The sequence below is a fragment of the Haliotis rufescens genome, unplaced genomic scaffold (genome assembly GCF_023055435.1).
Source record: "Haliotis rufescens isolate VD_foot unplaced genomic scaffold, xgHalRufe1.0.p SCAF_6, whole genome shotgun sequence".
In the NCBI taxonomy this organism is placed as follows: Eukaryota; Metazoa; Mollusca; class Gastropoda; order Lepetellida; family Haliotidae; genus Haliotis; species Haliotis rufescens.
Window position 1 is genome coordinate 50,225,304 of NW_025964334.1, and position 58,520 is coordinate 50,283,823.

General features: G+C 39.6%; 3 protein-coding genes across 6 annotated transcripts; all 3 read right to left on the bottom strand.

The window, feature by feature from the left end:
* Window positions 1-17,983: 17,983 nt before the first annotated feature.
* LOC124112157 lies at window positions 17,984-33,080 on the bottom strand. Of its 2 annotated transcripts, XM_046472146.2 has the most exons (6): window positions 32,919-33,080; window positions 30,765-30,864; window positions 25,826-25,953; window positions 25,030-25,102; window positions 23,639-23,763; window positions 17,984-18,479 (listed from the first exon to the last, which is right to left on the bottom strand). In XM_046472146.2, the coding sequence occupies exons 1-6, from the start codon at window positions 32,950-32,952 to the stop codon at window positions 18,406-18,408; spliced, it is 534 nt and encodes a 177-aa protein (XP_046328102.1). In that variant the 5' UTR covers window positions 32,953-33,080; the 3' UTR covers window positions 17,984-18,405. The 2 variants fall into 2 exon arrangements, with proteins under 2 accessions (XP_046328102.1, XP_048242221.1); XM_048386264.1 differs by lacking the exons at window positions 30,765-30,864; window positions 32,919-33,080 and adding an exon at window positions 27,809-27,957.
* Window positions 33,081-38,224: 5,144 nt separating this feature from the next.
* LOC124112159 lies at window positions 38,225-47,569 on the bottom strand. Of its 3 annotated transcripts, none has more exons than XM_046472147.2 (6): window positions 47,340-47,552; window positions 45,691-45,784; window positions 43,943-44,073; window positions 42,723-42,816; window positions 40,132-40,256; window positions 38,225-39,207 (listed from the first exon to the last, which is right to left on the bottom strand). In XM_046472147.2, the coding sequence occupies exons 1-6, from the start codon at window positions 47,371-47,373 to the stop codon at window positions 39,134-39,136; spliced, it is 552 nt and encodes a 183-aa protein (XP_046328103.2). In that variant the 5' UTR covers window positions 47,374-47,552; the 3' UTR covers window positions 38,225-39,133. The 3 variants fall into 3 exon arrangements, with proteins under 3 accessions (XP_046328103.2, XP_046328104.2, XP_048242181.1); XM_046472148.2 differs by having other exon boundaries at window positions 42,723-42,795; window positions 47,340-47,549; XM_048386224.1 differs by lacking the exons at window positions 38,225-39,207; window positions 40,132-40,256; window positions 42,723-42,816 and adding an exon at window positions 42,830-43,232 and having other exon boundaries at window positions 47,340-47,569.
* A 583-nt stretch (window positions 47,570-48,152) lies between these two features.
* Window positions 48,153-54,575, bottom strand: LOC124112160. The gene is made up of 6 exons (XM_046472149.2): window positions 54,383-54,575; window positions 53,619-53,715; window positions 52,653-52,780; window positions 51,080-51,152; window positions 49,980-50,104; window positions 48,153-48,923 (listed from the first exon to the last, which is right to left on the bottom strand). The coding sequence occupies exons 1-6, from the start codon at window positions 54,465-54,467 to the stop codon at window positions 48,850-48,852; spliced, it is 582 nt and encodes a 193-aa protein (XP_046328105.2). The 5' UTR covers window positions 54,468-54,575; the 3' UTR covers window positions 48,153-48,849.
* Window positions 54,576-58,520: the final 3,945 nt, after the last annotated feature.

Genomic DNA, 58,520 nt, shown 5'->3' on the forward strand with positions numbered 1-58,520 from the left:
GGTCGTTCTGACATGACCCGTAATGGGATGTCCTCAGATCTTTGTGTAGCTGTAGCGAAAACTAAGATCTGATTTAATGAGATTGATGCTTGTAAGTTGGCTTTTTAGAGAAAGATGAAGCAAGGGCACACAGCGTTCTGAAGAGGTTTGAATTGAGATTTAAAACTAATTTATAATGCCTTTTCACTGTCAAACTATCTTGTGAAATAAATATATGGCCCTATGACAATATATTTGAAGGAATGCATAAATTTGTCAAACGTTTTCTGAAATAATCAGGTACAATACCCGCATCACTTCGGGGACACGGGTGGCCCAGTCGGCTTAGTACCTCAATTCGTTGTGCAGAGTTGCGTCCCTTGGGCACACTGGAAACCTATGACCTTGGGTTCTAATTCGGGTTCACCCCGATCATGTTTCTAGGTTTGTCAGCACCATACCCATGCTCGTGGGTTTCACCAAAGTGGTAGACCTCTAAGACCTGCATCAACTCGGCTTTCGTCCTACGACAAGCTGACACGCCGTGCTGTAACTGGAATACTGTTCAAAGCAGCATTAATCAAAACTCACTCACTCCCCTGAAATAATCTGATTTCCGCTCTCGAAATTGAATATTATAATTCATGAATAATGACTTGTTGCCAATCGAGTCCGCCATACCAGTGATGCCATAGAACCAAACATTTGTATACATCCGTGGCTGTCTTTCCTTATCATGATTATGATGATTCAGCATGTGTTATCAGACTCATAGTCAGCAACTATTTCACTAGTCCATAATATTGATGAAGAAACTCCAGCTTCATCAACAGAAATGCTAGAAAAATGTTACTAAGGATATTTTAGATCACGTAGGTAATTTCAACGGCGTCATGACATCAACCCATTAAGCTGTAGCTAAAAAAATGTACTTTATCGCAGGATACTGTCGGCTCCTTCGATGTTTTCATGAAGCAGGGGGGCACGGGTGGCCCAGTCGTCTAAGGCGCCGTGATACGCTGTGCAGAGTTGCGTCCCTTGGGCACGCCAGAAACCTATGATCGTGGGTTCGATTATGTTTCTAGGTTTGTCAGCACCATACCCGTGCCCGTGGGTTTCACCGAAGTGGTAAACGTCTGAGACCTACATCACTTCAGGCTTTCCTCCCACATTAAGCTGACACACCGTGATATGACTGGAATACTGTTAAAAGTGGCGTTAAGCCCAACTCACTCACTCACTCACTTTAATGAAGCATCTAAGAAGTTACCTTATAAGCAGTGTTGCATAATGTTTCTGTTGTCAGCAGTTTCAGGTTTATAATGACTAATGAGGATTTGGTGGTCACCTGAGTGGCCGGCCGGCCTGATTACATGTCACTCCGCCCTGATGACCAGTGGCATGGTTCATGCTATCAAACACTGGTCAGGCCCAGAAGTATTCACGTGCCTCTGTGATATAGCTGAAACTTTGCTGACTGATAGGGAAATCAACAATATTGAATTATTTAAGATAGCTGACTTGGTTTGTTGTCAGGTGAATATGATGTTTATTAACACTGAAATCAGTATCAATCTCATTAAGATCGCTAAACAAAGATCTGAGGACATCCCATTAGGGGTCACGTCAGAACGACCTTTCATCCGACCAATCAGAGGGTCGCTTACTAGATTATGAAAGTGATTTATAATCATGCAACTTCGAAGATTTTAACACGGGTTATTCCGAACAGTAGTTACGGGTTTAACGACAATCTATACAATCTAGACCATATATTAGCCGTTCCAGAATGTTCTTTTGTTCAGGTTTCAAATTTGTAAACGAGAATTTGTCAAAATATGTTTCGTAGCGTAGTCGCCAATTTGAAATTAGTGCCTTAAAGCACAAGAAAGCTGTCGTCTGATTGGTCATTCCATTGGTCGGTCAAAGTTCGCACAAGGTCGGTCTGACAGGACCAGTAATGGGATGTCCTCAGATCTTTGTTTAGCGATAGGGAGAACTAAGATCTGATTTTAATGAGATTGAATCAGTATTGAATCACAGCTTGAAATTACATGAATTTGAAAAGTAAGCAAGTAATTTGTTCATCAAAAATGGTGACCCCAGTATTGTGACCTGACAATGAATATTTTCTAAGGGCAATGTTGGATAAGTATTAACATTTTCATCATGATCATGACAAACATCAGCATAAAAAAGAATCATGTTTATTGTCATTAAACTCTATTGCATTATTCATCAATATTATGCCTATGTAACTGCTGTTTTTGTAACCACAATCTGATGTCTGTCTACTGCACAACCTGAACACATTTCCAACTAATGTTCATAGTATTATGGGGGCGGTGGGGTAGCCCTGTAGTTAAAGCATTCGCTTTTCATGCCGCAGGACCGAGGTTCGATTCCCCACATAGGTAAATTGTGTGAAGCCCATTTCTGGTGCCCCCCGCAGTGATATTGCTGGAATATTGCTAAAAGCTGTGTAAAAATATACTCACTCATTGTATTAAAATGAGTTGCTATCATTTTAGAGTTAAGTGGGTCAGTGTTTCTTGTCAATATTTAAGTCTTCTGTACAAGCCTTGGCTTTTCATCTCCTAGATCACTACAACCAGAGACCATATGATATGGTCTCTGCTGCAACCGACACATGGCAAGAGAACAGCTCTGATGTAGTATCTAATGCCAAATACACTTGTTCCATGATCTAATAAATATGCAAATGAGGCCATTCAGCTTGAACTATTTAAACAGGCATTGATGCAATGCTTGCTTGCTCAATATCCAGTTGCCTGCTGTTCCCAGTATATTGTGTCACGATGTGTGTGCATTTATGTACATAAACACGGCTGTGAATAATTTGCCAGCACATGTATGATGTATTTGACGGTCTAATCTAGCATTGTTGTCATACATGCTCCGTACATTTACTTTAGTGTGCAGCCTTGGAAATTTGTTAATTTTTAAGACAAGTCCAGAGGACTAGTGTAAAGAGTTTGTAGCTAGTCCTGCTTGAGACAGAAGTGTTCATGTTTACATTTTCTGTCAGTTTTATTTAGTTACAATTATAGATTCAAATGCTACTAGTCCATGAGGTCTACCATCATGGGGTGAAGGGGGGGGGGCGGTTGGGTAGTCTAGTGGTTAAAGCATTCACTCATCACGCCAAAGACCCGACATGGGTACAATGTGTGAAGCCCATTTCTGGTGTCCCATGCCATGATATTGCTGGAATATTGTTAAAAGCAGCGTAAAACCATACTCACTCACCACCATCATGGAATTTTACTTATCCTCAGAAGAATTTAGTAGTCTCAGGCTAGTGGAATAGCATGAATTTCGAAGGCTGCATGTACAGCATGGGTCATCTAGTTAGGTTTAGGTACTCAATACTTCAGTGATATATACGGTTTATTACTACTGGTAGTAAATATCTTTATCACACATAGTACTCCTGTAGTGGGCACATATTGAAGCAGGGTGCTCAGGTTCTCATATACTATTCAGAAGATGAAGACAGGCCCTCCATATATTTCGTGCAGGTGTTTATCAAAGATTGTAAACTGAGTCGTCTTCCTGAGGCAAGGGAGTTAACTGACTAAAAGGTCCAGTTTACACCCTTGCCAAACTAGGTTTGAATTATGTAGCTATATTTTGTATGGACTAACGAGTCTATGCATAGTCCAATCAAAGTCGCATAACAAAACGACATTCGGTTCGTTTGGTCTACTGCAGGATTTGCAAAACATCTGTACCGTGAACTTAGCTTCAACAGATTTTATCCAATCAAGGTGCTCACGTGATTTGATGCACTTTGCGAAGTAAGGCCCATTTTATTTCAAGAAAGATCTAGGCTCTTGATCAAATCGTCTTTTCTGGGCATCGCCATTTTGCTTAAAGCAAATGTAAGTGATATAAGAGGTGGAATATGATTGGTCAGTAGGCGGGACATTGAATGGCCATAACTCATAATAGCCACTGGTGGCGCGACAATCAAGCCCAGAAAATTCCAGCCTAGCTGGGCAAGGGTGGAAACCCGACTTTTACAGTCAGTAAACTCCCGTGACTCTGGAAGATAAAACTGAGTGTGCCTTGTAGGCATATTGGGAAGAAATGGTTATTTTGTTCAAAATAGGGATGTTTTTCAGTTCTTATTTTCTTAAATTCAGAGAAATGTTTACATTATATTTTGAGATTGCATTCAATGCAATAATATAAAATTAAGCTTTAAAACCCTTTCTTTACTGGTCCTGAAATACGGGTTACCCCTACTAAGCCATAAAATGTGTTATAATATGTATTAACATTGGGAAATTTTAATTTCAATTTGGGAATTTTTATCACATTTGCTTGCCCACTTGGGGCCGTATATCAGCTTCTGAGCAGGTCTAAATAAATCCTGTAGTTGACATTTTCTGCTGAGAAGAGAGGTGGCTTAGTGTTCCGAGGTGCTGTATTATCATAACCATGCCAAGATCATCTGGTAGGTACCGTACTTCAAATCCTGAGATTTCCTAATTGTCATGCTTGCTCTGTCTCTTGCATTACCTGTTGTGGTTTGTGAGTTTCACCATGGTGGTAAGCGGTCTACAAATGATTACTCTTGAAGAGGTCAATTAACGAAACCTAGGACCCTCATACCCAATTCCTAAGGTGGACAGACCAGACCAAGGCTGCATAATCATTCGGTTTTTACACCGAAATTCACTTTAAGTTTATGAAGTCTTTAAACCGTCCTCTGTTTCAATACAGTAACTTAGCTGTGAACCGTCAAATGTACGAACCAGACGCCATCCTGATTTCTAACAGACGAGTCAATATTCATCACGTGACAGGTCAATACTGATCATGTGACGAGTCAATATTCAAGATCAGTGTAAGTCACTAGATTTCGGGATCTGCATTGAAATGTATTGTGTTGTCATGCGGTACGGATTAACCAAAGGATTCTTATAAGAGGTAAAACAATCTGTATCATGCTTTCATCTCACAGTATTCCCGCGCTGATATAACTGAAAAGGTTACATAGAGTTGTTAGACCCCATTCACCGACTGTTGAGGAGATGGGTTATCAGTGGTTATTGTGATGTTTGGTTGTTTGTTGTTTAACGCCGCACTCAGCAATATTCCAGCTTTATGAAGGTGTTCTGTACATAATCAAGTCTGGACCAGACAATCCAGTGATTGACATCATGAGCATCGATCCACATAATTGGGATACCATGACATGCATTAACCAAGTAAGCGAGCCTGACCGTCCGATCCCAATAGTCGCCTTTTACGGCAAGCATGGGTTTCTGAAGACTTATTCTACCCCGGATCTTCATTGTGATGAGAAAATATGAGAAGTGTTACTAAAATAGAGGCCGTTGTCAGCACCATTCCATGTGGTCCTGTTTTGATGTAATATCACTGTTTTGCAATGAATATATGCCAGCTTTTGTACCAAATGAGTAGTGACGTGCCGGTATATAGAATTAGGCCAATACCAGGTTAAGAAACCTGGTGGCAATGGCCAGGTGATATTTGTTTGAAAGTTGACAAGAATAATGTGTGAATTTTGAATAAAAACGAATGAACCAGCTGGACCTTTTGTTACTGTGAGTATTTCATATGTCAGATTGTGTGTGATTCACATACCATGTGAGATGGTATGTCAGATTGTGTGTGATTCACATACCATGTGAGATGGTATGTCAGATTGTGTGTGATTCACATACCATGTGAGGTTCAGATTGTGCGTGATTCACATACCATGTGAGATGTTGTGTCAGATTGTGCGTTATTCACATTCATTGTGAAATCATGTCAGATCGTTGGGGAAATTTACAAAAATTCAGTTAGTTTCTGTGGCTCATGTAAAGTTTATTTTGTGGCATGATTTTTATTTGTGATCATTTACCAATCTCAACTATATGTGATGTGTACAAGCTGAAAACTCCACAAAAGTCAAGTCACAGTTCTTTTAATGTCAGCATGATTTGATTCAAAGAATCACATTTTTAGTGATTTTAGATGTGTCCACAGGTTCAATACACATTTATAATATTATTCCCATGTTGATGTAACTACCCACTCTCACAGTGAAACCAAATACTGGTAGTTCTCCCGTGGTGAGGCAATGTTAAGGATTATTTCTGTTAATCATGATTATTTGTCATGTAGATACATATTTTCATAGATAAATCCTGAAAGTGCTGTATGCATTGTCCCATCTTCCACGAGCAAGGGAGTTATAAAAGTCCGGTTTCCACCCTTGCCGAGCTAGGCTGGAATTCATGTGTTACATTTTGGCTGGACTAATGGGTCTATGGATAGTCCAATTAAAAACGTGTTACGAAGTTGACATCCGGTTTGTAAAAGACATGGATTTAAACTTGCAGATTTCGGTCGACAGCAGGATTTGCAAAGCATGTGTACCGCCAACTGGGCATCGACAGATATTTTGCAAATCTTTTCATGTTTATAATTGAGGTGCTCGAGTTATTTTATGCACTTCGCGGGGTAAGACCCGTTTTGTACAATATAGATCTTGATTATCGATCAGATCGTCTTGACTGGGCGCCGCAATTTTGTTTAAAGCAAATGGAAGTGATATGAGAGGTGGAATATGATTGGTCAATAGGAGGGACATTGAAGGGTCATAACTTGTAAAAGCCATTGGTGGCGCAACGATCGAGCCCAGAAATTCCAGCCTTGTTCAGCAAGGGTAGGAACTGGACTTTTACAGTCAATTAACTCCCTTGCCTTGGGAAGATGGCATTGTCCTTGTTATATGGCATTGTGAACAAATTGAAAATATCACTCTTACATGAAACTGAAAATAAATATTATACAGTATCAGAGAAGTGTGTTTGTTCTCTTTTGTGTCAATTGTTAGTGTTCAATATTAGTACTCTGAATATTGATTGAGTGAATCTTGTTCAACACCACAGTTGGAACACACCATCTTTTTGAGGGTGCCTTGTAATTTGAGTCCTGGCCTGTCTAACTTGTGGTTGACATTTTCACCAACATTCCACTTTGTCTGGCTACTAAGACACAAGAACAACCAAGTCAATGAGCCTGCCCACCCTGATACTATTAAGTCGCATCTTGGAATGCACCTAATTGATGAGGGTGCCAGCCACCTCTTGGTAAGCCGGATGCTGAGCCTTCTAAGTGGTGTTCCGGATGCTGCAATGCAGTACACCAGATGCCATGAAATGATTATCTGGTACGCGGATAAGAATACTTTTTTCTCCTCTTTTTTTCTTGAAAGACCCATGAAAATCCAAGGTAGAATAGGTCTTCAGCAACCTATGCTTGCCGTAAAGGGCGACTATACTTGACATAAGAGGCGACCAACGGGATCGAGTGGTCAGGCTCGCTGACTTGGTTGATGCATGTCATCATATCCCAATTGCGTGGATCAATGTTCATGATCAATCATTGGATTGTCTGGTCCAGATGCGATTATTTACAGACCGCCGTCATTGCTGAAATATTGTTGGAATGCGGCGTAAAACAACAAACCAAACAAAATCAAATGATCATACGCTAAATGTCGAAAATAAATTAAAGGTCAAATCAACCCTGATAAGATTATATTTGCTTAGAGCATCTTGGCAAGCTGACCAGGAAGAAAGGTCCCACCTCATGTTTTGTTTCTGTTACACAAGGCTAGACCAGTTTATTTTCAGGAAACCTAAACTAAAATGTGGAAAAATAAATGTTAAAAAGTCAAATCAACCCTGACAACATTTTGCATTTTGACCATGAAACAAGGTCCCACTTAATCAAAAAATGTTTGTTTTATTGTTCATTAATACTATGCTATAATAGCTATATTCCTGCTATATGACGTGGTCTGTGACTAATTGAGACTGGAACAGATAATCCAGTGATTGACATCATGAGCATCCACCTACGCAGTTGGGATATGATGACATGCATCAACCAAGTCAGTGAGTTTGACCACCAATCCAGTTAGTCGCCTCTTACGACAATCAATCATGACCAATTCTAACCCGGATCATCACCAGGGAGAAAAGCATGGGTTGCTGAAGACCAATTTTAACTCGGATCTTTACAGGAAATAACTCATGATAATAGCGATGCTTTAACAGGGATGTCACATCATGTATAGCCCATGGAATTATTTTGACAAAGGTGATCTTGTCAAGGGTCAATGTAAGTCACAAGGTCATAGCCTGAAAAAAATCTCTTTACCCCCTCAAATGAGTGAGTATGGATTTATGCTGCTTTTAGCAATATTCCATCAATATCTCCGTAGGGGACACTACAGCCTCAAAAGATTTACTAAAGGAAAATGATGCATGTCATCCTTATGGCAGGGTCAACATAGTTAAAGGCTGTAAGTGACCGTGGATGAGAATACTTCAGTGTTGAAATTTTTTCTCCTTTTTTTTTCTTGCAAGACCAATGAAGATCTAAGGTAGAATAGGTCTTCAGCAGCCTATGCTTGCCGTAAAAGGCGACTGCTTGTCATAAGAGGCAACTAAGGGGATCGGTTGGTGAGGCTCGCTGACTTGGTTGATGTATTTGATCATATCCCAATTGCGTGGATCAATGTTCATGATGAATCATTGGATTTTTTTTTCCAGACTCGATTATTTACTTGTAAGGTCAATGTCATGACGCTTGCCGTTTACCACAGTCACTAAAATGCCCTTTTCTGCAGATATTTCTCTTCTGCATCCAGTGATATACTTGCTACTGTAGTAGCATGGAATATGGTACATTTAGTGTGAGTGAGTGAGTTGGTTTTAACGCTGATTTTAAAATTATTCCAGTAACATCACGGCATGTCAGCTTAATATGGGAGGAAAGCCTGAAGTGATGCAGGTATCGGAGGTTTACCACTTCGGTGAAACCCACGAGCACAGGTATGGTGCTGACAATCTTAGGAACATAATCGAGGCGAACCGGGATTCGAACCCACAAACATAGGTTTCTGGCGTGCCCAAGGGACGCAACTCTGCACAGCAAATCGCAGCGCCTAAGACGACTAAGAAATTATGTCATTAAGCTGACACGACGTGATATAACTGGAATACTGTTAAAAGCGGCGTTAAACCCAGCTCGCTCACAAATTAAATGTTCAGGTTGGTGGCGAGGAATATGTTTGCCGGAGCCTCATTTTCCGTTCAAGGACCCAAGGTTTAATGAGGTATCTCTAGCTTTTATGATATTGTTAGGTGGACAACAATTTCTTTAATTGCACCAGTTTGCCAGTTCTGCTTCCTCGGACCACGACACGCATTCATTTGTGTGTTTGTACTTATTCATGCAATACAAAGTTTTTTCACATTAATATTTGAATCAAATTGGTGTCAGTTAAGCACAACCTCCACTGAAAGTGTTTAATGTAGCATCCTGCACGTTTTAAGCTTCAGCGTGACGACCACCAGCAAAGACATTTTCTCGTGCGTGACATTTTGCCAATCTCATTAAAATCAGATCTTAGTTCTCGCTATCGCTAAACAAAGATCTGAGGACATCCCATTAAGGGTTACTTCAGAGCGACCTCTCATCCAACCAATCAGAGCGTCGCTTACCAGATCATGAAAGTGACTGTCGGAATGTGTTTTCTAATCATGCAACCACGAACTATTTAACACGGGGTATTCCGAACGACAGTTACGGGTTTTATGATTATATCCATACAATCTAGGCCATATAAGCCATTCCAGAATGTTCTTCTTATAAGTTTAAAAAAATTTAATCGAGAAAACGTCAACATATGCTTCGAAGAGTAGTCGCCAGTTTGAAACTAGTGTCGTAAAGGTCGAGAAAGCTGCCTTCTGATTGGCTAATGTCGATATCTTGTCAGTCATTTCATTGGTCGGTCAAAATTTCCGAAAGGTCGTTCTGACGTGAACCGTACTGGAATGTCCTCAGATCTTTGTTTAACTGTAGCGAAAACAAGGATCTGATTTTAATGAGATTGGACATTTTGCAGACTTGCAGTCGTATCTTGAAATTTCTCGTTTTGTGTCCGATCAATTGATGAAAATGTAATCACCAATTCATTGTAGCTGACGGATCGGTGTAAGCGCAAGGCACATACTACACCATAATATATATTTTCAATACTCCCAATAGTTACTGTTGACTTTTGACAACAGAAATAGGCTAACACAACTAGAAATAACGTTTTCGGGAAACATACTGATATAAAACTGACGAAATCAAGAAAATGACTTAAGGTCAAATTTCGTCTTAGATTACGATATTCCATTACTTTGAGTTTAGAGTCTACACAAGACAAACAGCCTCGGTGCTGTAGCTACATTGATCAGGGACCGAAGTAAGGTTACTTCGGCCGTGATTCTTAAACCTAATGTATAAGACAAGCATAGTCGCCTCTTACGACAAGCACAGTCGCCTTTGACGGCTGCTGAAGACCAATTCTACCCCCGATTTTCACGATGCTGCCATTGACGTGTTGTGTTTTAAGTCATATGCAGACGTCTTGTATTCAATCCCATTACGGGTCACGTCAGAACGACCTTACGCGAATTTTGACCGACCAATGAAATGACAGACAAGAAATCGACATTGGCCAATCAGAAGGCAGCTTTCTCGAGCCTTACGACACTAGTTTCAAACTGGCGACTACGCTCCGAAACATAGATTGGCGTATTCTCGATTACAAAATTTAAAACTGATAAGAAAAACATTCTGGAATGGCCTATAGATGGCCTAGATTGTATGGATATAATCATAAAACCCGCAACTGTCGTTCGGAATACCCCGTGTTAAATATCTCGTGTTTGCATGATTAGACAACAAATTCCGACTGTCACTTTCATGATCTGGTAAGCCACGCTCTGATTGGTTGGATGAAAGGTCGTTCTGACGTGACCCGTAATGGGATGTCCTGAGATATTTGTTTAGCGATAGCAAGAACTAAGATCTGATTTTAATGAAATTGTTTTGTACTGCATTTGAAGCTTCATAATGACTCATTTCTTTGAAATAATTGTTTTATTTGATGCGGTATTAAAACAGCGATAATAAATCCCGAACTTTATTGAGTGAGTGTTTGCACTGAAATGCTCGAAATGATGAAAGATTATTCCCATGAACTATCGTGCAGAATCACGAGTGTTCACGGTTCGGTGACTCCATTATTAACTGTCATTACCTATTCAGTGTATTTTCTTTAAAGAAAGAAGTGAAGATGAAGTGAAACTCGTTGCGCCTGTACTTTCATCGCGGCCCTCACGTACAGTTGTCTTGTTTGTTGCCAAGGGTGAAAACATTGCGAAAAAGAAGTCGAATTCTTGTTGATGTTCGTTGATTCGTGTGTTGCCGTGGGGATCCCCGGTCAGATTATAATCCCAGAAGCCCATGCTTTTTTGACGGTCAATTAATTGGAGTCGGTTGGTTACAATGAATCATTACACACCTGTCTGATCCAGCGCCATCACGCCCTAAGGACAAGGATCTTTGCTCGTCATATTAGCCAATGGCCGATCTTTTTGTTCCAAAGGGCAATAACTCTCCTTTTGAAATGATATAAGCGACTGCCCACGCTTTTCTTGACGGTCGACTAATTGGAGTCGGTTGGTTACAATGAATCATTACACACCTGGCTGACCTTGCGCCATCACGCCCTAAGGACGGGGATCTTTGCTCGTCATATTAGCCAATGGCCGATCTTTTTGTTCCAAAGGGCAATAACTCTCCTTTTGAAATGATATAAGCGACTGCCCACGTTTTTCTTGACGGTCGACTAATTGGAGTCGGTTGATTACAATGAATCATTACACACCTGTCTGATCCAGCGCCATCACGCCCTAAGGACAAGGATCTTTGCTCGTCATATTAGCCAATGGCCGATCTTTTTGTTCCAAAGGGCAATAACTCTCCTTTTGAAATGATATAAGCGACTGCCCACGCTTTTCTTGACGGTCGACTAATTGGAGTCGGTTGGTTACAATGAATCATTACACACCTGGCTGACCTTGCGCCATCACGCCCTAGGGACAAGGGTCTTTGCTCGTCATATTAGCCAATGGCCGATCTTTTTGTTCCAAAGGGCAATAACTCTCCTTTTGAAATGATATAAGCGACTGCCCACGCTTTTCTTGACGGTCGACTAATTGGAGTTGGTTGGTTACAATGAATCATTACACACCCGTCTGACCCAGCGCCATCACGGCCTAAGGACGGGGATCTTTGTTCGTCCTGTTAGCCAATGGGCGATCTTTTTGTTCAGAAGGGCAATGACTCTCCTTTTGAAATGATATACGCGACAAAACACGTTTATTTGACGGTCGACAAATTGAGGTCGGTTGCATTCGTCCCCCATCGATGAATGTTATGTGAGAAAATACGACAAACCAATAAGAATGCGCGTATGATTTCAAGTTCTTCGTCAAAGAATCCCTCAGAATGTTTTTTGATTTTATATACGTCTTGCATCTAAAAATATACCCAAGACACAGTTAAATGTGTTCAATCTTACTGTATAATACCGCACCGCTTTAAATTGCATCTGGAATATATATAATATATGAGGAAATATATGTGAACCATTACGCAACGAGTTGACAATTGTTTTAGGTATGTCCGTTTGCGCTAAGACTGAACCCGGTAGCAAAAATGGCTATGAGAGGGGCACGAGTCGCTATTGTCCCGGAATAACAGGAACTGGTCATGAATGAGGCCGGTTTGTTACAATGAGTCATTGCACTCTCCATTTGAAATGATAAAAGCGACGGTCCAACGGTTCAATGTGCGCTGCGACTACTAGTGACATACAGCGAAGGGAAGATAAATTGAAAAAGATCGCCAGTTAGCATGGGTTTTATTGATGATTCATCATACTCTTAAGCACCGGTCTGTCTGGTGTAGACTTAATTTACTGCGTCAGTTTAATCAAGCCTTGGTTAAAGCTGTCTACAGTAATATATTTAATGTTATCGACTGCGACCTACTTGCACTAACTAACGCATTCCCTTACTCAACACTGAAATATATTTTTTAAACAACAGATATCGAGGCCAGGGGCTGCAACGTACATGTTCCTGTGATGTAATTATATTTTATGGTGATTAATTCGTTCTGTGTTTTCTCGTAGGGTGTTAATAATGTATCACTCAACATACACTCAATAAGTGTGTCCTCATGATATCAATGGAGGATCTTGTCCATTGAGAGTTCGCATTTCGTCATTTTTAACGCCGAACTCTGCAATAGTCAAGCTGTATGACGGCGGCCTGTAAATAATCGAGTGTGGAACAGACAATTCAGTGATTGATATTATGAGCAACATTCCGAGACGTTGGGATACGAAGAATGCCATCAACCAAGTCACCGAGCCAGACCCCCTGATTCATTAAGTCGCCTCATACGACCAGCGCAGGTTCATAGGGACCAATTCTAACCCGGAATTCCCATGGGGCTACGGGCACAATAAGGTGCCGCTTGAAGAACAGCTGTAGTACTATTGTACATCTTCATCATGTAAGATTAAAGCGTTCGTTCGTCACGCTCCTTTCTGCACACGGGACCACTGTGTGTATTTTCTGATGTCCCCTCTCGCGATGTTGCGGCAGTGGTGCTAAATGGGGCTCTAAACTCACTTTCACTCTTTTCAACCCTTGCCTCCTCCCGCGAGGATCCGGGTTTGAAATGGTCTTCAGTAAGCCATGCTTGTCTCCCCCTGTGAGGATCCTGATCAGAAATGGTTTTCAGTAAGCCATGCTAGTCTCCCCCTATGAAGATCCTGATCAGAAATGGTCTTCAGTAAGCCATGCTTGTCTCCCCCTGTGAAGATCCGGGTTAGAAATGGTCTTCAGTAAGCCATGCTTGTCTCCCCCTGTGAAGATCCGGATCAGAAATGGTCTACAGTAAGCCATGCTAGTTTCCCCCTGTGAAGATCCGGGTCAGAAATGGTCTTCAGTAAGCCATGCTTGTCTCCCCCTGTGAAGATCCGGGTTAGAAATGGTCTTCAGAAAGCCATGCTTGTCTCCCCCTGTGAAGATCCTGATCAGAAATGGTCTTCAGTAAGCCATGCTTGTCTCCCCCTGTGAAGATCCGGGTCAGAAATGGTCATGAGTAAGCCATGCTTGTCTCCCCCTGTGAAGATCCGGGTTAGAAATGGTCTTCAGAAAGCCATGCTTGTCTCCCCCTGTGAAGACCAGGGTTAGAAATGGTCTTCAGTAAGCCATGCTTGTCTCCCCCTGTGAAGACCAGGGTTAGAAATGGTCTTCAGTAAGCCATGCTTATCTCCCCCTGTGAAGATCCTGATCAGAAATGGTCTTCAGTAAGCCATGCTTGTCTCCCCCTGTGAAGATCCGGGTCAGAAATGGTCATGAGTAAGCCATGCTTGTCTCCCCCTGTGAAGATCCGGGTTAGAAATGGTCTTCAGTAAGCCATGCTTGTCTCCCCCTGTGAATTTCCTGATCAGAAATGGTCTTCAGTAAGCCATGCTAGTTTCCCCCTGTGAAGATCCGGGTCAGAAATGGTCTTCAGTAAGCCATGCTTGTCTCCCCCTGTGAATTTCCTGATCAGAAATGGTCTTCAGTAAGCCATGCTAGTTTCCCCCTGTGAAGATCCGGGTCAGAAATGGTCTTCAGTAAGCCATGCTTGTCTCCCCCTGTGAAGATCCTGATCAGAAATGGTCTTCAGTAAGCCATGCTTGTTTCCCCCTGTGAAGATCCGGGTCAGAAATGGTCTTCAGTAAGCCATGCTAGTTTCCCCCTGTGAAGATCCGGGTCAGAAATGGTCTTCAGTAAGCCATGCTTGTCTCCCCCTGTGAAGATCCTGATCAGAAATGGTCTTCAGTAAGCCACGCTAGTCTCGCCCTGTGAAGATCCGGGTTAGAAATTGTCTTCAGTAAGCCATGCTTGTCTCCCCCTGTGAAGATCCGGGTTGGAAATGGTCTTCAGTAAGCCATGCTAGTTTCCCCCTGTGAAGATCCGGGTTAGAAATTGTCTTCAGTAAGCCATGCTTGTCTCCCCCTGTGAAGATCCGGGTTAGAAATTGTCTTCAGTAAGCCATGCTTGTCTCCCCCTGTGAAGATCCGGGTTGGAAATGGTCTTCAGTAAGCCATGCTTGTCTCCCCCTGTGAAGATCCGGGTTAGAAATTGTCTTCAGTAAGCCATGCTTGTCTCCCCCTGTGAAGATCCGGGTTGGAAATGGTCTTCAGTAAGCCATGCTTGTCTCCCCCTGTGAAGATCCGGGTTAGAAATTGTCTTCAGTAAGCCATGCTTGTCTCCCCCTGTGAAGATCCGGGTTGGAAATGGTCTTCAGTAAGCCATGCTAGTTTCCCCCTGTGAAGATCCGGGTTAGAAATTGTCTTCAGTAAGCCATGCTTGTCTCCCCTGTGAATTTCCTGATCGGAAATGGTCTTCAGTAAGCCATGCTAGTTTCCCCCTGTGAAGATCCGGGTCAGAAATGGTCTTCAGTAAGCCATGCTTGTCTCGCCCTGTGAATTTCCTGATCAGAAATGGTCTTCAGTAAGCCATGCTAGTTTCCCCCTGTGAAGATCCGGGTCAGAAATGGTCTTCAGTAAGCCATGCTTGTCCCATCCAAGCGAGAGATAGACGCTGATTTTGACGGAATCAGTTGCACTGTCCGTAACTGTCGTTCGGAAACATTCAATCTTTCGCGATCTCAGAAGCAATTCTCTGATTAGTCGGATGAAATGTCCTCCCGACGTGATATGTAATTGGATATCCTCAGTTCTATGTGTAGCAGTAGCGAGAACTAAGATCTGATTTTCATGAGACTGAACAATTCATATATTCATATATTCATATATTCATATATTCATATATCCATATATTTTTACATCATCTGGTAACAAAGCGTTCATTTTGTCCATAGTAGTAACCACTATCACTATGTTATCACATTGTACAAGGGTCTATGGCATACAACTTCCAAGGAAATAGGCAATCGTATTTCCAGGTCCATCTCAAGGGAAACGCCCCGTACAATACTATCTTACGTTCATTTTTTTCTAAAGCTCTAGCCCTGAATTATAGATGTACCATCCGAACGGCTCCATCGACTGTAGCAATTGATTACAAGACAGCACCACTTTCTAATAAATTAGCTGACCCACTTCGAACCGTCCTTATTACTACATGAATATTTTATTACCATTCCTAGATTATTTTCTGGAAATTCGGAATATTATATTGATTCCTATGGCAGAAGTTTTCCCAACGAGTCATTGTCCTGACCGGCCACGTGCAGCGTCTGTAGCAATGTGTGGGATGTTTACATGAAGACTTCTGTGTACAATTGGCTGACTCAACAGGCGTCTGGTGAAGACCGTACGAACCGTACAAACCCCCGAAGATTTTTGTTCGTTCGACTGATCACCGTCTACGAAAGTATTTTCCTTTTGATTTTGTAATCGATACCTTTACAAGACACATTATAACGAAAGGATAAGTTATAATGGCATATTTTCAGATGATAGATTGATCTAATACGCATTGAACTAACTGGGGAATTCTTACTTATATAAACACACAGCTAAGACTCGCATTAATATTGATGATTTATTTTCTATATTCACAACTTTACAATTTTACAATTTACATATGTCCTGTTTTATTAACATAAAAGCGACAAATCATTTTCCATATTCATAAAATATATCTGCCAAAGGCACAGTTGATTTGACTATATGATGAGTATGTGTTTATACATCACAATCAATAGTGATGATACCAGGTGTTCGCGAAGAGGTGAGCGTATCGAGCCCCACCGGTGGCACCCGTCACAAACACATGCAAAGGCAAATCAATTCTTCACCTGAATAAACACGGGAACATACATCGTTACGACATGTTACAAATAAGAACTATAATAGGGATATAAACAGTTTAATCAAAACCAAATTTAAACTTTTGCTAAACACTGATTAAAAAATGTGAGGACATCGCGAACTCGAGTTTCAGGAAAAAAATCGGTATTAAAGATTTACAACAAGAATGAAAGTGAGCAAGCTCACATATCCCCGTTATCCCCGCTGGTCAACAACAAATAGTAAATAGTTTGATAATTAATGACATATACCTGTTGCTTTAAGTCAGAGGAACTGCCCTTTCCTTTGTAACCCCATGAGCTATGCAAAACCAGTCATCAAACTTTCTAAATTCCATCATGTTTCCATGAAAACAGAAAAAGAGAAAACTTTCAGAATCTTATAAAAGATAAAAAAACAATCATAGTGGTTAATGTAGCAAATTTGCTGAAGCTAGGATACATAATATTGTAAACATGGATCGTACAAGAACTCCTCCCAAAATTTATGTTTCACCATGATTCTATGGAAACGGCCAATATAAAAAAATTCAGAATCTTCAAACTAGCAAAAGGCACAAGTACTCATTGTGGTAAATGTGTGTAGCAAGCTTGATGAAGCTAGGATGCATAGTTAAAAAGATATGGGCCGTACAAAACACCAACCCTAAAAGTTTAAGTTTCTTACTGTGTCCATGGAAACGCCAATAATTATAAAATTCACAATCTTCAAACTAGCAAAAGGCACAAGTACTCATTGTGGTAAATGGGTGTAGCACGTTTGGTGAAGCTAGGGTGCATGGTTAAAAAGATATGGGCCGTACAAAACACCCACCCTAAAGTTTAAGTTTCTAATGTTTCCATGGAAACGGCAAAAATTAAAAAGTTCAGAATCTTCAAACTAGCAAAAGTCACAAGTACTCATCGTGGTAAATGTATGTAGCAAGTTTGGTGAAGCTAGGGTGCATGGTTAAAAAGTTATGGGCCGTACAAAAGCTCGGACGGAGGACGGACGGACGGAACACTACATACCCCCGATTTACTTCGTAAACGGGGGTATAACAATAACTCTTCACCACTTGCTTGAAGTGTTTCTATAGCATTTACATAATGAACAGCATCTTTTTTCTTAAATCAGAACAAATTATCTGTCGGCGTTTCCATCGTCCCACACGAATGAAAAAGCATATTATTGCGGTTTCCTTTTTTTCTCGAGTCAATACGTTGTGCCCTACGTATGCTTTGCAAAGACTACCATGTAACTGTAGCTATGTAAAACGTATTTATTGCACTTACCATGATATATTTTAACGAAACAAGATTTGATTATGATCCCCGGGAAATCGACGTACATGCACAAATAAATACCTTACGACCTTATTCCACTGAAACACCATAATTAGACCCGGTGTTGGTATAAAAGAAATACGAACAAGAATTGTATTATATGCAAATCTAGTCAAAATCTCTGTGATCTTAAACAAGAAGCACCGCGTCAATGATGCTATATTCTATATGTATATTTCTTCATACGAGCCAAGATAACTCTGCCAAACAACCGGCCCCACCTCAACACATCGCGAAAAACAATATTTTTCATTTTGACATTCTCTTAGAATATGACCAGTCTGACCAGTCGGTGTTGTTCTATTGTAGTCGCTGTAGTGCTGCCAGGATTGTCATCACGGCGACAGTCATTACTGACTGGACTGTAACTGAGCCTGAAAACAAACAGTTTGACAAGGTTTGTGTTTGGTGTTTGAGTTTGTTTGTTATTTCACGCAGCTCTATTTCAGTTATTTGGCGGCTGTCTGTATATAATCGAGCATGTACCAGACTATCCAGTGATTGATATCATGAGCATCAACATATGCAAGTGGGATACGATGATATGCTTCAGCCAAGTCAGCGAACCTGACAAACCGATCTCGTTAGTCGCCACTTACGACAAGCATGGGTTACTGAAGACCAGTAAGTAATTAACCCGTTTCTTTATGAGGGCTGTCTGTAAATAATCGAGTCTGAACTAGACAATCCAGTGATTGACATCATGAGCATCAATATATGCAATTGAGATACGATGACATGCATCAACTAAGTCAGCGAGCCTGACCACCCGATCCCATTAGTCGCCTCTTACGACAAGCATAGTCGCCTTTTACGCCAAGCAAGGGTTGCTGAAGACCTATATTCTAGCCCCGATGTTCACGGGTGGTTTGTACACTTGAGTCAAGTACTATTCATACTATATTCTTCAAACAATGCATGGGACTAAGACATGCCTGTACCCAACTAGATATATAATTTCAGAAGTGTTGATGACCTTGAACAATTCTTTCTATAAGCTTTTTCAATAGCTTATGCGCTAACACTTTCAAGGTTGTTAAAACGCGACCTGTAACAGCGATCATCGAGCTACGTCTTTGTATGTAATGATACCCATTGTGTCGTTTGAAAGGTTGCGTGGTTCAGACATTCCCGTGTGTGTACAATACATGTACATGTCACACTGTCGGGTGACATCATGACAGGACATCATGACATGTATTGACTCACTGTACTTTGGATATTCAATAGGATTCCCACCTCTCTCGCCCATTCTATCTATCACTCCACTCAAACGCCAACTCTTTTTTGTATTTTGGATGTTCAATATGATTGTCTCCTCACTTGCCCACTCATTATTTTGGATGTTCAATATGGTTCTCACCTCACTCGCCCGCTCATTATTTTGGATATTCAATATGGTTCTCACCTCACTCGCCCGCTCATTATTTTGGATGTTCAATATGGTTCTCACCTCACTCGCCCACTCATTATTTTGGATGTTCAATATAATTTTCTCCTCACTCGCCCACTCATTATTTTAGATGTTCAATATGGTTCTCATCTCACTCGCCCACTCATTATTTTGGATGTTCAATATCGTTCTCACCTCACTCGCCCACTCATTATTTTGGATGTTCAATATGGTTCTCATCTCACTCGCCCACTCATTATTCTGGATGTTCAATATGATTTTCTCCTCACTTGCCCACTCATTATTTTAGATGTTCAATATGATTTTCTCCTCACTCGCCCACTCATAGTATTTTAGATGTTCAATATGATTCTCACCTCACTCGCCCACTCATTATTTTGGATGTTCAATATGATTTTCTCTTCACTCGCCCACTCATTATTTTGGATGTTCAATATGATTTTCTCCTCACTCGCCCACTCATAGTATTTTAGATGTTCAATATGATTCTCACCTCACTCGCCCACTCATTATTTTGGATGTTCAATATGGTTCTCACCTCACTCGCCCGCTCATTATTTTGGATGTTCAATATGGTTCTCACCTCACTCGCCAACTCATTATTTTGGATGTTCAATATGATTTTTTCCTCACTCGCCCACTCATTATTTTGGATGTTCAATATGATTTTCTCCTCACTCACCCACTCATTATTTTGGATGTTCAATATGGTTCTCACCTCACTCGCCCGCTCATTATTTTGGATGTTCAATATGGTTCTCACCTCACTCGCCAACTCATTATTTTGGATGTTCAATATGGTTCTCACCTCACTCGCCCACTCATTATTTTGGATGTTCAATATGGTTCTCACCTCACTCGCCCACTCATTATTTCGGATGTTCAATATGGTTCTCACCTCACTCGCCCACTCATTATTTTGGATGTTCAATATGGTTCTCACCTCACTCGCCCACTCATTATTTAGGATGTTCAATATGATTCTCGTCTCACTCGCCCACTCATATTTTTTTGGATGTCCAATATGGTTCTCATCACACTCGCCCACTCATTATTTTGGATGATCAATATGATTCTCACCTCACTCGCCCACTCATTATTTTGGATTGTCAATATGATTTTCTCCTCACTCGCCCACTCATAGTATTTTAGATGTTCAATATGATTCTCACCTCACTCGCCCACTCATTATTTTGGATGTTCAATATGGTTCTCACCTCACTCGCCCACTCATTATTTTGGATGTTCAATATGGTTCTCACCTCACTCGCCAACTCATTATTCTGGATGTTCAATATGATTTTTTCTACACTCGCCCACTCATTATTTTAGATGTTCAATATGATTTTCTCCTCACTCACCCACTCATAGTATTTTGGATGTTCAATATGGTTCTCACCTCACTCGCCCACTCATTATTTTGGATGTTCAATATGGTTCTCACCTCACTCGCCCACTCATTATTTTGGATGTTCAATATGGTTCTCACCTCACTCGCCCACTCATTATTTTGGATGTTCAATATGGTTCTCATCTCACTCGCCCGCTCATTATTTTGGATGTTCAATATGGTTCTCATATCACTCGCCCACTCATTATTTTGGATGTTCAATATGGTTCTCACCTCACTCGCCCACTCATTATTTTGGATGTTCAATATGGTTCTCACCTCACTCGCCCACTCATTATTTTGGATGTTCAATATGATTCTCGTATCACTCGCCCACTCATATTTTTTTGGATTGTCAATATGATTTTCTCCTTACTCGCCCACACATTTTAGTGGATGTTCAATATGATTTTCACCTCGCTCGTCCACTCATTATTTTGGATGTTCAATATGATTTTCTCCTCACTTGTCCACTCATTATTTTGGATGTTCAATATGATTTTCTCCTCACTCGCCCACTCATAGTATTTTAGATGTTCAATATGATTCTCACCTCACTCGCCCACTCATTATTTTGGATGTTCAATATGGTTCTCACCTCACTCGCCCGCTCATTATTTTGGATGTTCAATATGGTTCTCACCTCACTCGCCAACTCATTATTCTGGATGTTCAATATGATTTTCTCTTCACTCGCCCACTCATTATTTTAGATGTTCAATATGATTTTCTCCTCACTCACCCACTCATAGTATTTTGGATGTTCAATATGGTTCTCATCTCACTCGCCCACTCATTATTTTGGATGTTCAATATGGTTCTCACCTCACTCGCCCACTCATTATTTTGGATGTTCAATATGGTTCTCACCTCACTCGCCCACTCATTATTTTGGATGTTCAATATGGTTCTCACCTCACTCGCCCACTCATTATTTTGGATGTTCAATATGGTTCTCACCTCACTCGCCCACTCATTATTTAGGATGTTCAATATGATTTTCTCCTCACTCGCCCACTCATTATTTTAGATGTTCAATATGATTTTCTCCTCACTCACCCACTCATAGTATTTTGGATGTTCAATATGATTCTCACCTCACTCGCCCACTCATTATTTTGGATTGTCAATATGATTTTCTCCTTACTCGCCCACACATTTTAGTGGATGTTCAATATGATTTTCACCTCGCTCGTCCACTCATTATTTTGGATGTTCAATATGATTTTCTCCTCACTTGTCCACTCATTATTTTGGATGTTCAATATGATTTTCTCCTCACTCGCCCACTCATAGTATTTTAGATGTTCAATATGATTCTCACCTCACTCGCCCACTCATTATTTTGGATGTTCAATATGATTTTCTCTTCACTCGCCCACTCATTATTTTGGATGTTCAATATGATTTTCTCCTCACTCGCCCACTCATAGTATTTTAGATGTTCAATATGATTCTCACCTCACTCGCCCACTCATTATTTTGGATGTTCAATATGGTTCTCACCTCACTCGCCCGCTCATTATTTTGGATGTTCAATATGGTTCTCACCTCACTCGCCAACTCATTATTCTGGATGTTCAATATGATTTTTTCCTCACTCGCCCACTCATTATTTTAGATGTTCAATATGATTTTCTCCTCACTCACCCACTCATAGTATTTTGGATGTTCAATATGGTTCTCACCTCACTCGCCCGCTCATTATTTTGGATGTTCAATATGGTTCTCACCTCACTCGCCAACTCATTATTTTGGATGTTCAATATGGTTCTCACCTCACTCGCCCACTCATTATTTTGGATGTTCAATATGGTTCTCACCTCACTCGCCCACTCATTATTTTGGATGTTCAATATGGTTCTCATCTCACTCGCCCGCTCATTATTTTGGATGTTCAATATGGTTCTCATATCACTCGCCCACTCATTATTTTGGATGTTCAATATGGTTCTCACCTCACTCGCCCACTCATAGTATTTTAGATGTTCAATATGATTCTCACCTCACTCGCCCACTCATTATTTAGGATGTTCAATATGATTTTCTCCTCACTCACCCACTCATTATTTTAGATGTTCAATATGATTTTCTCCTCACTCACCCACTCATAGTATTTTGGATGTTCAATATGATTCTCACCTCACTCGCCCACTCATTAATTTGGATTGTCAATATGATTTTCTCCTTACTCGCCCACACATTTTAGTGGATGTTCAATATGATTTTCACCTCGCTCGTCCACTCATTATTTTGGATGTTCAATATGATTTTCTCCTCACTTGTCCACTCATTATTTTGGATGTTCAATATGATTTTCTCCTCACTCGCCCACTCATAGTATTTTAGATGTTCAATATGGTTCTCACCTCACTCGCCCACTCATTATTTCGGATGTTCAATATGGTTCTCACCTCACTCGCCCACTCATTATTTTGGATGTTCAATATGGTTCTCACCTCACTCGCCCACTCATTATTTTGGATGTTCAATATGGTTCTCATCTCACTCGCCCGCTCATTATTTTGGATGTTCAATATGGTTCTCACCTCACTCGCCCACTCATGGTATTTTGGATGTTCAATATGGTTCTCACCTCACTCGCCCACTCATTATTTTGGATGTTCAATATGATTTTCTCCTCACTCGCCCACCCATTTTAGTGGATGTTCAATATGATTTTCTCTTCACTCGCCCACTGTATTTTGGATGTTCAACATGATTCTCACCTGTATTCCTGCAGGCGTTCACCCAGGTCTCTGCTGTTGACACTGTGAACACCTCGTTAGTGGTGATATCATCACAGGACGTGTCCTTGGCAGTAATGGCACACAGGTTTTGCACAACGCTGGCACTACAACAGCAATATAGCATGTCGGTACGGTGGCCCATAAGGGACATGGAGTCTGTTTATCCATATTTTGATATTTCACGTACTGTTATCGTAACCTTTTGCAAATTAACACGATTTGTCATACAAATATGTGATAAATCATGTATAAAAACAACTGAAAACATGGAAAATGTACTTTCAAGTAGCTATTGAGTTGCTGAAATGTGAAGCGAAAATGTCAAAAACTAAAATGGAAATGTCAAAAACCAAAACGAAAATGTCAAAAACATAAGCGAAAATGTCAAAAACTAAAATGAAAATACAGAAAACTATTTCCACCGCGGTGTAAATATTATCACCGCGTTAGAAATATTATCACCGCGGTGGAAATAGTTTTCTGTATTTTCATTTTAGTTTTTGACATTTTCGCGTTTGTTTTTGACATTTTCATTTTAGTTTTTGACATTTTCGTTTTTGTTTTTTGACATTTTCATTTTAGTTTTTGACATTTTATTTCACTTTTCAGCGATTCAATATCTTCTTTACACATGATTTATCACATATTTGTTAGACAAAACGTGTTAATTTGCAAAAGGAAACGATAAAAGTAAGTGAAATATTAAAATATGGAAAAACAGACTCCATGTCCCTTATGGGCCACCGTAGATAAGGGACATGGAGCGAAAATGTCAAAAACTAAAATGAAAAAACATAAAACTATTTCCACCGCGGTGATAATATTCCCACCAGTGGAAATAGTATTCACCGCGGTGGAAATAGTTTTCTGTATATTCATTTTAGTTTTTGACATTTTCGCTTTTGTTTTTGACATTTTCGTTTTTGTTTTTGACAATTTCATTTTAGTTTTTGACCTTTTCGTTTGTTTTTTGTTGTTGACATTTTCATATTAGTTTTTGACATTTTCGCTTCACTTTTCAGCGATTCAATATCTTCTTCATACATGATTTATCACATATATTTGTATGACAAATCGTGTTTATTTGCAAAAGGTTACGATAACAGTAAGTGAAATATCAAAATATTGAAAAATAGACTCATGTCCCTTATGTGCCACCGTATGTCGGTCTTATGCCTATCTGGACATACCAACCGAATCAAAAAATGCCTTTAAACCAACTAACTAGTTATCAAATTACATCCGTTTTTAATCTTGATTTATCAGTCTTTTCGGTTTGCTTTACAACAACATAATCCACATCTCGTTACCGTGGTTACGTCTTCCCATACAAACTTATCAATACCACTGATATTCAGTAAAGGACTTACTAGCAATGATTCAAGTGGCCGACGACATTTGAGCGATAAAAGTTCACCTGGCATTGACAAGTGTCCGTCAGTACTGAAACACAAAATATTTGTTCAGCAATTCCCAAAGATCATTTCGGTTCGGATGTTACGTTTTTGTTTGTTTGTTTGTTGTTTAACGCCGCACTCAGCAATAGTCAAGCTATATGACCGCGGTCTGTAAATAATCGAGTCTGGGCCAGACAATCCAGTGATTGCCATCATGAGCATCGATCTACGCTATTGGGATACGATGACATGCATCAACCAAGTCAGCGAGCCTGACCACCCGATCCCATTAGTCGCCTTTTACGACAAGCATAGTCGCCTTTTACGGAAAGCATGGGTTGCTGAAGACCTATTCTACCCCGGATCTTCACGGGTCTCGGATAAGAATAAGATACAGGGGAGATATTATTACCCGGGTCCTGACGGGGATTGTCTGTAATATGATCTTATGATCTTATGGGGTAATGGGAAAAGATTTTGATATTATAGCCAAAGGTCTATGAAACAGAAACAAAGTTGTTTAAGCTTTGATAAAACAATATCCTAGCTTGAACTAAACACTACCCCACGCCATCATCCCCTACCCCTCAGATTGTTTAGGAAGATTGCAGACTGAAAAAAATGTCGACGTTTACAGTTATCAGCGTAACCGAATAAACTGTATAATAATTTGTGTACTGAAATATGTTATTTCCCAGATAAGGGCAAGGATTGTTTCCTCATCGTCTTACACTACACCCAGGGGGTTGTAACTTTGGTATAGACTTACGGCAAGTCTTTCCGGATATTCCGTCGACTCTCTGTACTTCAATGATTGCAGTTTTTAGCCTACTCGATCTTTTGTCACACCCGGAGCCTTCTGCCTGCACCAAGCACCGGATATACTCCTTGGCCGCACTGAAATAACGTAGTGGGGAGCATGAAGACTACAGTTGAGCTCGTTATATACCGCTTATACACTGCTTAAACACTGCTTATACACTGCTTATATACTGCTTATACACTGCTTATACACTGCTTACACACTGCTTACATACTGCTTTTATACTGCTTATACACTGCTTATACACTGCTTATATACCGCTTATACACTGCTTATACACTGCTTATATACTGCTTATACACTGCTTATACACTGCTTAAACACTGCTTATACACTGCTTATATACCGCTTATACACTGCTTATACACTGCTTATATACCGCTTATATACTGCTTATACACTGCTTATACACTGCTTATAGACCGCTTAAACACTGCTTATATACTCCTTATACACTGCTTATATACCGCTTATATACTGCTTATACACTCTTATATACTGCTTATACACTGCTTATATACTGCTTATATACCGCTTATACACTGCGTATATACTGCTTATATACAGCGTATATACTACTTATATGCTGCTTATATACTGCTTATAGACTGTCTATACACTGCTTATATACCGCTTATACACTGCTTATATACTGCTTATACACTGCTTATATACTGCTTATACACTGCTTATACACTGCTTATATACCGCTTATACACTGCTTATATACTGCTCCTATACTGCTTATATACTGCTTATACACTGCTTATACACTGCTTATATACTCCTTATACACTGCTTATACACTGCTTATATACTCCATATACACTGCTTATATACTGCTTGTACACTGCTTATATACCGCTTATACACCGCTTATATACTCCTTATACACTGTTTATATACTGCTTATATACTGCTTATACACTGTTTATATACTGCTTATATACTGCTTATACACTGCTTATATACTGCTTATACACTGCTTATATACTGTTTATACACTGCTTATATACTGCTTATACACTGCTTATATACTGCTTATACACTGCTTATACATTGCTTATATACTGCTCATATACTGCTCATATACTGCTTATATACTGCTTATACACTGCTTATACACTGCTTATACAGGGCTTCTCTACTGCTTATACACTCCATATATACTCCATATAAACTGCTTATATACTGCTTGTACACTGCTTATATACCGCTTATACACCGCTTATATACTCCTTATACACTGTTTATATACTGCTTATATACCGCTTATATACTGCTTATACACTGCTTATATACTGCTTATACACTGCTTATACACTGCCTATATACTGCTCATATAATGCTTATATACTGCTTATAAACTGCTTATACACTGCTTATACACTGCTTCTCTACTGCTTATACACTGCTTATATACTGCTTATATACTGCTTATACACTGCTTATAAACTGCTTATACACTGCTTATACACTGCTTATATACTGCTTATACACTTCTCATACACTGCTTATATACTGCTTTTATACTTCCTATACATCGTTTATACATTGCTTATATTCTGCTCATATACTGCTTATATACTGCTTATATACTGCCTATACATTGTTTATACATTGCTTAGATACTGCTTATACACTGCTGATACACTGCTTATATACTGCTTATACACTGCTCATATACTGCTTATATACTGCCTGTACATTGTTTATTCATTGCTTATATACTGCTTATACACTGCTTGTACACTGCATATACACTGCGTATACATGGCTTACACACTGCTTATATACTGTTTATACACGGCTTTTATACTGCTTTTACATTGCTTACACACTGCTTAAACACTGCTCGTTCCCTACTTGTACCCTGCCAAAACACTGCTACAACACTGATCATATCCTGATTATTTAAAGAGGACGTACATGCATTTCTGTTCATCACTGGGACTTGATGACGACACCGTCTGGTCGTAGGTGGTGAAACATACATCGCACGACGCCGCTGATGTGCCTCCCACAAGCCCTGCAACATGGGATGCGTGTGGGGTGAATGACATAGTGTATTGCCAAGATCGCCGAGACCTGTGAACTTTAACGGAGCAACCAGTGGTTGACCCACCCTGGCATTCGACCTGCCCGGATATGTTCTGAACTCGAAGCAGCACCAGGAAGTGGGAAAAGATACTTGGAAGTATTCACGATGCGTTATTTCTGTAGAAACTGGCAGATTCACATTTGGTTTGGTTTTCAACACTGTCTCCTCGATAACCGATATCAATATTTGTTTTTTTGTTTGTTTGTTTGTTCTTTGGGGGTTTTTTTTAATTGTTTTTGTTTTTTTCCCTCTTTATTCATCTCAGCAGGTACAGCATTTATATATACATGTCATGTCAATACAATTGTGGTACATGGTTTTCAAAAAATGTACATCTTTCCATACAATAAATTCTTGCCTGTAAAGTCCACGTACTGTATCAGTGTATCACTGTTCAGTTTTTTACAAAATGTGGAAGGAAGATCAAAAACTAAAAAAGTTTGTGAATGACATTACCTTTGAAGCATTGTATTAACTTTTAAGATGGCCGCAGTGTATTAATACATTCACGATTAACAGACTCATTCTTATTATGCAGCATGTCACAGTCGGGCCGTCACAATCTTTCAGTTACTAGTTTTAGCTAAAGGTTTGGGTACTAAGTCCTCCAAGCATTGGGTACGAGGTCCTCCAAGCATTGGGTACCAGGACTTTCAAACAGGGCGGTCGGGTAGCCTGGTGGGTAAAGCGTTCGCTCGTCACACCGAAAACCCGGGTTCGATTCCCGACATGTGTACAATGTGTGATATTGCTGGAATATTGCTAAAAGCGGCGTAAAACCATACTCATTCACTCTTTCAAACATTGGGTAATAGGTCCACCAAACATTGGACACCAGATCCTCCAAACATTTGGCACTAAGTCTGCCAAACATTTGGTACTAGGGCCATCAAATATTAGGTTCTCCAAACATTGGGTACTAGGTCCTCCAAACATCGGACAGTAGATCCTCCAAACATTGGGTACTAGGTCCTTCAAACGTTGCGTATGAGGTCTTCCAAACATTTGGTATGAGGTTCATCAATCATTCGGTACTGGGTGTTCTAAACATTGGGGACTAGATCATCCCTACATTGGGTACTGGGTGTTTTAAACATTAGGTACTAAGTCCACCAAATATTGGGGACTAGATCACCCAAACATTGTGTACTAGGTCCTCCAAATATTTGGTAGTGGGTGTTCGAAACATTGGGTACTAGGTCCTCCAAACATTGGGCACTACGTCCTCCAAACAGCAGGTATGAAGTCAACCAAACATTGGGTACCAGGTCCTTAAAACATTGGGTACTAGATCTTCCAAACATTGGTTTCTAGGCCCTCCAAACGTTGGACACTAGATCCTCCAAACATTGGGTACTAATGAGGTAATGGGGCTACAAACGTGAGGTTATAGGGCCAAGACGGATTATGAACATGGGTAATACTATATACTACTTATATGCTGCTTATATACTGCTTATAGACTGTCTATACACTGCTTATATACCGCTTATACACTGCTTATATACTGCTTATACACTGCTTATATACTGCTTATACACTGCTTATACACTGCTTATATACCGCTTATACACTGCTTATATACTGCTCCTATACTGCTTATATACTGCTTATACACTGCTTATACACTGCTTATATACTCCTTATACACTGCTTATACACTGCTTATATACTCCATATACACTGCTTATATACTGCTTGTACACTGCTTATATACCGCTTATACACCGCTTATATACTCCTTATACACTGTTTATATACTGCTTATATACTGCTTATACACTGTTTATATACTGCTTATATACTGCTTATACACTGCTTATATACTGCTTATACACTGCTTATATACTGCTTATACACTGCTTATATACTGCTTATACACTGCTTATATACTGCTTATACACTGCTTATACACTGCTTATATACTGCTCATATACTGCTCATATACTGCTTATATACTGCTTATACACTGCTTATACACTGCTTATACAGGGCTTCTCTACTGCTTATACACTCCATATATACTCCATATAAACTGCTTATATACTGCTTGTACACTGCTTATATACCGCTTATACACCGCTTATATACTCCTTATACACTGTTTATATACTGCTTATATACCGCTTATATACTGCTTATACACTGCTTATATACTGCTTATACACTGCTTATACACTGCCTATATACTGCTCATATAATGCTTATATACTGCTTATACACTGCTTATACACTGCTTATACACTGCTTCTCTACTGCTTATACACTGCTTATATACTGCTTATATACTGCTTATACACTGCTTATAAACTGCTTATACACTGCTTATACACTGCTTATATACTGCTTATACACTTCTCATACACTGCTTATATACTGCTTTTATACTTCCTATACATTGTTTATACATTGCTTATATTCTGCTCATATACTGCTTATATACTGCTTATATACTGCCTATACATTGTTTATACATTGCTTAGATACTGCTTATACACTGCTGATACACTGCTTATATACTGCTTATACACTGCTCATATACTGCTTATATACTGCCTGTACATTGTTTATTCATTGCTTATATACTGCTTATACACTGCTTGTACACTGCATATACACTGCGTATACATGGCTTACACACTGCTTATATACTGTTTATACACGGCTTTTATACTGCTTTTACATTGCTTACACACTGCTTAAACACTGCTCGTTCCCTACTTGTACCCTGCCAAAACACTGCTACAACACTGATCATATCCTGATTATTTAAAGAGGACGTACATGCATTTCTGTTCATCACTGGGACTTGATGACGACACCGTCTGGTCGTAGGTGGTGAAACATACATCGCACGACGCCGCTGATGTGCCTCCCACAAGCCCTGCAACATGGGATGCGTGTGGGGTGAATGACATAGTGTATTGCCAAGATCGCCGAGACCTGTGAACTTTAACGGAGCAACCAGTGGTTGACCCACCCTGGCATTCGACCTGCCCGGATATGTTCTGAACTCGAAGCAGCACCAGGAAGTGGGAAAAGATACTTGGAAGTATTCACGATGCGTTATTTCTGTAGAAACTGGCAGATTCACATTTGGTTTGGTTTTCAACACTGTCTCCTCGATAACCGATATCAATATTTGTTTTTTTGTTTGTTTGTTTGTTCTTTGGGGGTTTTTTTTAATTGTTTTTGTTTTTTTCCCTCTTTATTCATCTCAGCAGGTACAGCATTTATATATACATGTCATGTCAATACAATTGTGGTACATGGTTTTCAAAAAATGTACATCTTTCCATACAATAAATTCTTGCCTGTAAAGTCCACGTACTGTATCAGTGTATCACTGTTCAGTTTTTTACAAAATGTGGAAGGAAGATCAAAAACTAAAAAAGTTTGTGAATGACATTACCTTTGAAGCATTGTATTAACTTTTAAGATGGCCGCAGTGTATTAATACATTCACGATTAACAGACTCATTCTTATTATGCAGCATGTCACAGTCGGGCCGTCACAATCTTTCAGTTACTAGTTTTAGCTAAAGGTTTGGGTACTAAGTCCTCCAAGCATTGGGTACGAGGTCCTCCAAGCATTGGGTACCAGGACTTTCAAACAGGGCGGTCGGGTAGCCTGGTGGGTAAAGCGTTCGCTCGTCACACCGAAAACCCGGGTTCGATTCCCGACATGTGTACAATGTGTGATATTGCTGGAATATTGCTAAAAGCGGCGTAAAACCATACTCATTCACTCTTTCAAACATTGGGTAATAGGTCCACCAAACATTGGACACCAGATCCTCCAAACATTTGGCACTAAGTCTGCCAAACATTTGGTACTAGGGCCATCAAATATTAGGTTCTCCAAACATTGGGTACTAGGTCCTCCAAACATCGGACAGTAGATCCTCCAAACATTGGGTACTAGGTCCTTCAAACGTTGCGTATGAGGTCTTCCAAACATTTGGTATGAGGTTCATCAATCATTCGGTACTGGGTGTTCTAAACATTGGGGACTAGATCATCCCTACATTGGGTACTGGGTGTTTTAAACATTAGGTACTAAGTCCACCAAATATTGGGGACTAGATCATCCAAACATTGTGTACTAGGTCCTCCAAATATTTGGTAGTGGGTGTTCGAAACATTGGGTACTAGGTCCTCCAAACATTGGGCACTACGTCCTCCAAACAGCAGGTATGAAGTCAACCAAACATTGGGTACCAGGTCCTTAAAACATTGGGTACTAGATCTTCCAAACATTGGTTTCTAGGCCCTCCAAACGTTGGACACTAGATCCTCCAAACATTGGGTACTAATGAGGTAATGGGGCTACAAACGTGAGGTTATAGGGCCAAGACGGATTATGAACATGGGATACTAGGGCTTACAAACACGGGTTAAAAGAGCTAACAAACATTGAGTGCTGGGGCTTACAAACACGGGATACTAGGCTAACTAACACGGTGTCCTAGGCTTACAAACATGGGGCACGAGCGATTATAATCATGAAATACTTTATATCAAACAATATATTATTATTCTGCAAACTCAATTGGATTATGCTATGGATCGCGTATATGTCTGCCTATAATAATATTATTCTTGACAATTTATAAAAAGAAGTATAAACGATAAGTAATAAATAAAATACTAAACTCGCTCCCGTGTAATACCAATTTTATGAAAATCGTGAAGAGCCCTTGTATCTGACTTGTTTTCGAGTCATTTCATGTTCACTATTCACTCATATCATAAAAAAGGTATTACACGAAAGTTCACTCTCTCTCTCTCTCTCTCTCTCTCTCTCTCCCTCTCTCTCTCTCTCTCTCTCTCTCTCTCTCTCTCTCTCTCTCTCTCTCTCTCTCTCTCTCTTATGTATATGTGTATAAGAATTTATATATGATACAATCAAATAAAACATGTTATAGATCTACTTACCGAAAACAAGCAACACCACGCCAGCTATACCCATGTTGGTGTTCAGACGCTGACTTAACCACAGGATAGAATGTTCATGTCACTTATACAATATATCTATGAAGAAGGTGATCTATGATATTAATCAAACAGTTGACGTTGCTTGGTATGATGATAACTCTTACTTTCATCCCTTGATTTAATATGTTAATAATAAGGGTCGCTTTGCCATACTTAAATAAGTCTTTTGTGATGAAGTACATGAGGAGACATGTCTTCAGGTGTGTTTGTTTAATGATTTGTTATTTTTATTGGGTAGGTGAGTATGAATGACTCATACTTTGCATGTAGGTTTATAACTCGACAAGCTGGTTTCAAGAATGTACTAATTAATTTTGAGGGTGAAAGATATCAACAAATGAATTACTTCTTGATATGCATTCCTTCGAGTTATTGCAGCGTAATTAATAGGCATATACAATTCTTGCACTGAAGGTACATTGTCAATGAACCTGTAGCCTCTGGGCACGTCATTTTCAGTACAGATAGACAGGCAATTAAACGGGACGAGTCTCAACTTGGAAGTCCTGGTAAATATAATTTAAGTTATAATTATAAAATAAGATAATTCATTATATATTATACAAATAAAACACTAATATAACCACGAGTAAAACATGTAGAAAATTGAACGGGTGACGATAAGGAATGGTGTTTTAAAGTATATGTTTTAAAGTATATGTTTTAAAGTATATGCAATAGTAAACTTTAATAAAAGGGATAATGACAGGATGAGATTTGTGTACAGCGATCTTTTTAACAATATTAAACAGATAAACATAAACAGACTAATACTGGCTGGTGTGAATGGTTTCCGGGCCCTGTTTGTTTTCAGCATCGGAACAGGCAGTCGGCGGCCATAAGGTAGGAACTAATATTCGGAATGAAGTATATGAGTGCTGTCATTGAGTATCTTACACGTCTTTTTGACAATTGCTGCTCATACATCTCTCCGATGTGTTGAAATTGTGTACCTGAAATTTCGCTCGCTGTCTTATGTATTTTAGTGTTATTTTGAACAGACAGGCTCGCATACCAGCAGTAAACATTAAAAACTAAACTGCTTTGAATGAACGTTCTATAAAACAGAGAGCGTATATATTATCAAGTTTAAAATACCTCAGACGCAGTAAAAAATGCAATCGCTTTTGGCCTTTTTTAAATTAAAACATTTACGCCTGGACTGGGAACAAAGTCCCTCTTTAAAAATATCACTAGATAAAATACATTTCTCAAAAATGTAATTTTGGAGCTCAGTTGGTGCCCATGGAATGGCCTAGTTCTTGCCTCAATGTCCTGTTCCAAAATTCAAAATTCCACATGGATTGTGTCAATTTCAGATATTGTTTTCATCTTAAGCTTCAACTGACGTTGTTTTGTTTTTTGACAAATCCCCCTAAACTTATGGTCACCACGTGACAAATGCCTCCTGGATCGAGGAATGAAGTTTATCAAGTTTGCAGTGGGATAATGGTCAATATAGCTGAAAAATCAAATGTTTTTACATGATTGAATGTGGTTCATGAGATTGCTAAACTTCAAGAAAATCCTTTGAGTTAAGAGAATCCACATGCTATGAATTGTACCTTTCTCAAATATTTTTTTGTGAATATACAGAAAGCCCTTCCTTGGTTGTATTAAGGGTGGTGATCTTTCTGGCATGGATTTCGTCGTACTTAGCTGGACCGAGCAATATATCTCTCTTTGTACGGATTTTGAAGGAGTTTGGGAATCCAGTACAAAAGAGAAATGGACATTTCTTTAGGTCAAGCCAACAGTTGATGGTATTGATGTGTGGCTTTGACAGATTTTTTCCACAGTTAATACACAAGCCTTATTTGATGTGTCACTGTACCAAGTTCTATGACCAAACAATTAATGTCGTGATGCTTACATATAATGGTTATGCTTTTTGCAGCTCCGGTCGTATCTCAATACATCTTCATTGCAAACATCCATTCGTGACCCATCGTGATAAGCCGAATGATGAAAAGGGGCGAGTGGTAACGGGTATGAAGACTGTTGCTTCACAGAGAGAAATCTAAATATTGGAAAACTGAATTTATCTTTGTTATGAGGTACAACCCAAGCTGCCTGTCAGACAGACTCAAAGTAGTTTGAATCCCTTGACGACCATCTCACCTCACCGGGTTCCCAGCCACTGACCACAACGTGAAACGTCAGGCAACCTGTGTTTCAGCGTGAACTCAGGGATCCAGCTTGTTGAGCATCGTCACCTATACACCTACTATCCTCCGCCAGCGTGCCTTAACCTTACATAATATGTCTTTATATACTTCAGTGTGAAAGACTGAGTTTTCCGAAGTTGAGAAAAGTGAAATTTTCATTGTAGTGAACATAACACTTGATATTTCACTGCAGTGAACATAACTATTGATATTTTCACTGCAGTGAACATGACACTTTCACGAAACTATTTTCATACAAGAGTAACCTCCCCTTAAATTGTCTCCCTTTGTCGTAAGTGACTAGCCCGTACACAAACTGTTGACGTCCTTTTCACGCTAGTTCCACATTGACAAGGCAACATAATGATAGACAGTCGTTTATGAAGTTAATATCACGTCTTGCCGTTTGTTATTCTCTCGAAAATGTTTCCTTATAAACTGTAAATTTCTTATTTAACTGTCAGTCAAAACTGTTCGTTTCGCAAAGCGCCATTTTTGTTACTTGACCAGCGTGTATTCTTTCGCTTCCAACAGCGTCTCCTAGTTTTTGAGGATATTTTTTGTTAAAGTTGATTTTGTTTATAATCATGTCCAAATGTATGATAAAGTATTTTCGTGACCATAAATATACCTTAAATACTTTTGTTTATATTTTTAAGGTTTTGCAAACACGAAACTACTTTTTAAGTCGCAAATACAAGGGGTGGTAAACCGACCCTGTGTGTTAGATAGGGAGAATTTACGTTTCAATGTTTAACATTTGTTATGAAATGATTTAATTTTCTGGTAGACAACTACACAAAAAGTATATAATAAATAGGATATATCATGTGTCGAGAGAAACATGATATTTCTCTCGACACATGATATGAAATAATGACATGAAATTATTTATTTTTCTGGTAGACAACTACACAAAAAGTATATAATAAATAGGATATATCATGTGTCGAGAGAAATATCACGTTTCTCTCATCGAGTGACGGGGAAAAGGAGATATTGTCATGAGTGGCTATTAAGTGCTATGTACAGGGCTACATTTCAGCACTTCAGCAATATGTGAGTAATAATGGGTTCATCAAAAGTTTCATAACTGATGTACATATCACCTCTCTTGCTATGTTTTAAATGCACCTCAATGAACTGTTGAATAGTATCGATTTCAATCGTTCCTGAAATAACGCTCCCATTTAACAAAAGCGTGTTTGAAAATATCGAACAAACAAATTTGGCTTGGCGTTTCAATACATTATTTCTATCATGGCTTAAATATGTAAGCTTACAACGCAAATCGATTTGTTTTCATATCACAACATGAAAGAGATGAATTGAGGTGGGGTGGTATTTAACGTTTTAAGAAGATTGCATATATATAGCGACGTGCATTCAGGTATGTGTGTGACTAAATAGTGCTAGCCCTTTGAGATACCAGTTTAACATCAGAATACCACTCAGACACAGTATACTGACTCTGAGCCGACCAGTCCTTGTTTCATCCCCTTAATGCCAAGGACCGGACAGGATAACAAAAGTACCATCTTTTAAGGTCTTTGGTATGACGTATACGTAGTTGGGAACTCAAACAATCGACAGTCCACTCTCCGGGCAGATGCTCTATCCACTAGACCACGGAGGCGATCACATAAAACAGGAGAGTGGGATGTCAAGGTCAGGGACTATTGGTGCGGGTTCGAGTCCGGAGTGAATGAGTTGAGTTTAGCGCCATTCCGGACCGTACTTCGGTTACTCCATGACGTGTCAGAAAGCCCATTGTGTTCCAGGTCATAAACTTGATCTACCTTGAAGTGACTGAGTGAGTGAGTGTGGTTTTACGCCCCGAACTACCTTGAAGAGACCAGCGACCACCGACAAACCAAGGATCCTTATCAGATCGAATCCAATCTTGGATTCAACTCGGCAGCTCAAATTGTGACACTTGAAGCCTCTCTACCACCTGTGACCAGGAATGAGTTCATTAAATTCTCATTCTCATTCTCAAGTAAATTCTTATTGTTGACACACATTTGACTGTAATAAAATTATAACAAGTAAATGGATGTCTGCGTCATACGATTTTATTTCGACCCCTGTGAGGATTCCGAGTCAAATACAGTAGAACACGGATATAACGAACACGGATATAACGAACAACAGATATAACGAACAACGGATATAACGAACAACGGATATAACGAGTGAGTGAGTGAGTATGGTTTTACGCCGCTTTTAGCAATATTCCAGCAATATCACGACGTGGGACACCAGAAATGGGCTTCACACATTGTACCCATGTCGGGAATCGAACCCAGGTCTTCGGCGTGACGAGCGAACGCTTTACCACGGGGCTACCCGACCGCCCGGATATAACGAACACGGATAAAACGAACAACGGATATAACGAACTGATTTCTCTGGTCCCTTGTAGTTCGTTATATCCATGTTCTACTCTAGTTCTCCAATAAATAAACTGACGGGCAAATGAAAGTATACACCTATGTTTGATAGTGGGTGAAAATTTAACAAACAAAAATGGTTATTCGATGGTGATGTATTTTAGATGGGTATCTTAGTTTTGCAGTGTTTCGGCAAATGTTTTCAGCCTACTAACGTTTTGATAGGTTTGTAATGCTTTGGTTAGATCCAATTTTCAAATGAATACTTTCTGTACTCCGGCAGTTTGTTTCTAGTCGTAAGACTACAATGGGGATTGGGTGGCAGATTCAGTGAGTGTATGACGTCGCTATCGTTGATCATGCTATCTCCGACTGGTCTGCCTGGCCCAATTCTGTTATGAACACACCACGGATATACATGTAGTTGAAATTGAAATTGCTCACTGCTGCGTAAGAGAAGAAGCAGGCAAACATTTTTATTTCAACGCATGTAGAAACTACATATACAACATAAGGTATTGTTATTATCTCAAATAGACAAGGATCTAAATAAAAGCGACAAAACCCTTTCCATATTCATAAGAAATCTCTGCCAACAGCCAAGTCGATTGTATGATTCCAGCCATATCATGAGCATATGTTTATGAAGTACCATCAAATAGTGATGATACCAGGTGTTCGCGAAAAGGTGAGCGTATCCTACCCCATCGGTGGCACCTGTCACAAATAAATGCAAAGGCAAGTTTATTGTTTATTTGAAAAAAACGTGGCAACATATGGTACAAGTCAAAATACCAATGACTCCGGGCACCATTTTTGTAACTGATGCGTTAAATTCGGAAATGTCCTCGACATATCTACTATAAAACTTATTGAAAGCTCTATTGAAAACGGGAATAGACAAGTTTGCGTTGCCAGGGTACATACTATTAACCATGCAGAACCAACAAAAATGCAAAACCTTCATATATATGAAAGGCTATGTATAGCAAGTGATCTTCGTCTATTATACAAGTAAGTTGGTTATTCCATATAGTTGTAAATAGGTTTTAATCAAATAATCACATGTTTCTCTCTTTTAGACCATAACAAAACAAACTTTGTCGGGACCACCGATATTTGTTTTTCAAAAGTATTTTGGTGTTCATTTTAATTTATTTTCCTACAAAGGTTTTAAGAAAGAAATATGCCAAAGTTTATATACCTAAATGGCTAAATGGGTAAGTATGAAATCTACCATTTTACTTATTTTTCAAAAACAGTAAGCAAATCAAATCACTTTCAGCTCCTCGACACTTCAGTCAAACTCTCAGTTGTATACATTTCAGAGTTGCATAGTTTACTAATAAATATAGATATACATAAAGAAATAGAGGTAGCACTCCAGATATTATTTAGTAAGTGAAACACTATAAACCCAATGGATGTGGTTTGGTGTTGAAACATATTGATCATATTTAGTAATTGAATGAAACGTCTGCTCGTGTTATATTAAGGCCATTATTGAAATATATCTATAAAATACATCGCAGAACATGTTTAACAAAATGTAACTAAGCGACCGGATCCTGACATCTAATGACGTCATGATTTGCTACTGCTTCTGGAGAAGTCTAGCAACGGTTGCTACAAGAATGGCTGCCTTCAGGGACAAGTGACGGATGAAATCTGAAAAAGGACAATCATGTTTCTCAATTTCTATATTTATGGAACACACACTAGCAAGGACTGAGAGGGTTTAACGCCGATCTGAACCATTACATAACGTCGTTTTAAGGACGAGTGAGTGAGTGAGATGGGTTTAACGCCGCTTTTAGCAATATTTCAGCAATATCGGCGGGGGACACCAGAAATGGGCTTCACACATTGTACCCATGTGGGGAATCGAACCCGGGTTTTCGGCGTGACGCGCGAACGCTTTAACCACCAGGCTACCCGACCGCCCCGGAAGGTCGCAAAAGTACGTTAATCACTTTGGTGAAACCCAAGAGCAGGAACTATGTGCTGACAGATCAAGGTTCATATTCAAAGCAAACCTGGAATTTGAACGAACGACCATAGGATCCTGGCACTGTTAAGGCACGTAACTCTGTACAACACACTAGAATCCGCAACGTTATTCTAATGTATATAATCCCCTCTTCTATACCTAAATTCGACTACTTTTGTGTTTCTCTTTGTCCTTTTGTTTGCTTTGGGACGATACAGTGAAATCCAAACTTAACTACTCTTTAATTCGTGTGCCTTCACTATCGTGATCCGATGTTATCTGGGAAGAGAGTAAGCGAGATGGGGAGTTTGGTTTAAACGCCCCTTTGAACAGTATCCAGTTATATCACGGCGTGTCAGTGTGATGTTGGAGGGCACTTCAAGAGCAGGGGTATGGTGCTTACAAACCAACCACAGCTAGGATTCGAACACAGACTGTGATAGAGAGAACGTTACTTTTGAAGTAAAGAGAACTTTCTTGTTTATAGCATACCATGATTTATTAGCCAATCTGTATGCACGATTGTTGCTATAAAACTGGAATATAGTGTGGCTTATTATATTATGGCATATGTGAAGTACCTCTTATTTTGATATACTGACCTTGACCTGAGCACGCGCCTACCCATGTATTGGAGGTGGACACAGAGTACACGGCATTTGTTGTGACGTCATCACAGGCCCTGTCAGCTGCAGCTATGGCACAGCGATCTTGGACCACACTTGCACTGTCAAGAGTAATACACCTCGTAAATCATGTATACCATTCAAAAGATGTTAAGGATTATTTCACATTAGTTTAGTTATTCTGTCATGGCATGGTAATTTACCTATAGTAATATGAAAGAATTCGGTGGTCTAAACTTCTTTTGACTAGTATATTTGTTCTATCGTTTCAGTTTTGTTTTTAGCAAACTGTTTCTTGCATCTATTTGCATAACCCATTGATCGATTTCTTTATTGCTCTACATATCAATACCAAATTAACGTCCTTTAAAATCTTTTGTCGAAGATATACTTAGTATCAGATGAGTGAGTGAGTATGGTTTTACGCCGCTTTTAGCAATATTCCAGCAATATCACGGCGGAAATGGGCTTCACACATTGTACCCATGTCGGGAATCGAACCCGGGTCTTCGGCGTGACGAGCGAACGCTTTGACCACTAGGCTACCCGACCGCCCCAGTATTAGATAAAAGTGGGTGATAATGAAATTACCAATTTAGAAAAAAAGCGACAAAACCCTTACCATATTCATAAGAAATGATAACTTGATTGTACGATTCCGACTACATCATGAGCATGTGTTTATGATTATATATCAAATAGTGATGATACCAGGTATTCGCCAAAAGGTGAGCGTATCCTGCCCCACAGGTGGCACCGTTACAAACACATGCAAAGGCAAGTCAATTGTTCACCTTAAACGTTTCACAAATCTTGACAAATGGAAAGTTCCAATCTCCCTTTCTGCTTAGGAAAACGGTCTATGCAGTTCCTTATCGACAACAAAAAAGTTTATAAACTGGGTGGCAAAAGAAAGTATAGGTCGAGTTCAATGATCGATAAAAAAATAACAAGAAGAGGTTTTGTTGTGAATTATAATATAATCTAGGGAGGGGTAACAAATGATTGATCAGCAACAGTTTGAATGAAATTGTGCAATCACAGGTAATGTAAGCTCAAGGTAAACAATTTCATTTTCAAAAGTTGTCTGAAATGTAACCAAAATATTGTCACACACACTACAATTTTATTGTCGACACAATTGCCTTCAATAGCGTGTATGACCTCCAGATGCTGACCGTCATCTTCTGATGACGTGGACTGGAATCCGCTGCCACTCGTCTCTCAGGGCCTGCTGCAATTCTTGTCTGTTGACGGGAGGCTGATGGCGTGCTCTAATCTGTCTGTCAAGATGGTCCCACAGATGTACAATAGGATTCATATCGAGTGAGTGGGCAGGCCAGGGCAAAACGTCAACGTTCTGCTGGTTTAGAAAGCTCCGAGTCAGTCTTGCAGTATGGGGCCTGGTATTGTCGTGTTGAAACAATGTCCCCTGCTGTTGGTTTTGTAAGAACGGAAGCTCAACTGGCTGCAACACATGGTCCCTTCAGGTTTCCCTGTATAATCACCAAATCAGTCTTCTGATCTCCACAAATACCGCCCAACACCATCACACCTCCCCCGCCGAATGGATGGACCTCTCGAATACACGCCGGAGCCAAACGTTCCCTTCTGCGTCGATAAACTCGATTTCTGCCGTCATTTCGAAACACGTTAAACCGACTTTCATCAGTAAACAGCACTCGACGCCAATTTCTCACTTGCCAGCGTCGAACCTGCCTCGCCCATCGCAGTCTCAGGCGTCGATGTTGAGCAGTCAGTACCATTCCTCGGAAAGGACGATACGCTCGGATTCCAGCAGCACGAAGTCGTCGTAGTACTGTACGTTGGCTAATGGGATGTCCCAACGCTGTTGCTACCGTCGCCGTCGCCGTTACGAATCTGTTTCGCAGGTGAATGAGCCGTGTCCGTCTTCCAGTGGTGTTGTCACTCGGGGTCGTCCGGTTCTAGGCCTGGCCTGTGTCCTCCCTGTCTGCCTGTACCGTTGAATCAGCCTGGCTACTGTCAATGGTGTACAACCAAACCTTCTGGCAACTTGGACCTGTGTTGCCCCCATTTCGGCCATACCGATGGCTCTCTCTCTCTCTCTCTCTCTGCTCCTGTGACAGTCGTGGCATTTCTTTTGTGTGCTTTATACCCTGCAGACGAACGCATTTATACAGCTAACATGCACGTGCAGTTTATGCCATAGGCGGGAAACCTGTTTCACCATTTTTTTGTCACCGCACGAGCGCAGTCAAAGGTGGCGCTTTCGGGTGAGGTGTTTTGTGGTACCTGTTCGTGGGCAGTCATATTCCCAATACCCACTTTCCACTAGTTATCGCTGTTTTTAGGAAAATTACAAATTGCCAACCAATCGCTGTTTTTAGGAAAATTACAAATTGCCAACCTTTTCTTTCTTTTGCCGCTTAGTTTACAATACAATGTCTTTGGGGAGTGGGGGTGGCGTCAGTAAATGAGACATATAATGGAAAAGTATATGTTTATGTGTCTGACAGGTTAAGGTAGAAATATAAAAAATAGTTCCCACATTTAATGGGACAGACCGTCTATGCAATTACACCTACTAGCATTTGTTCACTGGGTCTCTGAGATTTGAGCTGTAGAAGGCCACTTGACATAAGCAGCTGTCTGTCAGTACTGAAACATAGATGATCACAACTATAGTCCTCGACGCTTGACATAAGCAGCTGTCTGTCAGTACTGAAACAGATGATCACAACAATAGTCCTCGCCACTTGACATAAGCAGGTGTCTGTCAGTACTGAAACATAGATGATGACAACTATAGTCCTCGCCACTTGACATAAGCAGCTGTCTGTCAGTACTGAAACAGATGATCACAACAATAGTCCTCGCCACTTGACATAAGCAGCTGTCTGTCAGTACTGAAACATAGATGATCACAACAATAGTCCTCGCCACTTGACATAAGCAGCTGTCTGTCAGTACTGAAACATAGATGATCACAACAATAGTCCTCGCCACTTGACATAAGCAGCTGTCTGTCAGTACTGAAACATAGATGATGACAACTATAGTCCTCGCCACTTGACATAAGCAGCTGTCTGTCAGTACTGAAACATAGATGATGACAACTATAGTCCTCGACACTTGACATAAGCAGCTGTCTGTCAGTACTGAAACATAGATGATGACAACTATAGTCCTCGACACTTGACATAAGCAGCTGTCTGTCAGTACTGAAACAGATGATCACAACTATAGTCCTCGACACTTGACATAAAATCACATCGCGATTATTAATACACGAAGGCAGTTGCATGTGTTTTAATAAGTATAGAGTGACAACAAGCCATTCCGGCGATAAGGTATAGTTCTTACACAAATGACAAAATTTGCAATGTCAACTTTTAAAGACATCCCGAAACAGAAATATCTCGCGATATTTCATGATGCTGTTTCAAGGGGTGAAGACTATAAGTGAGCGAGTTGGGTTTAACGCTTAATGGTTGAGGAAAGCCCGAAGTTGTGCAGTTTTCAGACGTTTACCGCTTCGGTGAAACCCACGAGCATAGATATGGTGCTGACAAACCTAGAAACATAATCAGGGAGAACTTGGATTCAAACCCACGATCAAAGATTTCTGGCACAACTAAGACACTTAACCCTGCACAGTGGATTGTGGTGCCTTAGACGACCGGGCCCACAGCGCCTCTGATGACGTCCGAAATGGGCATGCCATTGAATGGGGTGAGAACTGTACAAAACGTTTTCAACATTTCGCCAACCCTGGTGAAGTAGCAGCCGTTCCTCTGGAGCTTACCACACGTCAGTCCTATGATGCTATGTACTCTGGCCACCTCGTCCTGAGCAACCTTAAGCCTCTCTGCCCTCTTGTCGCAACCAGATTCCTGTGTTGCCGTCACCAGACAGGTGATGTACGTTTTCGCAGCCCTGGGACAAATACACACAGTGATAGAACACCATTCAAAAGCCGAAGAGAGGAAATAATAAGCCGTGTGTGTGGATCACGTTTCAAGAAAAGAGATCGTGTTAACCTCGATAGGAATGTTATTGCTATTGATGCATACCTAACAGGTCCAAAATATCATATCTGAAAATTGCACTAAATGAAATGTGGCATGTGTACATATTACATATATAATAGTTTCATATTACATCTGCATATTACATATATGATAGTTTTATATTACATATATAATAGTTTCATATTACATCTGCATATTACATATATGATAGTTTTATATTACATATATAATAGTTTCATATTACATCTGCATATTACGTATATAATAGTTTTATATTACATCTGCATATTACACATGTAATAGTTTTATATTACATATATGATAGTTTTATCTTACATTTGCATATTACATTCATAATAGTTTTATATTACATCGGCATATTACATTATAATAGTTTTATATTACATCTGCTTGTTACATATATAATAGTTTTATATTACATCTGCATATTACATATATAATAGTTTTATATTACATCTGCACGCATTCCGTGGACCGTGCTCATGATATTAATCACTGGATTGTCTGGTCCAGACTCGATTATTTACAAACCGCCGTCATAAAGCTGGAATATTGCTGAGTGCGGCGTTAAACAACAAACCAACCAACCAACATCTACACGTAAGTTGACAAAACTTTATGTATAACAACTTCTTTATTATACTATTATAACATAAATGTCGCAGTATGGTGTGCAATAACCTGGAACGCGACATTATAGTTTAGGACTGCGAGTTTATATATATATATTATATCACATATATATAAAAACTCAAAAGATATTATATCAATGAAATGAAGTCATTCTCATGCCTCCCACTATTATCACTAGCTATGACGTCATATGCTTTATGTCGTCAAAGCATAACGTCGGCTGTCGCCTAGGACTACGTTTTACTTCTCCCTCTATTGTCACTATTACATCATAGGCATTATGACGCCACAAATACTACTGTTATGCGTTGCCTAGGACTACAATGTAAGTTAAATTTTTCATTACACCTGAAGAGCCGTTGAACGGCGAAAGATATTGTGTGGATAAAAGAGTTTTGACAAGCACGAATATCTGGATTCTGTTTTTTCTGTATTTAATACTTATACACCTGATGAAATCACTTGTATATACACTTAAACACAGTAGATTAGTAGATTCATTACATTACAGATTACATAAAATACATATAGTTTATTATACACATTAGTATATTACATACAAGATATTTTAGGTTTATAAATATCATATTTGTTTATTGCACATTACATATACCATATGAAAACATGTTACAAAATTAGATTTGACATATTACATATTACAGATCACATAAAACATATCAGTAGATTATATATAACATTAGTATATTACATACGACATATTGGTATATTACATTTGACATTTTTTACATATTACATATGATAAATTATTGCAATTATTAATAGAATGTTATACATAACATATTAAAAGATTATTGATCAGGTGACTAAGTTTCATGTACGTATTACCAAATTACATATTACGACGTACGTGCATTTCTGTTGATCTGAACCAGCTGAGATGCTGGTGTCGTAGGTTGATTTGCAGACATCACACGACACTCCCGTTGTGACGTGGATCATTCCTGAGGCAAAACAAAATTGCCATATTTACAATTAGTCACATGTTTCAATAATATAAACTGTATTATTGGTCATTATAAACATATTCTTCACAACAAGTATTGAATTGAATGTCTGCGTAAGGCCTATCCTTTGAAAATAGGTCTTCAGCAACCCATCCTTGCCGTAAAAGGCGACTATTCTTGTCGTAACAGGATCGGGTGGTCAGGCTTGCTAACTTGGTTGATGCGAGTCATCGTTTCCCACTTGCGTGGATCGACGCACATGATGTCAATCACAGGATTGTCTGGTCCAGACATGATTATTTACAGACCGCTGTCATATCGTTGGAATATTGTTGAGTTCTGCGTTTAGAATAAACAAAACAAACTGAAAGTACCCTCGTGGATATTCCGTGTTAGGAGTCGTCCTACGTAAACTAAGCTGGTTGTTAAACGCGACTGTATGGGTCAGTGTGCTGTTGTACAAAACAAACCTTAGCGCTACGATAAAGTCTGTGTTAGGTATCGGAGATCGTTTTGTACAGCGGCATCTTCGTGGTCAGACTGTAACCTGGTTGATTGCGTGTCATCAAACCCGGACGGCGTGGGGCGTATATAAGAGCTACGACTTTTGTAAGCCTATGTTAAAGAATGGGAGTTACGATCATCTTAGCGCTAAGATCGCTTTGTGCAAGTGGGCCCTGGCTGGTCCAGACTCCATTGTTACACGTCGCCGTCATATAGCTGGAATATTTCAAAGTACGGCGTCAATAACAAACAAAAAGACCCAATATCAGATTACAAATTAGCATGTTTAGATAGATAGTTTGCGTTTTCATTCATATCACTGAATACATCAGCAGCACACGTACACGTCAAAACCTTTTAGAATTTCAAAACGTCAAAGTTAATGGAAGTGTCCTATCACTGAATGCATCAGCTAGACACACATGATACTTTCACATTTAAGGGAAATGTCATATCACTCAATGCATCAGCTAGACACACATGATACTTTAACAGTTAAGGAAAATGTCATATCACTAAATGCATCAGCTAGACACACATGATACTTTCACAGTTAAGGGAAATGTCATATCACTGAATGCATCAGCTAGACACATGTGATACTTTCACAGTTAAGGGAAATGTCATATCACTCAATGCATCAGCTAGACACACATGATACTTTAACAGTTAAGGGAAATGTCATATCACTCAATGCATCAACTAGACACACGTGATACTTTTACAGTTAAGGGAAATGTCATATCACTGAATGCATCAGCTAGACACACATGATACTTTCACAGTTAAGGAAAATGTCATATCACTGAATGCATCAGCTAGACACACGTGATACTTTTACAGTTAAGGGAAATTTCATATCACTGAATGCATCAGCTAGACACACATGATACTTTCACAGTAAAGGGAAATGTCCTATCACTGAATGCATCAGCTAGACACATGTGATACTTTCACAGTAAAGGGAAGTGTCCATTATATAATGATTACATTCCTGACTAAGCAAGTAATTATGAAACAAATTTGTAAGGATATTTGACTTTCTTACCTAAAATCAACAGGAGAATCGCTGCTTTGGCCATATTCCTGTACTAAAGGAATAAGATGTCGTCGGAGAATCACAAGTCCAATGAGCACATACTACAGTTCATCACTTAAACTGCCATCACTATCGTTGTCATGTGTTATGTTCATTGTTCAAAGCGATTGTCTCTTATCGCATGATATATCATAAGCATCGCAGATCATAATTGTACTTCGCCTTATCATAATTCATTGTGATGTCAAAAGCAAGATGCAGCATGTATTTATTTGTCGCTGTGGTTTCCAACTCTAAAACAATGTAAACACACTTAGTGAAAACACTGTCTTAGTGTGTGGATTGAACGCTATCTCAGGTATGTCACGGTGTATGAGTTAATATTGGAAGCCCTGTATTTTAGGCCAAATCACAAAATATAAGTGTGTGAGAGTGAGGGCATTTCCAACATGTGAGGTTGTGAGAGAGGGCATATCCAAATATAAGTGTGTGAGAGAGAGGACATTTCCAACATATGAGGGTGTGAGAGAGGGCATTTCCAAATATAAGTGTGTGAGAGAGAGGGCATTTCGAACATGTGAGGGTGTGAGAGAGGGCATATCCAAATATAAGTGTGTGAGAGAGAGGACATTTCCAACATGTGAGGGTGTGAGAGAGGGCATTTCCAACATGTGAGGTTGTGAGAGAGGGCATATCCAAATATAAGTGTGTGAGAGAGAGGACATTTCCAAATGTATGTGTCGTGAGCGAAAGAAAGAACCACGTTCACCTACCAGCCTTTTTAACATTTCATCCAAGAAGGAAAACAATGAACTACGCTTGTATGATGAAAACATTTTATTCGGCAAAGATTATATTGAATACAATTATCATTCAGAGAGATTTTAACCTAAAAACGTACATGAGACATTTACATTCGTTAGTTTAGTATTTCATACCCCAAGATGCCCAAGTTTTCTTTCTTTTTTCGAGATGATTGAAGTTACTACGTTTGGTTCACACGGATCCTGCTGTTAACGGGACATTCATGCACTGACACTTCAAACTGGAGCCTGTGTGGTCCTAGGAGACACTTTGTAAAGGGGTACAAACAGGTGGACTATCCCTCTTTCCCTTAATAATGATTTCCGAAACAGTCAGCTAAGGATAAGACAGTTATAACGAAAATAATTAACAAAACCTATTGATGTTGTATCCAAATTTCAGAAACACCATCATGTTACATTTCTTTATCATGATCAAATTTAGTAAATTAAATATATGCCATTATTATTATTATGAATATTCATGATGTAGCGTTCAACAATTTTATGGTTTTTCTCTGGTACACTTGACTCGCTAAGTTGACAGTATTCAAACTTCGGACTTTGATAATTAATTGATAAAGTGTAGCAATCCTAAAGATTATACCAATGTAACTATTATTAGTATTGTGGTTCTCATTCAATGCAATCCATTTCAACATTAAACGAGCTCCATTTAGCTTTACATGAGGTCATCGCTATAAGTATTGTTATAGTTATCGTTCTCTGAGAACGCCGACAACAGTTGCTGCAATGGTGAACGCCATAAGGGTGAGCGCATGGATGGAGTCTGAAAACAAAATAATATCTTTGAAATAAAAGCAACACAACTTTTTTCATAATCATAAGAAATCTCAACTTTCAGAATCCTTTGTATGATTCCGACTATGTGGTGAGCATGTGTTAATGAATGAGTATCAAATAGTGATGATATCAGGTGTTCGGGAAAAGGTGAGAGTATTCTGCCCCATGTGTGGTACCCGCCACAAACACGTGAAAGTCCAACACAAGTTCTACCCTTGACGAACGTTACATAGCTCAAAGTTAGAGATGCAACGAGTGAGTATTGCAAGTCATTTTTTATTATGGGGGTTGGGTGGGGGGTGAATATACTCCTCCAACTTTCCACATACTCGTAGTATTGCAAGTCACTCCTCATTTTAGGGAGGTAAGAAAACTCACCCAACTTCAACATATTATTGCAGGTCATTCCTCATTATGGGGAGGTAAGTATACTCACGCAACTTTCAACATGGTATTGCAAGTCATTCCTCATTATGGGGAGGTAAATATACTTACCCAACTTTCAACATGGTAAGGCAAGTCATTCCCTATGTGGGGAGGTAAATATACTCACCCAACTTTCAACATGGGATTACAAGTCATTCCTCATTATGAGGAGGTAAATATACTCACGCAACTTTCAACATGGCATTGCAAGTCATTCCTCATTATGGGGAGGTAAATATACTCACCCAACTTTCAAGATAGTACCGTTATTATGGTTCAGATAAAGCAATAAAATAATCATGTTTCAAAAATATTAAACAGGGGAATGTTTCAAAAATATTAAACAGGGGAATGTTTCAAAAATATTAAACAGGGGAATGTTTCAAAAAAAATAAACAGTAAAAATGCCACCACTAGTCATTGCTATAAAATGTTTATGTAAGAGTATTTACTCTTGGTTTACTACATTAATGTGTGAATAACAACATACAGGGAAACCTCGACAGTGGGGACCCCGTTAATCAGGAAACCTCTCCTTACTGGCGATGTATTTGTTGAAGGTGGACATATTATCACTCTGTAACCATGATTCTTTAGTTTCATGTTATATATCTACCTTGACCCCCGCACACGTTGACCCAGGTCTGCTGAGTCTGCACAATGAATACAGCATTCGTGCTGATCTCATCACACTCCTTCCCAGTGGCGTTAACGGCACATTCATGCTGTACGATACTTGCGCTGTAAAACAGATACTGATTCATCAATAGAGTTACATGTAGCGAAACTGATCACACATTCGTTCATGCATACATGCAGAGATTACTTCTGTGTACCCTGGTACGGGCACTACAAGTGTAACATGTTTTCATAGTCGGATTCGCCGAAATTGGGAAAGAAATATCATAATTTGGCGTTGCGTTAATGTCCTTATGTCGTATGGATGGCACGATTCTCTAAAAAAAAATCTACATGGTATAGGCTGTAGGCAAGCTCCACTGTTTGGTTCCATTTGGTGCCAATTGGTTGACGGGTGGTGACTGTTTGTACTTTTCGGGGATTAATGCCGTTTTTTTACCATGCATTTTCTCAATTTGACATGGATACCCCACTCAGACACAGGGTACTGACTCCAAGCCGATCAGTCCTTGTTTTATCCCCTTAATGCCGAATACCAAGTACCATCTTTTAAAAGCTTTTGGTATGACGAGAACGGGGATTGAACCACCGACCTTCCGCACTCCGGGCAGATACTCCGTCCACTAGACCACGGAGGACCACAAGAGAATATGTCCCATATGTGACTGATACGCCATTGCAAAATGAGTTACAAATTTATCGCCAAATCTGTTAACTAATTTCGGAAATGAATAGTGAGTGAGTGAGTTGGGTTTAACGCCGCTATTTACAGTATTCCAGTCATATCACGGCGTGTCGGCTTAATGTGGGAGGAAAGCCCGAAGTGATGCAGGTCTCACACGTTTACCACTTCGGTGAAACCCACGAGCACGGGTATAGTGCTGACAAACCTAGACACAAAATCGGGGCGAACCGGGATTCGAACCCACAATCATAGGTTTCTGGCGTGCCCAAGGGACGCAACTCTGCACAGCGAATCGCGGCGACTGAGACGACTGGGCCATCCGTGCCCCTTCGGAAATGAAAAAAACTTAAACTAGGAAATATTAAAACGTCTTGCAAATTTGCATCACCTACTAGCATTCGTCCAGTTGACTGTTGTGATATGATCCATAGTAATCCAATTCACACCGACAGGTGTCTGCCAGGGCTGAAAGTCATACAAACATTAACATAAATGAAGCGCAAAAATACTAATTTGAGTAAACTATTACCTACACAAATGATATCCTTTATTCTTTCATCTATATCTGTTTGGTTTTACAATTGTGTCCGATGCATATAGCTATGCCTCAGAGATTCATCTTTTTATTCTTGGTTTTTATTGAAAGACATTTTTACGTCAGATTGTACATCGAGTTCCCCAAGCGGGAATTGTGTCAATATTATATCATTACAAAATATGCAATAATTTAAGCTCAAGATTGAATATTTCTACAAATTCTGGTCTTCCTTTCATCTATTGTTTAATTGATTCATTTCGTTCATTTAATATACATGATAAAATCAACTTATAACGTTAAATTTTATACAAACTGGATGTATGAACAAAATGCAACAAAAATAAAACATAATAAAAAATATTTTCGGTCGAAATTTCAGGTTATCTCCATCAAAAAAATAGAAAATAGTCCATAACAAAATCAGAAAATTAAATATGGATATAAGACAATATGATATAATGTTATTTAAAATGTAAAAGTAAAATTAGTCAAAATAAGTGAACATACCAATACGGTGTATTCATGAAGTGATTTAAATGTGTCTGCTCAACCGGAAGTACCTGTGGTGTTAGAGGTTCGACTACACCACTTCAGCCTTCAGTGCAGATTGAATCATCTGGCACGGTTTTGTGTAAGTTTTTTATTTTCTTAAATGTACATTAATCCAGTAATTAAAACTGACCATGTTTTTCTATATCTAATGCATCTTTTTTAACATGATGATATTTTCAAGCAAGTGACATTTGGTGCGGAACTGGGGTGGAGTGGCTTCCTGTACTTGGAAAAAGAACTGGCTAAGCTAGTCATTTTTATTGCTGCGTTGAGGTCAGACTGTGCACACATATTCAGGTTATAGCTGTTGAATACGTAGTTGGGTTGTTTTTTAAATAGAACGTTGCAACAGAAGCTTCATTCGTCACCACTCGCCCCTTTCCGTAACCTTCAAGAAGACTCGCCCCACTATCGATGAATGTTATGTGCGAAAATACGACAAACCAATCAGAATGCGCGTATGACTTCACGTTCTTCATCAAAGAATCCCACAGGAATAATTTTTGTTTTTACATATGTCTTGCATCTAAAAATATACCCAAGACACAGTTAAATGTGTTCAATCATACCGTATAATTCCGCACATTCCGATGTGCTTTAAATTGCATCTGAAATTTATATAATATATGGGGAAATATATATGAAGCATTACGCAGCGAGTTGACAATTGTTTTAAGTATGCCCGTTTGCGCTAAGACGGAACCCGGTCGCAAAAATGGCCATGAGTGGGGCACAAATCGCTATTCGGCTTGTCCCGGAATAACCCGAGTTGGTCACGAATGCAGAAGCTTGTGGGAAGGCATTTCGTTGTGTGTAAGCGAGAAGGTCATGACCCCTCAAAATGTAACTCCGCAGCGACACCTAACGGTACTCACGACACGACGTGGACACACTGGAGTGAATTCTGTCCACCTCCGCCTTGGCCACCTTCAGTTTGATGGGCCGCGTGTCGCACCCGGCGCCTGTCGCCGACACCAAGCACTGGATGTACACCTTGGACGCCCTGTAACAACACGCTTATATGGATAACGTTTGTAAATAGATGATGTAAGTAATGTTGTTTTACGCCGCATTCAGCATGTTCCAGCTATTCCACAGCGGCATCTTCATTATTGAATTTGGGTCAGGCAAACCCGTGATTGAAAGCATCGATCCAGTCGGGGGCGATAGCATACTGTCAGTCAGTTTGAATTAATCATGCTCCAATATTTCTTTTCCTTTCAAACCGCTGTATATATCTAGTAGATAATAACACCATAACGTGTGAACGAACACAAAAGGGTGAATCTGAAACTTGATGAACAAATCTTTAAAACAACTTCTGCTCTTTAAACACTTCAAATAACAAATACGCTCACTTTTGCCCCTAAGTACATTCTCATTTTTCACATGCCTGTACAATGGTACAAATAAGTACCCTCAGATACATGTGTTCATGAATAACGATACAAGTTTATACAATTATGTAGGGTGGCCCAGTCGTCTAAGGCGCCGTTTGTCAGCACCACACCCGTGCTCGTGAGTTACACCAATGTGGTAAACGTCTAATAATTGCACCAGTTCGGGCTTTCCTCCCACATCAACAGGTAGCAGATAAAGTGAACCCATCAACCTTCATTCCAAAACAATCAAGGGTATCCATCCTTCGCATACGGCTCCGAATGATTGAGTAAGATTTTTATATGATCAATATTTCCAGCCAAATCACAGCGGGACACCAATAATGAATAAAAATGAACACATTGTACCAGCATGGTATTCAAAGTTTGGCGTTAGTCTACTCCACCGATCCACCAAACCAAGAACCCAACGTGTGCTCTAAAGATGGTTCTGGAACCTACGAGCATTTGCCTTCATCATCAGTTACACCTCTGATAATGATGTCGTAGTTGCTTTTGCATAGGTCACATGTCAATCCTGCAGCGGCCTGTACAACACCTGAAACAAATATTCATGAAATATACAGCGTATAGATAAGTATTGATGGAGTACAAAAAATGCAATGTGTTCACTGAATGCTTCCTCTGAACAAGTATCAGCTTCATCATTAAATAGGGCGGTCGGGTAGCCTAGTGGTTAAAGCGTTCGCTCGTCACGCCGAAGACCCGGGTTCGATTCCCGACATGGGTACAATGTGTGAAGCCCATTTCTGGTGTCCCCCGTCGTGATATTGCTGGAATATTGCTAAAAGCGACGTTAAACCATACTCACTCACTCACTCACTCACTCATCATTAAATAATCTCTGCATTTCCATTTTGTACAAAATTTTAGAAGAATTCATGATTTAGACATGGTTCCGTCCCACGGTTACAATAATTTGAAAGACATAATTCAACCACTAAATATAAAAGTCAAAGCCAGAAAAAATCAGTTTCGATTACTGCAGAAACAGATTCAATTGGGCGTTAAAGGCAAAATGGATAACTGAACATCAGCGAGACACCAGGGCCCCGTTCCACAAAGCGATCTTAGTGTTACGACTGGCGTAATCCTGTGTTAAAGTATGGGAGTTACGATCATCTTAGCGCTAAGATCGCTTTGTGGAACGGGGCCCTGGTGTTCGTGAAAATGCCAAAAATAGTAGCATTGCAATACATACTTACCCAAAACCAAAAGAAATATGTGAGATCGAGCCATTTCTTGTACATTCCCTGGAGAGTGATCAGTGCACTCGAAGGATGACAACATGATATATAGATGGGTTAACCCTGTGGCCACATACGGATGGGCACGGGTGCGGTGCGTTGACTGTTAAATTGTTTTGTGTCGCATGGCCTGTCGTTATTCATCTGTGAATAATGTAATTGTTATCTGAAGATAAATTTACTATGACGAGAGGCGTGTCCTGGAATACGTGTTTTTGGTTTGTCGCTGATGCTATTAATTCGTGAGCTAGTGATAGTTTTATAATTTAAATCTTAGTCATAAGTCACACTTATTTGTTTCTCGTTATCTCAACTTTCTCAACATTAGTATTTGATTATCTTATTGGCCCAGACAACACAACACACGATAATCGCGATCATCGGGACACGCGGTACTACAAACATAAAAAACACGACACAAAAACACAACACAAAAATAAGATGACACAAAGACACCACACTACACCACACAACACAACACAACACAACACAACACAACACAACACCACACAACACCACACCACACAACACAACACAACACCACACCACACCACACCACACCACACCACACCACACCACATCAATACAACACCACACACGACACACGCAGCACTACCATCAAACAAAAACCACACGTATAAGCCGATACTAAAACATGACAACACAAAATTAAGACGACACAAAAACACCACACCACGCCACGCCACGCCACGCCACGCCACGCCACGCCACGCCAATACAACAGTGTGGTATTTCACTATACATTCCTCAAATTCAAATAATATTATTTGTTAAATATATGCCGTAGGAAACATGTGTTTGTTAATGAACATTTTAAAATTAATTTTTGAATCATTCATGCTTTGATTCGTTTGTTCATTCATTATTATTCCTTCTTATGTTTTACAACATAGTAATGATTATCTAATAACGTTATATTCAGAAACCAAATACGAGGCCAAGGCTACAGCTTGTATGTATACTTATAGTAAATCGAACAAACAAATTATGTTACATTATTAAATATCCTTTATCAGCTATATATCGATTGTTTCAAATATACATGTCTTTTGGATCAAATTGAAAGCATTATTTAATCATTTTGATGGCAATATGGGATTTTTACACAACCTCCGAGCTCACGTGACCGGAATAAAACAGTTTCACGTGGCGCAATGAAAGAACGCTGTGACACGTATTGATCTAAAGAGTGTTCAGCTATGTTGTTCAAAATGTATTGTGAAATTAGATCCACATTTAACCCCATGGGGGCTGCTGTGGATGATCGTACAAGGCGATTTTGCTGAGAGCGAGTGCCTAATTCGTGATCTAAATAAAGACAACGAAAGTCGAACCTCGTTAAATAGTACCCTTGCTATTCAGGTACACTACCCACACTTGTTCGTACGGATGTACTTAATTCTATTAACTAAGATTACAATCGCAATTTTGTTCGCGGTCATCGATTGTCCGAGGCTCAAAATTATATATCCTAATATATATGTCCTATAATGTATATCCTGAAATATATATCCTAAGATGTATATCCTGAAATATATATCTGAAATATATATCTGAAATATATATCCAACAATGTATATCCTGAAATATATATCCTACAATGTATATCCTGAAATATATATCCTACAATGTATATTCAGAAATATATATCCTAAAATATATATCTAAAATATATATCAACAATGTATATCCTGAAATATATATCCTACAATGTATATCCTGAAATATATATCCTAAAATATATATCCTAAAATATATATCTGAAATAAATATCTAACAATGCATATCCTGAAATATATATCCTACAATGTATATCCTGAAATATATATCCCACAATGTATATTCAGAAATATATATCCTAAAATATATGTCTAAAATATATATCCCACAATATATATCCTACAATATATATCCTGCAATGTATATGCTACAATGTATATCCATTTGTTAAATGCTATAACACAATAAGAACGAGAGATCTATGAATTCTATTTCTTGTCTACAACTTGTCTATTTAATTCATTTAACCAAACATATCCATGAAGAAATAATCAATTAATCTTTTATACGCTACACAGAAGCATAGAAGCACACGAAGAGACAGAGACAAACACGCACACACGTAAATAGCATACGCACATGCGGAGACAAACGCATACACATATACAGGTGCACACTCACACGCATATGGAGACAGAGACCCTCGCACACTTATATAAACTATGTAACAATAGAAAGTATACACCCATGTTTTTTTATGGTGGCCAAAAACGAAACAAACAAGAAATTGTTATTCGACGGTGATGTATTTGATACGGGTATCATAGTTGTGTTTTGGACCTTACGTTTCCAGTGTTTCTGGAACTGTTTTCAGACCTGTGACGTTTTGATAACGTTTGTCATTTGTGGGTCAAATCCAATTTTCAAGTGTATAGATTTTTTCGCCCTGTGGTTTAGACGCACACGCAAACGCTTATATAGACACCGACATACAAAACGCATAAACGTGTAATTGTACACAATTGTCCTGAATCATTTCCTGAAAATTTATCCTTTTATAATCCGAAAAGAAATTATTGTCTCCATCTCCAGTTTTATCCTGCAATAAAAACCCAGACGGTAGTTTTCAACGACGTGATTGGTCATGGACAACGTTTCGAGTGCAAATCGCACACAAACTGATACTGTGTGGTATCCTCACAAAGGAATATTTTGTTCTAGATCTGATCTGCAAATACTGTATCGATGAAATTCATGCATGAAATTGGCAGAAAGCATTTAACACGATTTACAGCAACGCCTGCGTAACATCTATGATGGAAAACTCACTTAGCTTCCTGGACAGTTTCTGGTCTGTGTTGTATCGCGTGTTAACCTGACATAACACGTCGGCTTGGATCTGACGGATCTGTGGTCTGGCTAGACTCAGTAGTAAGCTATCCATCACGCTGGCATAACTGGTCATAGACGGACCCAGAAGGGGGTCCAGGGGGTCCAGGGGGTCCAGAAGGTCCAGACCCCCCACCCCGCTTTGGAAAACCAAATGGAGTGTGTTGTAGACAACCCTCCCCTACATTTGGTTTTCCAGGGGTCCAGACTTATACTACCAGACCACCTTATTCTACCAGACCACCTTATACTACCAGACCACCTTATACTACCAGACCACCTTATACTACCGACCACCTAACACTACCAGACCACCTAATACTACCAGACCACCTAACACTACCAGATCACCTTATACTAGCAGACCACCTTATACTAGCAGACAACCTTATACTACCAGATCACCTTATACTACCAGAACACCTTATGCTACCAGACCACCTAACACTACCAGACCACCTTATACTACCAGACCACCTTATACTAGCAGACCACCTTATACTACCAGATCACCTTATACTAGCAGACCACCTTATACTAGCAGACCACCTTATACTGCCATACCACCTGATACTACCAGACCCCCGACCCCTTTGGAAAACCAAATGTAGTGCTGTGTGTTGTGGACAACCCTCCCCTACATTTGGTTTTCCAGGGGTCCAGACTTATACTACCAGACCACCTAATACTACCAGATCACCTATACTACCAGACCACCTTATACTACCAGACCACCTTATACTACCAGATCACCTTATACTAGCAGACCACCTTATACTAGCAGACCAACTTATACTGCCATACCACCTGATACTACCAGACCCCCGACCCCTTTGGAAAACCAAACCAACTGCTGTGTGTTGTGGACAACCCTCCCCTACATTTGGTTTTCCAGGGGTCCAGACTTATACTAGCAGACCACCTGATACTACCAGACCCCCGACCCCTTTGGAAAACCAAATGTAGTGCTGTGTGTTGTGGACAACCCTCCCCTACATTTGGTTTTCCAGGGGTCCAGACTTATACTTCCAGACCACCTTATTCTACCAGACCACCTTATACTACCAGAACACCTTATACTACCAGCCCACTTAACACTACCAGACCACCTCACACTGCCAGAAACCTATATACTACCAGACCACCTTATACTAGCAGACCACCTTATACTAGCAGACCACCTTAT

What these genes read in the sequence shown, in the direction of transcription:
- LOC124112157 (XM_046472146.2), bottom strand. Translation starts at nt 32,952, where the DNA reads ATGGGTATAGCTGGCGTGGTGTTGCTTGTTTTCG. An exon ending in CGTGGTGTTGCTTGTTTTCG is followed by an intron (nt 30,865 to 32,918) that starts GTAAGTAGATCT and finishes CCCATGTTGCAG; the next exon opens with GGCTTGTGGGAGGCACATCA. An exon ending in GGCCACTTGAATCATTGCTA is followed by an intron (nt 23,764 to 25,029) that starts GTAAGTCCTTTA and finishes TTGCTGTTGTAG; the next exon opens with TGCCAGCGTTGTGCAAAACC.
- LOC124112159 (XM_048386224.1), bottom strand. Translation starts at nt 47,373, where the DNA reads ATGGCCAAAGCAGCGATTCTCCTGTTGATTTTAG. An exon ending in TCAGATCAACAGAAATGCAC is followed by an intron (nt 44,074 to 45,690) that starts GTACGTCGTAAT and finishes TATTTGTCCCAG; the next exon opens with GGCTGCGAAAACGTACATCA. An exon ending in CATCATAGGACTGACGTGTG is followed by an intron (nt 43,233 to 43,942) that starts GTAAGCTCCAGA and finishes TCTATGTTTCAG; the next exon opens with TACTGACAGACAGCTGCTTA.
- LOC124112160 (XM_046472149.2), bottom strand. Translation starts at nt 54,467, where the DNA reads ATGTTGTCATCCTTCGAGTGCACTGATCACTCTCCAGGGAATGTACAA. An exon ending in GATGATGAAGGCAAATGCTC is followed by an intron (nt 52,781 to 53,618) that starts GTAGGTTCCAGA and finishes GTGTTGTTACAG; the next exon opens with GGCGTCCAAGGTGTACATCC. An exon ending in CAACGTGTGCGGGGGTCAAG is followed by an intron (nt 48,924 to 49,979) that starts GTAGATATATAA and finishes TTTTGTTTTCAG; the next exon opens with ACTCCATCCATGCGCTCACC.